The 72,089-nt window shown below is 38.8% G+C and overlaps 1 protein-coding gene and 1 long non-coding RNA gene across 3 annotated transcripts; both read left to right on the forward strand.

The window, feature by feature from the left end:
* Positions 1-9,040: 9,040 nt before the first annotated feature.
* On the forward strand, positions 9,041-10,010 carry LOC145821639 (uncharacterized). Its single transcript, XM_082918181.1, has 2 exons — positions 9,041-9,490; positions 9,999-10,010. Exons 1-2 carry the CDS (start codon positions 9,041-9,043, stop codon positions 10,008-10,010), a joined length of 462 nt encoding a protein of 153 aa, XP_082774307.1.
* A 34,528-nt stretch (positions 10,011-44,538) lies between these two features.
* LOC114311983 (uncharacterized) lies at positions 44,539-57,986 on the forward strand. 2 transcript variants are annotated; one of them, XR_014363091.1, is made up of 4 exons: positions 44,539-44,677; positions 56,707-56,801; positions 57,310-57,363; positions 57,586-57,986. It is a non-coding gene; the product is annotated as an uncharacterized LOC114311983 (long non-coding RNA). The 2 variants fall into 2 exon arrangements; XR_014363092.1 differs by lacking the exon at positions 57,310-57,363.
* Positions 57,987-72,089: the final 14,103 nt, after the last annotated feature.

Consider the following 72,089-nt stretch of genomic DNA (forward strand, 5'->3'; position numbering starts at 1 on the left):
CAAACCATCTTTTTTTGCGCTTTTGAACACTGTTTTTTAGAGCTTTTTCAGTGGCCAAAATCATGTTTTGAAGTCTAAATTTGGAGGGGTTAGCCTCCCCTCATTGTATCTTGTTTGCTAACCTAGATAGCTCTATATGTTAGCTTAATTTTCTAGCCATTTGTAGCTTAATTCCAGCATGTTTTAGGCTCTGATTTGGACTGTTTTAACTCTGTTTTGGGTTGGTTAAGTCATTTGAGTCTTGTACTATATGCTTGTAGTGTAAGTGTCCTCCCAAGCTTGGTGTTTTAGGCCTTTAGATACCACTTGTTTGAGTTGATTGCATGTTTTTAGTGCTTTTCTCACTTAATTCCAGCAAGCACAATCTCTACAACCTCCCTCATTTCTTCACTCTTTGTTTGCTTTGAGGGTTGTTTCAACCTTAGGATTGTTTAAGCTTGAGATTGAGATCCATGCTTCATGGTTTAATCCTCTTTTGGGGGTTCATTATCAACAGCATGACACCTCTCTCTTGCCTTAAATTACCCCTTGTTTGATACTTCCTTCTCTTTTAGAGGACTTTAATTCACCCAATGGACTTAATTGGATTAAAGAATGTTTGGTAAATTAATATGAGTAACTAAAACTTGGGACTAAAAGTGAGCAAGATAATAACTTGTTGTGTTCAATCGGATGTTAATTGAACACATGGAACTTGGAGCATTTCATACTTACTAGTGATGAAATGATCCAAGTCTCCAAGGTCAACCCCTTTCCTTGATCTTTCATGAAAGGAAGGAGGTTTATGTCTTGTTTTGCATTTATTGAACTTGCACTCTTGTGTTCACAAGCCATCATGCAATGAAATTACTTGAATTGGTGGTTTGTGGCTTAATTTCACTACTCCTTGGATTTGTTCATAAAAATAAGGGGTGAGTTGTGCAAACAACCCTTGAAATACCCTGTATATGCTCTATTTGTCTTTTGTTGCAGCAAGACGAGCCCGTGCATCAGTGGCCGGTAGACCACCTCCATGGCCAGCTAGTGATCGGCAACCTTCAACCATGGTCGGCTGGTGGCCGGTAACCTTTATCTTTGCCGGCTGGCCACTGATGCAAATTTCAGCAGAGTGTTGGTAAGATGGAGCAAAGTTGTTCTGGAAATGTTCAATTGTGCAAACAGAGACGTTCGGGAGCAAAACGGTGGTCTTTTAGGGTGGAAACCGAACATGCGCATGCACATCTCTCGTTTCCCGAGGCGTAGTAGTCTGTTTCTGTGTTATAATTATTTAATTAGTCAGAATAGCTAGTTAGTTAATTCAAGTGTTGTAATAACTAGTTAAGTAGTTGAGCTAGTCATTCATTCAGTTTTGTAATAATTAGCTTAATTAGCCTAGCTTAGCTAATTAGTTAGTTTATTCATTCAGACTCTCCTTCGTGAGAGCGTAATGTAATAATGTGTATGTCTTCCAACCCACGTCTTTCTCCCTTTTATTTGTCTGCTTATAATGGTTAGATTAGGGACTTTACGTTTCAAATAGCATATCACATGTTTGCAACCATTTGTATTGCATGCACTGAGGCTCGGTTCATCATTCTAACTGCATTGTCATTTCGATACTTCTTTGAATACGTGCTTAGACCGCATGTTATCAAATTGTTGCAAATAACATATTAAGTAACTGAGACTATTTAGTTGCATTATCGCATGCGTTGCATTAGCCATCTTGCATAGTTAGGAATCATGCATATTTTTCTAACTCTTTTGTTTTATCTTAGCTTGGAGTACTATGTGAGTTTTTTTTTTGTGCTTTGGCATACTTGCATAAGTGTGAGTGACTGTCATATCTAGTATGCTTGCCATGAGGCTAAGTGCTTAAATGCTAAAACTGTTTGAGTGCCTGTGAATGAAAGCTTGTTGCTTGAATTGGAATGATTCAATGAATGAATGTTTATGCCCACTTTGTCAAGTGGAAAATTCACAAACTTTTAGCCCATTTTGTTATATGGCAGAATCAAACCCTTTTCGAAAAGCAAACATGAAATTGAATTGTTCCAATTCGGGCAAACTAGTCTATACTTGTGTGTGTGCACATCATATAGTAAATGCTAGCTTAATAAACCGGAACAAGAACATATAATGCCGATAAAAATCATATCATGATTAGTAGAGGCCGATCTTTGATCGGGCGAGCAGGGGTGCTCAAATGTATTTATGACCTTCCCCTCTCGTACCTAAGTTCCTGAGCTGAGACAATCTTGGTGATGACAGACACGTGGCTTTTGGCACGAGTCATGGGTTTCCTAAATTTTCTCAAAATAAAATATTTTGGTGGCAACTCTATATCTGGCAAAACAGTCCAATTTTGGCATTTTTGATTCAAAATCGATTTTTCAAAAGATTTACCGGATTTGGACTCTTTGGTGTTTATTAATTTCACATTGCACTTGTGAGATTAGATTTAGAACCGCAAGAGTCCGAACTGTAGGGCTTATTTCGAACTTCTGAAAGGGGATGAGAAAAAGTCGAGTTACACCAATCTGATTTGAATTGAAATTTAGATAAATTATATCATTAGCCCCTTATAATTTATGTAAAGTGTTACTTTAGTTTATGTAATTTTAATTTGAACAATTTAAACATCATGCTTTCAATTTTATTATAATGTGGTTCCTCTATCACTTATTGTTAAAATTTTAAACATAGAAAGATCATGTGTGAAACTAGAGATACTAAAATGGAATTCAAAATAAATTATAGAGACAACCGATGTAATGAATAAATTACATTAGTAGTCGATAGTTTCTTTGAATTTTACTTTGGTCCTTATTACACTAATGATTCCTATAATTTGTTTTCAATTTTATTTTGCTCCCTCTAGTTATGCATTTTATTTTTTTCGACGTATAACAGAACCACCACATCATAATAAAATTGAAAGTATAAGTCACGCACTGCTAATAAGGTAGGAGGCTACAAAGTTTTGATGACTTGATAGAAACTTCCTAAAGTGGCAAAAAGAGATTGTAGTGGCCCAGGTCTAGGGCAGACCCATTTCTTTTCTTTCTGGTTGGGACACGGGGTTGCCCCAGATGTTTCTGGCTCTGCCGAGATGGTTGGGCATTGGGTTGGCTGCAGAGCAGCAGTCAAAGTTTTTTTGGGAAAGCCTAGTGGCACTCACGACTATTCTATTCGTGCCTACAGTTTTGGAGGTCGCGCCCGTAATGGTTTTGACTGCGGCCACGATGAGTCATGTATATATGTCCACAGTGCGCTAAAAAGTCATTTGTTCTGCTTTTTCTTTCTCATCTCTCTCTCTCTCTCTCTCTCTTTTTCATTCTGCCATTTTTGGATTTCTACAACCTAAAAATTTGGGTTTCATCTAGTTACACCCATTTCTACCCCTAGTCCTATAGATCAAAATGTAGAGGGTCGCGATGACTTTGATTTAATCTGAGCGGATCGTGTTTTCGTTGTCGGTGGATTTTCGGCTTTTCTCCTCTACACTTCAAGGGGTAGGGATTCTAGAACTTTTTTTCAATACATTGTTATAGATAGATTTGTGGTAATTTTTAAGGCATTTAAAAATTTAGTTTTATAGTTGATTTTGTTAAAGAGCATATGGGTTGGTTTGGGTTTAAATTGGTGAACTTGTGGCTTATGTTTATAATTGATTTTGGGTTGTAAAAGCATGTTTAGAATATGGGGTTGGAAGGGTTTGGTATTTCATTTTTTAAATTTTGGAATGTTAAAGAAAAAGCTTAATATTGAATGGCAATTGGGTTATGTTGTGGTTGCTTACAAACTTGGGATTTTGAATTAATGTTAGTGGATGTTGGCTATTGTTGTGTATGTTGGGATTTGGACTGGTGAGGTTTTGTTTTCAAAACAAAGTGGGACTAATTACTTTTTATTTTTATTTTTATAAAACATGAGAGTTTGGAATGAACGAGGATATGGAATTACCTAAGGGCATGTTTGATTGACAAGATTAGAGTTTGGGATTGTGATTATTAATCTGTGGGCCCAATAATCCTGTGTTTGTTTTAAAATTTTGTTTCAGGATTATTAATCCAATGGATAATTAATCCAAAAAATTTATAGGATTATTAGTAATGGGGTAAGGGTGGAATTATATATCCTGATCTGGGAAATAAAATAAAAAGACTCTTTTACCCTTGACTAAAAATTAAAACACTTATTATTTTTATATAATTTTATATTTTAGAAGGCTAAAAATAATTTTTAAAAATTAAAAAATATTTTTTGATATTTATTTTATCAAATTAGTTTATATTTTAAAAAAAATTAAAAAACAAACCAAACATTGCCTTTGTGTTTTGTATTTTGTATTTTTATTTTGATTTTATTTAGTTATAATTTTTTCAAAACCACGTTTATGAAGAAATTTTGATAAAGTAAAGATTGTGAAGAAACACTGATGGAGGGTAAAATTGGAAAAGAAGATAAATATAGTTGTAATCCTACATTCATATGTTTTTTTATTCAATGTAAATTGAACAATGGACAAGGAGATAATTTATCCTACTAATCCAATTGGATAGTGAATACCACATTAATTTGATGGGATTATTAATAACTTCACGATTAGTCTTGTGAATCAAACATGGTCTAAGGGTGCATTTATTGTTTTGATTATGTAATTGGCATCTAGAGTTTTGTCCTTAACCATCGGTGGAGGATGGTATTGATTGTGACTAGATATACGTTATGTGTACTATTGTAGGATGGGCTATGTAATATAGGATGATATGTTGTTGATTGTAAGTGGACATTGTGAATATACAATTCCGTTGTTGAGTTATGGCCTATATTGTTAAGGAGGTAACTTGAATGCTTATAAATGTTGTTTATGTTATGAGACTGTTGTTGAATAGTTATGGTTTTGATGTTTAGTAATCCGTATGGATGTTTGGGAACGTTTTGAAAATGTAGGAAAATCCGTTGTTGAACGGTAGTGGATGGAGCACATTTTGAAAGAAGTGGGTTAATGTTGGGCTTTCTATCATTCCAAATTTCATAAGGGGTCTTTTTGAGAATAGGTCTAATCAAAGCATGATTTAAAATATCGCATTGTAACAATCTCGACTCATGATTAACATTAATCCATGATTAATTGCCTAACTGTAATTAAGGAGGAATTCTGAATTAATTTGCATGTGTGTGTTGCATTATCTGTGTTTATATCTATTTTGCGTAAGAATATCTGTTCGTGTCTTAGTTTCGATTTGCGAATTGAAGGCCTTATCGGCATCCGATACAAAAATTGATCTAAATTATGTGTTAATTAGAATTTATAGGATTTTATGGTAGGTTTAATTGAAATTCGTTTCGGAACGATTAAATAAGATTAATTTAATCCCACTTAATTGCTTATGACTTAAACTAATTAAACACCATTTCTTTTATAAGCCCACTCACCTCTTCTCATCCATTTGCATACACCTTTGAGCCTATTCTACAAAAAAAAAAAAAAAAAAAAGAAGTGAGAAAGGGGGAGTAGAGAGAAATTGAGCTCAAACAAAGAATTGGCTAGAAAATTGAAGACAATTTGAGGCCTTGAGTTGGAATCACACTTTCATTCAACCTTAGGTAAGAATTATACTCCTAAACTTTGTACCTAAGACAATTAGTATATGAATTCAAGAGAGTTAGGTGTACAATTAAGCTAAGATTGAAGAATTAAAGCTCAATACATACATGCATATATAATCCATGGCATTTGAGGGTGTTTTTCCAAAGAATTCTTGCATACATGTCATAATTCTAGCTTCGTTTTGGAGATTCCCTCATGCATGTCTTGAATTCACTTTGATTGTGGGAAAATATCAAGTTTTATGTTGTTTGGTAACACTTGATCATGTTTTGAGAAGCTTTGGTTCAAAGAATTGCATGCATGCCATGTTCTTGGGTGATTCTTGGATTTAAGTTGAATTTTGTGCAATTGGCATGTCATTGGGCCATGATTTCTTGAAATGATCCTCTAAACATGTTGTTTTTATGAGTTTCTAAGTGTTTTCTCAAGTTTTGGCCCAGAAAAATGAAGTTGATGCTTTAATGTTTGAGTTTGAACTTGAAGATCAAATTTGGAAATTCCAGAAATTTGATCCACGCTCGAGCAGAGGGACTCCACACTTGAGCGAGCACTCTGAGTACGTACACTTCTGCTCGAACGACGTAAGTTACGCTCGAGCGTGAAATGCATGTACCCAGAAGTTTGTATGTTTTACAGTTCACTTGAGCGAGGGACTTCACGCTTGAACGAAGGTCTGAGTCTCACACCCGAGCGAAGATCGAGCGTCCGTTAAGCGTGAAATCCATGCATCCAGTACTTTTGTTAAAATTTGTAGTCCGCTCGAGTGAGGGAATTCACACTCGAGCGAACCTTCATTTCTTGCATGTCCGCTCGAGCGAGAAAAGCCATGCTCAAGCGTGGACCCTGTTTTCAGCAAGTTTTGGAAAATGTTTTCAAGTGCATTTTTGCATCCTCATTCCATCCTAGGCATTCCTAGGCGATGATTAAGACTCCATAATGAGATTAAAGGCTAGAAACACACTAAGAACAAATGAAGTAAGTTGTGTGCGTTTTGAACGTGTGTTTCAAGTATACGTTTGATATATGTTCGTGTAGGTCACGTGCCATAAACCGTTGATTAGTCTGCTCTGTCTGTCTGCATCTGAAGCCAACTGTGAGTAATAACTTAGTAAAGTTATATTCAACTCTATTTATTTTCTGTATGAAGAATTAAGATCTATTTTCTGAAATGCTATGTTCTGTATAATGAATGATTGTCCAATTTCTGACATGTATTCGTGGCATCCTTAGCATTATGTGATATCTGTTAGCTATTACCCGGTATCGGAGGTCCCATTATGGGACTTATTATATTTATCATCTGTTACCCGTATCGGAGGCTCCATCACGGAGCTCAACATGTTTATTCTCTGTTACCCGGATCCAGAGGTTCCTTTACGGAACTGGTTATTCATAACCACCATGTGTCTGTATCTGTTCTGTACCTGTTCTGTTAGTGCTAAGGGATATACCACGTATGATTGAGCATGAGCTCTGACTGTCGTATTTACTTTGGACAAGAATTTGAATATGAATCTGTTTATGAATCTGAACTATGATTTCTGAAGGTGTATGAACTTCATTCTTTAAAACCCTTTACTCCGTTATTATTCACTGGACTTCCGCTCATTGTTTATATTATGTATGTAGGTGAGCCGGTACATGATCAGGGCCAGAGTTGACGGCCCACATTTCAGTTTTGTCAGCCAACCCTTGCGCCTCCCGAGGAGGTTCCTGATGAAATTTGGTTTTGTGGCTGTTTTTGTAATCTGTATTAGACTATGTTTGTTTGTTAAGTTGTGGGTGGGATTTTTGTCATGTACGCCTAAGTGTATTGTGTATATATTATGTGTGTTGACTTTGCTCGCATTTTATAAAAGTTTCAAGCTATTCTGTCCCATGTATGTTATCACAGCTGATTGGACCTTGTCTATTTTGTATATTTGCTTCCGTAGCCCCTATCTATATGTTAATCTATCATGAGGTCTTTGGTAATCCAAGAATTACTGGCCGGTTAGCAGCGGGTTTGGGTTGTGACAGAGTGGTATCAGAGCACATGTTCTACCGCACACACTGGTCCATATGAGCTTAGTATGTCCTAGTAAGAATTAGGGGCATTCCATCTGCGTGTGTGAGTGTGTGGTAATCCAAATGGATATGAAAATTAAGTATAAATCTGAGAAAATGAATTGAAAGAAAAGAATGAGATTATTTCTATGTTTATTATCATTTGATGTCTCTATAGCTACATGGAGAATGCAAGGGGAAATGATGTAAGTGAATCTTCAGAGGCAGGCATGAGCCGAATGGAACAAATGCTTGTGGCGTTGACTGAAACTATGACACAACAGCAAAGACAACAACCTTTGCCCCATCCACCCCCGCCGGCACAAGTCGAAGCAGATAATAATGACATCATCAACTTGACTCAGAAATTCATGAAGATGAAACCACCAATGTTCTTTGGTGGAATTGAACCATTGAAAGCAGAAACCTGGTTACTCGAAATGGAAAAACTGTTTGAAATACTTCCCTGTACCAAGATTCAGAAGGTTTTACTGGCCACCTATACTCTGAAAGACGAAGCTCGAAGATGGTGGTTTCTGATTCGGAATACCAATGGGAACATGATGTGGGCTCGATTTAATGAGATATTTTGTGAAAATTATTTTCCTCAATGTTTTCGGGATCAAAAAGTGTCTGAATTCCAAGAACTTAAACAAGGCAGAATGTCTGTAGCCGAGTACGAGGCAATGTTCACCGAATTAGCTAGATTTGCTCCTCATATGGTGGACACAGACTACAAGAAAGCTCGCAAATTTGAGGGAGGATTAAACTTGGACATATTTGATCGAGTTGGGGTACTAAAGTTGCCAACATACGTGCAAGTTCTTGATAGATCTTTAATGGAGGAAGCCACCCTAGCCGCTATGAAATAAAGTAAGGCCCCAGCAGCAACAACAACTGATTGGAGAGGAAAAAGGTCTGGGTATGGTTTCAGAAAAGGCCATTCTCATGTAAATAAGGAACATAATACGGGATCTACAAGTAGTTCGAGCCAGAGCAGTGGGTCTATTCCGGTTTGTCCTGATTGCGGAAGAAGGCATAGGGGTGTATGTTACCGAGCTTTCGGTGCTTGTTTTCGATGTGGCAAGACGGGTCATGTGGTGAAAGATTTCCCACTTGGGTCTGAGAACGCCAGCCATCCTATGATGAGTTCAACCGGGGCCCGCTTCTACAATCAAAACAAATACAAAGGCTAATACTGGGAAAGAACCTTTGAGACAAGGTTGAGTGTTTGCCTTAGTGCCTGGTGACATACAGAACATCGAAACTGTGGTGTCAGGTATACTCCCTATATGTTCTCAAAATGCATGTGTATTGATAGATTCTGGTTCTATGCATTCCTTCATATCGTATGCTTTCTCTCGGAAGTTAACTAGACCACTAGAGCTTATGACATATATGTTATCTGTTTCTACACCATCTGGGGGTTCTATGTTATGTACTTATGTTTATCCGGCATACGACATTATGGTTAGTGATATGATATTGTATGTTGACTTATTGCCCTTGGAGATTGATAATTTTGATTGTATTCTGGGTATGGATTGGTTGACTAAATACTGTACTACTATTGACTGTGCGAGTAAGTCTGTTGGGTTTAGACCGCCGGGTATGCCTGAATTTATTTTTATTGGAAATGGGGTAGTTCCTCCCCCGTACCTGATTTCGGCCATAAAAGCTGTGAAATTGCTTAGGAAGGGATGTAGGGGTTACCTGTGTTGTATATTGACTGCACCATCTGATCATGCTAATGTGGAAACTATTCCTGTTACTTGTGAATTTCCTGATGTTTTCCCAAATGACTTACCTGGGGACTTAGTTGATTGGGAAATTGAATTCACTATTAAGGTAATTCTGGGAACACAACCTATTTCCAAGACCCCCTATAGAATGTCAACCTCAGAATTGAAAGAGTTAAAAACACAACTTCAAGAGCTGTTAAACAAGAAATTCATTTGCTTGAGCACTTCACCTTGGGGTGCTCCCGTCCTATTTGTCAAAAAGAAGGATGGACCTTTGAGGTTATGTATAGACTATCGGGAATTGAACAAAGTAACTATCAAGAACAAATACCCATTACCCCGAATAGATGATTTGTTTGATCAACTTTAGGGAGCCCAAGTGTTTTCTAAGATTGACCTCAGATCTGGGTACCATCAGTTAAAAGTTAAGGCAGAAGACATAGAGAAAACTGCATTCAGGATTAGATATGGACATTATGAATTTTTATAATGTCGTTTGGGGTGACTAATGCCCCTGCTACCTTTATGGACCTCATGAACAGAGTGTTTAAACCATTTTTGGATGAATTTGTAGTTGTGTTTATTGACGATATTTTGATTTACTCCAAAAACAGGGAAGATCATGAAAATCACTTGAGAACTGCTCTACAGACCTTGAGAGAAAAGAAATTATATGCTAAGTTATCCAAATGTGAATTTTGGCTTGACAATGTGACATTTTAGGGGCATGTAATCACCAGGGATGGTATTTCTGTTGACCCTCAGAAAATTGAAGCTATCATGGACTGGCCAAAACCAACAAATGTGGCAGAGGTTAGAAGTTTTCTAGGACTTGCAGGTTACTACAGGAGATTTGTGAAAGACTTTTCAAGACTTGCCATTGTAGGCACCCCATTTTTGACCGTCCTCAAGACTTGGACGTCACTGTTTTAACACTCGGTGATCATCCACGTTTGTGTTCGTCTTGAGTTCCCGGAGATCTCGGCTACGTGCCTTGCCTTAGGACCTCTCGACTCGACTGTGTTGTGTTTGGTTTTGCACCAAACACTTGTGTTTTTGTTTGGAGGGCAGGGAATGGCTTGTTGGCCATCCCCACTCCTCACCGGCCATGGCTTGAGGCCACCGGTCGTGTATTCTTGCCACCGACCATTAGTGATGGCCGGTCGGCACTTTGTGTGGTTGACCGACCATTAAGTTTTCTTTCTTTTTCAGGTACGATACTGTATGTACAGTTCATTTGAAGCTGGTGCAACCAGACGAGCTGCACAGGTATTGTATCCTCCGAGTGAGACGTATCAAGAATTGCATAATTCCCTTGCACCCTCTCTGCATTATAGTGTAGTTTGGTTTGTGCTAGCTTAAAACTATTGCATTGTATGTGCTTCGTTACAGCTTTCTTTGTATGATCATAAGTTACGCTCGGCTTTGTGCATTGTCCTGCATTTTGCCCTTGCCTTCGGGCGCATATCTTTGTTTGAAGCTTGTATGCATTGTCCAAGTCTTCGGCCTTGTCAAAAAGGGGCCGTCTCTGGGCTTTGACACTCACTCCCGTCATTGTTACGACTTTCGAGTTCTGTCAAAGAGGGGCAACTGTAGACACCCCATTTTTGACCGTCCTCAAGACTTGGACGTCACCGTTTGAACACTCGGTGATCATCCACGTTTGTGTTCGTCTTGAGTTCCCGAAGGTCTCGGCTACGCGCCTTGCCTTAGGACCGCTCGACTCGATTGTGTTGTGTTTGGTTTTGCACCAAACACTTGTGTTTTTGTTTGGAGGGCAGGGAATGGCTTGTTGGCCATCCCCACTCCTCACCGGCCATGGCTTGAGGCCACCGGCCGTGTATTCTTTCCACTGACCATTGGTGATGGCCGGTCGGCACTTTGTGTGGTCGACCGACCATTTAGTTGGCCGATGGCATCCTTTTCTGGCCGGTACCACTTTTTTGCCTCTCGTAGGCATGGTGCATGCAAGCTGTGCTAGCTGGAATGCACGAACCCTGCCCCCTATGCACATGTGTGGCTATTTTGAACCTTTGCACCCATTTACTCAAGCTTCTCATGGAAGCTTGACCTCTTTTGGTCTAGCTTCTTGAGGAAGCTTGACCCTTTGTCTTAGCTTCCTCAAGAAGCTTGGACCTTTGGGTTAGCTTCTCTTGGAAGCTTGACCCCTTTGACTCTTTTATATTAGCTTCTCTAAGAAGCTTAGCACCATTGCCTTGTCTATATAAGGAGACCTCTCTTCGTCATTAGAGAGGTTCAGCAAAATCAGACCTAGAACATATATATTCTGATACATGCATCTTCTCTCTCTATATCTCCCCCTCTCTCTTCATTTGTGTGTGTTTGAGGGCCTAAAAGGGTGATTTGTTCTTACTTTTGCACTAAAACACACACCATTACACCATACTTTGACTTTGGGAGGTGTTGAGGGTTTATTCTTGAGGTTTTGAGTCGGTTTTGATCATAAGAAGGTGGCTGGACTTGCTGTTCTTGAGGTGTTCTTCAAGGGTAACACTTTTGCTTTAGATTCCCCAATCTTGCGCTAGCTTTTGACCTGCTTTTCATACTGATTTGAGCTTCGTGTATAACTGAAAAAAGTCTTGTATTTGCATGCTTAAGATACTTCATTAAGGTCATTTTGTTGTTTGGGGTCGATCTCCCCCTCTTAGGCCTTGTTTGGCCCTTTTTGTGCTCTCTTTGATAAGCTTTGGGGACTTGTGTATTGGCCTTCTCACCACTGAAATCCAGTGGATTTTCAGTGGTGAAGAAGGGGTTTTGAAGTATTGCATAGGGGAGGGACACCCCTCTCCCTTGGTCTCTCTTTTGTTTGCATTTTTGGCCCATAAGGGTAACATGTATGATTAGTTGTTCTTGGCTTCATTCCAGAGGTTTTTGGGTGTTATTGGGTCATATTATGCCTCTATTTTTGGTTGGATTAAAGGTCTCTTGCATGCATAATATACTTGCTTTGTATTTCCCCGTTATGCCTAGAAGTGCATCATGCATTTAACCTACTATGCTCTCATGTTTTGGCCTAACTTTGTGAACTTCTTAGCCATGTCTTACCATGCTTAAGGTCTATTGGGAGCTTATTTGATCATATTTACCATGTTTGGTATAGCCCCTTTGTATTTTGGCTCGTGAGCCTTGAGGATGTGAGTCATGAGCATATTTTAGTTGGGTTGTTTCAATGATTTGGAGTCATTTCACATGCCATTTCAGTCCCTAATCCATGTTCCTATGCATGTATCCATCACTCTTTTCATGCCTTGAAGAGGTGTCCTTTTGTGCCTTGAAATGAGCATTGTGCATGCTTATGTATTTAAGTTTTTGGGGCTGCCATATCAGTGGGTTTTGGGGCATATTTTGATGCATAAAAACTCTGTTTTGGGTTGCTTAGTTCATGCCATGTTTGCTTGGGGTAGGTGTTGAGCAATACTCTCTTTTGTGGCCTTGAATACCTTCTATTTTGCATCCATTTCCTAGCATATCTTGGTGTCATCTTTTGTATGCTTTTTCAGAGTTTAACATGAGCGTTTAATGTCCAAGCATATTGCCTTTAAGTATGCTTAGAGTTGTCCCCTTCCATGCTTAGATGATAGGCCTTGGTGTGTGCATGCTTGCATGCATAAGTTATGCCATTTTGGACCATTTTGGCCACTATTTTAGGGTTTGGCTGAGGCCTCCCATTTCAGTCTAAGTCCATTCTTGTACATAGTTGTATGTTTGACTTGTCGCCTCTCGTTGCATGCTTGCATTGTACCATGTTTGCATCACATGTTAAACTGCATTGTATTGCCTCTTACATGATTAGCACATTGCATGCTTGCATAATAGATTGCATTGCATTTGACATGTTTTGCATCTTAGCCTCATGTTGCATTCTTGAGCCATGTTCGTTTACAAGCATTGCATTGCTTGGTTTGGGGTGTCAAACCAAGCATGAGGATTTAGAGTATTCGTACTCCAAGTGATGTAACACGTCTCAATCCTCGGTCGCCGACGCCCTTGATCTCAATATGATAGGGTGTTGACATTCATCTCTTTTATTGTGTCAAAATGCATAATTGATGGCCCGAGGGCTGAGGGTCATGCTCCCTTGAGTCCATTGCATGATGGGGAGTGTAGCCATGCTCACATTTGCTTGAAAATTCCATGCCATACACTACTTGCCCTCTGCTGCTGTCAACAGCAGGATTCTGCAGGAAGAAATAGCCGCCCGGCTACTTTGAGTGCCGACCGACCAAATACAATTAGCCGGTGGCTCAACCAATGGTCGATGATCATTCCCTTCGGCCGGTGGTGTTCCCATTTGGTCGGTGATGCTCCCCAGTGTTCAGAGAAGCATCCTTGGGACTTGTGCAAATTTTCAGAGGAGCAGGGCAGTGTAAACAGAGGCAACAGTGGCATGGTACGGGTTTCCAGGCGAGACGAGTCAAGCATGCACCATTCACGCATTTCGAGGCAGGGCTGCGGCCATCTTCCTTCTATATTTAATTCGTTAATTAATTAGAAGTTCTGTAATAATTAATTTAGCAGTATTCATTTGGTTATGTAATATTTTTTGGACCCTCCGAGCGGGGGCAATTGTGTAATAAGTGTGTGTGAGTGTGTGTATGTCTTCCAACCCCACTTCTTTCTTCCCTTTTATTTACTAGCTTTCGATGGTTAGTATTATGACATATTTAAATTAGCATACCTTATGTTATGCATGCGTGCATTCATACATTTGTCTTGTATGCACCGGGCTCGGCGCATCATACTAACTGCATTCGTGTTTCAATTCCAAATTGAATACGTGTTAGTTGTAGCATTTCGCATGTCATTTTAGAATAGTCAAGCCTATTGTATTCGCATTCTTGCATGTGTTGCATTAGGCATTTCTGTATAGTTAGGATCATGCATGGATTTCCAACATAACTTTTGTTTTGGCTTGGAGTACTCGGTAAGCTTTTACGCTTTAGCATCCTTGCATGCGTGTGAATGTTGCCATGACAGCATGATTACCATGAGGCTATTTGCTTATGCGATATAACTGCTTGAATGCCTGTAGATGGAGGTTGAATTACCTGAATTGGAATAATGCCTTAAAACCGTGAGTTTTAAGCCCACTTGATAGTGGCAAAAACCATCTTTTCTAAAGCCCACTTGAGGGTGGCAAAACCTGCATTTTAGCCTACTTACGAGCAGCAAACTGCTTTAAAAAACAAACATGAAATGTTTTGTTCTAACTCAGGCGATTTAGTCTATACTTGTATGTTGTACGCATCACATAGTAAATCTAGGCTAATAACCGGAATAAGAACGCATAATGTTTTCAAAACAAGATATCATGATTAGTAGAGGCCGATCTTCGGATCGGGCGAGAGGGGGTGCTCATAGCTGACCTTTCCCAATCGTACCCAAGTTCCCGAGCCGAGGCAACTCTGGTGATGACGAACACGTGGCCTTAGGCAAACGAGTCAGGGCTTCCTAAATTCTCCCAAAATAAAATATTTAGGTGGCGACTCTGTATCTGGCAAAGCAATTCATGTTTGGCACTTCTTTACAAAAATCTGTTTTTCAAAACGATTTGCCGGATTTGGACTCTTTGGTTCAGATTAAGAACCGTGACAATTAGAGTCCGAACTGTAGTGAGCCCAAAACGAACAGAACGGGACTCATCCTCCCGGGGCGTTCGGGGACGTCTACAGTTTCTGGTGACTCTGCTGGGGAGAATAGAGAACTTGACTCGAACTCATGATATCTTGTTTTGACTACACTTATGTGTTTCTTTGCATTGCATGTGCATTGGTGCGCCTAGGACACCGTGTTGGCCATCTGCTATTCCTGAACGGTTTGCCGGAGGCTTGCCTTGTCAAGGCATGACCATAAGGCTAATCGGTTGCGGGCTCTGCCAGTATGGGAACACAAACCCCGATTTTTACCGAGGCACCCTTTTGACCATTTGACCTAGTGCATATTCAGAATCCATAGTGACCATTCCAAACTAGGACAGGTTGCTTACCCGATTATAGGTTGTTTGAAACCACTGCGTGCGTAGTGAAACCCTAGATCCTGACAAAATAGGACAGGAAAACCCTACCCCAACATAGGGGTGTTTTGGCCCTCACTTATCTGCTATGTGCTCTTAGAGTTGGCCTCTACAGGACTGCACGTATCAATTTGCAAGTTTGGGCATCAGGCCTGCGGGTATCAGATCCAGCTTTGGGGACAGTGATTTGGGGAATAATGATCAGTGTTTGAGAACAGTGTATTCAGCTTATTGACAGGGTGTTGTCATGCCCAACCATGTGTTATGTTTATTTAAGTTGTTATGCTATCCGTTTGTCTGGTCATTTATTTCCTTATTATCGCTTTATTTATCTTTTTGCTAGGTAGTTTAGCACGATTGCTTCTGACCCAGTAGATATTTCCCGAGCACCCTGGATTAGAGGTCTCCGACTCCATCGATCTGAGGATCTAGTAGACGGATAACCAGTGTACTACTCATTACCCCCGGTTCCTAGACGGAGGGCAGTCAGGCAGAGAATATCAGTTCAGCGATCAGTACAGAAGGCTTTATCTACCCCACCTGAGTACAGTAGAGATCAGGGTTCTGTTTCTCCTGCAGAAAGGGAATATATACCAGAAATTCAAATAGATCAGAGCAGTATGGCGAGCTTAGAGGAGACGGTGCGCCAGCTCCAAGAAAGCATGAAAACTATGCAGCAAGACGCTGTTCGACAGGCGGAGTTTGCCAAGCAACAGGCCACGGTTATGACTGAACAAACAGAGTTAATCGTGAGGCTACAACAGCAAGCCGGAGCATCTGCTTCGTATCAAGCTCCTCCCCCGCCAGGAGTTTCAATACTCGGGGAGACAGCTAATGTTCAGAATGATACAGACATTCCCACAGGGCCACCTCCGCCCCCAATCCTACCCCAGATCCTACCCCAGTTATCCAAAACACCCACCAACCTACCGGACTCTCCCTTTGAGTTCGAGACAGATCCCACCACATTGAAGTTGAGCAAGCTTGAAAAGCTGTTCAAGAGATCCCAAGGAGTCAAGACCATACCTGATATTGAAGATGGGTACACCGACGCAGCTGTGACGCTGCCAGACCGATTCAAGATGCCGCACATCGACCGGTTTGATGGATCCGGGGATTCTATGGTACACCTGCGTTTGTTTTCAGACATCTTAAGGCCGATGGGCCTCACCAGACTGCAGAAGCTGTCTCTATTCAGCCGGACCCTGTCGGGTGTGGCGGCTATCTGGTACGCCAAATTAGAAGATGATGTCAAGAGAAACTGGGACGAGATGGCTGAGGCCTTCATTGCGCAATACTCGTATAACACGCAAATCGAGATTACGACCCGTGATCTTGAGACAACGAGGCAGGAGCCTAAAGAGAGCTTTTTGGAGTTCGTGACCAGATGGAGGGCTAAGGCCTGAATGATGACCCTAAGGCCCATAGATAAAGATCAAATTCAGATGATTGTGCGCAATCTCTAGCCTAAGTTGATGCAGAAAATGATCGTGCTCCCCTTCCCTACCTTTGTTGATCTACGTGAGATGGGAGTACAGTTTGAGGATACCTTGAAGTAAGGCTTAATTGATAATGATCGGGAGCAACCCAGAAGAACTTTCAATCGCAACACCAATGCAGGCCCGAGCGGCGTTACAACTGCAAGAGCCTCAGAAGTGAGCATGGTCACCACCATTCCCCCTCCCCCTTCAAGACCCATGGCAGCTACACCTTTCTCCAGTGCATCCGGAAGCAATACACAAATAGCCAGATACCCACCCAAAAACCAAAGAACTTTCGCTCCACTATATATGCCCTTGTCCAAAGCTCTGGGGGTTTTAATTAGAAAAGGGCACTTGAAGCCCCTAGAGCCACGGCCATTACCGGAAAGACTTCCCCCTACCCACAACCCAGCCAAATATTACGCATTTCACCAACAGCACGGTCATGACACCGACCAGTGCTTCCGATTACGTCATGAGGTTTAAGATCTCATCGATAACGGGGTGATTTTGCCTCCCGAAAGACCTAATGTTACAACAAACCCTCTCCTATCACACAACCAAGCTCCACCTCCCAAAAGAATCAATTTTATCCAGACTGGGGTCATGTCTTACGATCCTAGCATATATATCACTCCTTCCCACCTACCTAAGCTGGAGGTGTTCCTTTCTGACTGCACTGACTTGTGCATGTTGGACATCTCCAGAACCCAACCAGAACCAATGGTGATGACCATCGAAGATGGGACAGGGATGATTTCAGAGGATAATGGGATTGTTGAGCCAGAATCTGAGGAATGTGGGAATTCTTCTGAGGAAGCCTACAATTCGTGTGATTATATTCTGTCAGTAGGCCAGGTTCAGCCCATTGTAGAATTGCCGGAGAGGGCAAAGCTGTGTATGATCCGAGGGGATGGATTTGAGCAGGAGACAGATAATTTGACGGCTATAGAAGAGGACCTTGCCGACCTCCAGTTTTTCAATGACCAAGACCCAGGGGACGCAGCAGTCAACTGGTTTGATTATGAGGAATCGACAGAGGCTACCGGGTGGTTGGATGATCAACCGGATGTTGTGGGAGAATTCCAACCAGAACGAGGCCCGGTAGGGGCGAGAATATCAGTGACGGCCGGAAGGGCCGAAGAGCAGAGTACATCGCCGGAGAGCGCTGGTGTCGAGGATTTCGCTCAGGATCGGAGCATTTTGAATACAGAAATTATTGGACAGCCAGCTGTACTGACATAGTCGGAACATGAAAGGTTTGAGGATTCTGAGAGAATCAGGAAAGCTAAAGCCCATATGGGAACTGAAAGTGCTGTGTGTACAAGGACGGAGAATACTGTGAGCATGTGGACAGAAAGTACTGCGAGTGTGATCATACCGGAGTCGGACAGGTGTCTGTCGGTTGCCGATGGAATGTGGTGGGAAGACGACGATCTATGTCTTGCCCACACGGATGAGGATTGGGGAAGTAACCAGCCGGACGATACCTGGTACATCGGCGAGGTCGATCATATGACAAGGAGTGGACGATATTTCAAGCCTCCACATCTAGATCAGCCAGAGGCGTCTGGGAAGGATAAGGAAGCTGAAAAATAGAAGGAGAAGCAACTTGAAGATGAGGCTGTGCTCAAACAGCTTAAAAAGATACAGGCAGACATCTCTATTTGGGGACTGCTTATGGCATCGCAAGTGCATCAACAAGCTGTCTTATCGGCCATGGACAAGGCCAAGCTCTCAATAGACACCACGCCCGAATAGCTAGTAGGCTTAGTTTTTCTAAGAAGAGCTACTCCAATGTTGCTTTTTTCTGACAAAGAACTGCCACCTAAGGGTGCAAACCATAACAAGCCACTCTACATCTCTGTGGAGTGCAGAAACAAATGCATACCCGTGGTGCTTGTCGACACAAGGTCCACCATCAATGTGTGTCCAGCAAGGACTGCCTATGCAATTGGTTTAAAGACCGCGGACTTTGTGCCAACAACCCAGGTGATTCGAGCATACGACAACACAAGCAGAGAAGTCATAGGGACAGTGAAAATTTAGACCAAGGTTGGGCCGGGGCAGCATGAAATTGACTTTCACGTCCTAGAGGTTCCCGCCACTTTCAATCTACTCTTGGGGCGGCCGTGGCTGTATCAAGTGAAGGCAGTTTCTTCTACCTTGCATTAAATGGTGAAATACCCCCATGGATAGGGAGTAGCCATTGTTTTTGGAAATTCATCGATCCATCCACCGCCGGTGGTGTCTACACCAGTCCTAGAAATTGAGCACGGTATGGAGGATGTGTTCTTATCCGGTTTCACTCTGACTGAGGTTCGGGTTGTGCATAACATTTTGGTTGTTAATGAGGGGGTGTATGTCAGTGCTCAATTAGTATACCTCATGAACAAGCTTCAACACATCCCTGGGATGGGATTAGGAAAGAGTGGCCGGCAGGGCGTCGCAGCATTGGCCGTAGTGCCACACAACCCACATACCTTGGGTTTGGGTTATCTACCCACCAAAGAGGATTGGATAAGGAAAGGCAAGGAGATGGATGGGAGAGCCAGAGCAAAGCAGGCAGGGAAGCCTTTTGAGTTAATGCACCGACCTATCCAGGGTACCCTAAACGGATGCTTCGTCCGGGAAGGGGAGGACTTTCCATTTTGTGGCTTCCCAGAGCCATGGTTGAACGCGGAGAGGAAGCGCGTGCCGAGGTTTGAGATCTTCTTCGACCTACAGTTATCCAGGGGTGACGTTGCCGAAGAGCAGACAGACCCATTAGCTGAGGCTAAGCAGAACAAGAAAGTGGAGTCTGAGGACGTTGAAATCGAAATGGGGGTAGCACTGGCTTGTCTACTTTCAGATCCTCCGATCGAACAGAAGTGCTTGGGGGATAACTTCTTGGTGTCCATGATCGGGAATGAAACGGCTGCGGACCTACCAGCAAACATTCTGGATGCATCTATCACATATTCTCTCATTTGGCAGTACGAGGAGGGATTTTTGTCAAGCAGCACCGGGTCAGGTAGTGAGCCGGAATCTGATTCCACCGAGTCTTGTGAGTCGGAATCAGGTTCCAGCTCGACTGAGTCTGAGTTCGGTATTCCTGGGGGTGACAACTTGGATGCCACAGTCCTGTCCAGGTCATCTTTTTCTTTCTCTTTTGAGTCTGTTGTAACAGAAGAATCGGACGGTTTGGATGTGCTTAATGAGAATGATGTGGATGTGGTTTCTGAGTACTTTTCTGTACCTTTGATTTATTGCTTGAATCAGGACTTTCAAAATTTTGATAAAAATGACGAGGAAGAAATTCTTCCGGTTTTGCAACGCTTAATTGAGCAAGAGCAGGAGAGATTTGTTAAACCTTTAATGGATGAAATCACTACTGTGAATGTTGGTACTGAGAAGGACCCACGGCTGGTCCAGATCGGGTCCACATTGTCTTCGGAGGAACGCGAGTGCTTAGTCGCTTTATTAAAAAATTTCAAAGATATTTTCGCGTGGTCCTACAAAGACATGCCTGGAATCGATCCTGAGATTGTACAGCACTGGATCCCTATTGACCCCGAGGCCCGACCCATCAAAGAGAAACTCAGAAGGATCCGCCCCGACTGGGCCATCAAGATTAAGGAAGAGGTCACCAAGCAAATTGACGCAGGTTTCCTACTGGTATCCGAATACCCGACTTGGCTGGCCAACATCGTTCCAGTGCCGAAGAAGGATGGCAGGATCCGGGTATGCGTGGATTTCAAGGACTTGAACAGAACCAGTCCAAAGGACGACTTTCCTTTGCCCCATATTGATGTGTTGGTGGACTTCACAGCGGGGCATGCTTTGCTTTCGTTCATGGATGGCTTCTCAGGCTATAATCAGATAGTGATGGCACCTGAAGACCGGGAAAAGACAGTATTCACCACCCCATGGGGGACTTACTGCTATAGAGTGATGCCGTTTGGGTTGAAGAATACTGGAGCTACATATCAACGGGCTGCGACCACAATATTGCATGACATGATCCACAAAGAGGTTGAGGTGCACGTGGACGACATGATTGTCAAATCCAAAGAAAGAGAGGGCCACTACACCGCCTTGCAAAAGTTTTTTTCAAAGGATTAGAGAATTTCGGTTGCGGCTGAATCCTCAGAAGTGTACGTTTGGTGTTACAGCGAGAAAAATGCTGGGGTTTTTGATTACACAGAGAGGTATCGAAGTCGACCCTTCCAAAATCAAGGCCATCTTAGAAATGCCACCACCAAGGACTGAAAAGGAGGTGCGAGGCCTTCTGGGTAAAGTGTAATTCATAAGGCGGTTTATCTCAAAATTAACCTTGACTTGTGAACCACTTTTTGATCTCCTGAAGAAAGGAACGAAGTTCTAGTGGGACGACCGATGCCAAGCTGCTTTTGAACAAATCAAAGAATACTTACAGAACCCACCCGTGTTGTCACCGCCAGAGCCGGGGAGACCGTTGATATTGTACCTTTCAGTGACTGAGACTACAATAGGCTGCATGCTCGCACAAGAATTAGAGGACAAGGTGGAGAGAGTCATTTATTACCTGAGCAAGAAGATGCTAGAGTATGAGACCCGTTACACACCATTGGAAAAGGCTTGCTTAGCCTTGGTATGGGCTACTAGGAAGCTGTGGCACTACTTGTTAGCTCACTCCGTAATGTTGGTTTCACGACTGGATCCCATCAAATATCTTTTCGAAAAACCAGCACTTATGGGTAGGCTGGCTCGTTGGTTGTTGTTGCTTTTCGAATTCGATCTGAAATATGTTACGCGCAAGTCAGTTAAAGGAAGAGCAGTGGCAGAATTCTTAGCCGATCACCCGGTGGGAGGGGGTGAAGCAGTTAAGTACTTATTCCCAGATGAGGCCATTTTGCATATCAACGATGAAACTTGGATGATGTACTTTGACGGAGCGTCAAACCAGTACGGGTATGGGATAGGGGTGTTGCTGATAGCGCCTGACAATTCTCGTATCCCTCTAGCCTTTAAACTCCGATTCAAAGTCTCAAACAACGAAGCAAAATATGAGGCGTGCATTGCCGGTTTAAAAGCAGCCCTGGAACTAGGGGCAAAACGGTTGGACGTCATCGGGGACTCAAATCTTGTTGTGTCTCAAGCAAAAGGAGATTGGAAAGTCAGAGAAGAAAAGATGATAATATACCACTAGACGTTGGACTTGTTGATTCCTCGGTTTGAGAAGTTAAAATTTGCTCATCTAGTAAGAGAGAACAGGTTCGCAGATTCATTAGCAACTCTATCTTCCATGATAGACATCTCGTTTGGAGTCCGGATGCGCCCAGTGATTATTGACTAGAAATTTGAGCCAGCCTACGAGTCGATTGCTGCTATAGATGAGGTTCAGGATGAGAACCCCTGGTATTACCACATTTGGAACTTCTTGGAGAATGAGGCGTATCCACCAAGGACAAATGGCAAAGATAAAAGGGCAATCAGAAGAATGGTCGTTCAATTCATCATCTGCAGGGGTAAGCTGTATAAGAGAGGTCATCTGGGAATGCATAAGTTGTGCGTTGAAGCTGAAGAATCGAAGCGCCTGATGGGGGCCATCCATGGAGGGAAATGCGGTGCACATATGAACGGGGTAATGCCGGCCAGGAAGATCCTCAGACAGGGTTACTACTGGTCCACCATGGAGGAAGATTGTATCGGCTTTGTTCGGCGATGCCACAAATGTCAGATCCATGCAAACCGCATGAACATCCCGCCATCAAAGCTGTACAACATGACTTTGCCATGGCCATTTTTAGTTTGGGGAATCGATGTGCTCGGTACTATTACTCCGAAGGGGTCAAACGAGCATGAGTTCATCCTGGTCGCGATAGATTACTTTACAAAGTGAGTTGAGGCCCAATCCTATGTGGTGTTAAAGGCTTCATATGTTGCGAAGTTCATCAGAAACAACATCATCTGTCGCTATGGGGTCCCAAATGAGATAATTTCAGATAACGGTTCTCACTTCAAGAAGGAAGTGATTGACTTGTTGGAGAAATACAATGTGACTTTTCATAAGTCATCCACATACCGGCCTCAGACCAATGGAGCTGTTGAGGCCGCCAACAAGAATGTCAAGTGCATTTTACAGAAGATGGTGGAAACCTACCGGGACTGGCCAGATAAGCTGTCGTTCGCTCTGTGGGGCTACCGGACTTCAATTAGAACTTCTACTGGGGCGACTCCGTACTCATTGGTTTATGGGATGGAGGCTGTTCTACCTACTGAAATTGAGGTTCCGTCTTTGAGAGTGCTGGCTGAGTGTCAGATAGCCGAGGCAGATTGGCAACAGAGCAGATTTGAAGAACTCATGCTGTTTGATGAAAGAAGACTGAAAGCACTATACTGTGTTCCAAGTTATCAGCGCAGAATTGCCTGAGCTTTCAACAAGAAAGTTAAGTCCAGAAATCTAAAAGAAGGAGATTTGGTGCTCAAGGATAACCGAGCTCCCATCCATGACCCAAGGGGCAAGTTCAGGCCCAATTGGATGGGTCCCTACATCATTAAGTCGATCTGGTCAGGTGGGGCTGTGGTTCTGATGGATCTAGATGGCCTATAGTTCTCACAACCGATCAACATGGACAAGTTGAAGAAATATTACCCCTGAGAGGCTTACTAGGCCAAAAACCAGAAAGGGCGACCTACACAAAAGTTAGAGCACAAAAAATTGGAAATTATAAAAACTGAGCTCGCAAGGTTGAAAACCCGCAAAGGGCGGCCTTAGCAAAAGTTAGAGCATAAAAGGAGAGTGAAAATACCCGAGTGAACCCGAGCCTAAACTACGTAAGGCTTGATTCCCATTTTTGGGATACGTAGGCAACTTCATCCTGAAGTTCAGCCATAAACTTTTCCCTAATCAACTTTGTCCATTTGATCACCTCAGCCATCTTTGTCTATTCAGTATTCAAGAGTTCGGTTATGATCTCCGGTGCAGTGCATTTCAGACTAGGGGCAATTTTCCGTTACCATGAAGTGCTGTGGTACTATTTAGACTAGGTGCAACTTTCCAGTTGCTAGGATCCGAGGTTGTGCATCTCAGTGACAGATTTCAGGCATGTCCAGTTCTGATCCATATCGAAAATGACTTTGAAAAGTTTTGATAAAAGTTGACTTTGTTCAAATTAATCTTTTTACAACTTAGACCATTTTTGGACCAAAGTAGAAAATTTTCAGTACCCACAACCTTCAATTTCATTAATTTTAATACAGAGTTCTCCTGCTCTTGCATACAAATTAAAGTTACTTTTTTATTATTACATTCATAAATAAAACTTGAAAGTTCTAATAAAGCAATAAATCCGGGGCATAGATGAGTCAGGTGCTCCTGCGCCCCCTCCCAGAGCTGGTTGAAGCCTCTGATGCCAAGCTGGGCCCAACCTGTGCCTTTTCATTGAGCCAATCTATGCACTCATCAGACAAAGTGCAACTGAAAGTGGGAGCGGGGGCTAGGAGCTCTCTAGTCCTCCATGCTGTAGCATACCGGGCGAGCTGTGCGCCTCGGACCGGGAATGTAGTCGGGTACTCTATCCCCTCTGGTGGACAAGTTTGATCATAACCAAACTGGCGCCGGATCTGGAACGGAAAATAGAAGACACAGTATGTCATGCCAATTAGTTGAATCCCAGGTTGGCGGGTCATGTTGTAGCTCATCACCGGTAGGTTGAGCCAAGGGCACCGCCAAGCAATGCGGTCTGCGGACAAGCTGCACATCCAATCAAACCACCATCCCTCATCAAGGGCATCAACTAGGCATTGCCAAAAGAAGTAGCTGCGAGCTGAGTATGCTGGGTAAGAGTCCACAACCTGCAACTTGTCCATCAACCACACCTGGGAAGGGATGAAAATGAGAGAATAAAGAATAGAGAGATGTATGATGTGAGAAAAGTGAGAAAAGGGTTTTGTGAGAAAAATCGAGCTTGAGGGCCGAGTGATGTAAGCCATACAAATGTGAGATTGGGTGGGAAACATTACCTGCAGCAGTAGTGGACTCCCCGCAAATCTGGTTGTCTCTCGGCGATAAAAGGCATCCAAGCCCATCAACGTCTCAGCCAGAGTCATGGCAATGCAGCCCTTGCCCTCCTTCAAGCCTTGGGCAACCTCAATCAACCGGACGTTAGATCCTTAGCAGCCCGAGGCAAACAAGAAATGGGATAGCATGCACAAACAAAGAGTATGTCGTCGGAAGCCTTGCCAATGATGGTCACCGGTGTCAGAAAATCGACAAATTAAACTCGGAACATCCAACGCCCCGTCACAAATCAAAGAGCGAGTGTCAGGTATTGAAAGCCCACACATTTGTCCTATGGCTTGGGCGTGGCCGAAGCGAAGTTGGGGCAAGATTTCCTCGTCGCGCTCAAACTCGATTAAAGCTTAGAAATCTTCGAAGATAGGACATACCTCTTGCCTGCTAAAGCTAAAGACATGTGTTACCGGATTCCAAAACCTTACCGCGGCGTGAAGAAACAGAAAGTGTAGCGGAGTGCGACTCAGAGTAAATAGTGCATTTATGCCGAAACCCCGGAAGTTTAGCTTTTCCGAGCCGTCCAAGTTGGCAATCCAAGCTATGAGACTTTGGGCAAGAAACTCTTCCATTTGGAGCAAATCAGTGTGGAATTGAGAAAAACTACGAAGCTGAAGCCTTTTGTAGGGGATAAGGTTGAGTGGAGGACAGATGTCAGCATTTTGCTGGTCTCTGCCATTTATGGCCGGCCGGCCAAATATAGTGCCGACCGACCACCACTTTTGGCCGATTGATCAAATCTGCTGGCCGATGGCCATTTCATGAGGCCGAAGGATTTCCCCTGGTGGCCGGTGGTCTTCTTTCTTGTCCCCTGAGCTGTTTATATGATTGAACATGCTGAGAATTTGGGGAATGCCACCACTTCCAATGCCCTCCGATGATGATTTTTGCAACGTCACGCCTATTTGCTTATCGAGTTGTTGTAAATTTGCTTATCAAGTTGTATTTCACTCTCTTTAAGTCTTTGATTTGCTTATCGAGTTGTTCTCGCACTTGGTCAGCTCATTGAGTTCTTTGTTGTTGCTTATCGAGTTATTTTGTCGTTAGTCAGCTCACTACCTGATTATTACGATGCAAGTGCTTAATTTTCAAACGAATGTTAATTTCATTCACATTGTTATGTGATGCCATGCGATGCGATGCATAGAACGTACAAATGTAACACCTTTTTGAACAAAATGATTGTTTCATTTTCATCATGTATTTTGAAAAGAGTACACAGTTTTGAAAAAAAAAAAAGAGTAAAAACTTGCCTGAGGCAGTGCAATGTGCTTAAACTACCAGTAAAAAGAAAAGTAAAGCAAAAGGAGAGCAGGGCAGCAAAGTATCGGAATTGATACCGGTAACCTCCCCTTGCGGTCAATGCACCTCCCGCCCCCTTGTTCGGGTCAACTATGTGGTTTGGCACCTTCATTACTCGAGACAGTGAAAGGAAGTGCACTTTTGGAACGTTAGTAGACCTTCGAGTTGACCTCAGGCCATGACTTCAATGAGCGATGCCCGGTGCGTGCGAAGAGCACCCCTCCCCGTATCCTTTTTGTCTCTTGCAAATTCCGCAAATCGCTTCAATTATACTGTGTTGCCGTGCTTTGCATTTCAACATCATGAATAACATGTCTTTACCATGCTTCAAGTTGAATCTGCCCCTCTTTTCCTTTTATACACATTGCATGCATACGTGCATTGCTTTACTTACATGTGTTCAAGTTCTTTCTATACACATTGCATGCGTTGTCGCATTATGCTTTACTTACATGTGTTCAAGTTCTTTCTATACACATTGCATGCGTTGTCGCGTTATGCTTTACTTACATGTGTTCAAGTTCTCTTTATACACATTGCATGCGTTGTCGCGTTATGCTTTACTTACATGTGTTCAAGTTCTCTTTATACACATTGCATGCGTTGTCGCGTTATGCTTTACTTACATGTGTTCAAATTCTTTTTATACACATTGCATGCATACGTGCATTGCTTTACTTACATGTGTTGAAGTTCTTTTTATACACATTACATGCATACGTGCATTACTTTACTTACATGTGTTCAAGTTCTTCTTACACACATTGCATGTGTTATTGAGTTATACTTTACTTACATGTGTTCAAGTTCTTCTTATACACATTGCATGCGTTGTCGCGTTATGCTTTACTTACATGTGTTTACCTTCATAACATTGTTATGCTTGTTTCAAATCGTATTGTCATGCGTTATATTCAACTTGCATTGTCATGCACTTTCAATTGCATTCTTATGCATATTGCTAATGATATTGTACCTGTTAAGTTTTCTTTCTCTTTCAGGTACGATACTGTATGTACGGTTCATTTGAAGCTGGTGCAACCAGACGAGCCGCACAGGTATTATATCCTCCGAGTAAGACGTATCGAGAATTACATAATTCCCTTGCACCCTCTCTGCATTGTAGTGTAGTTTGGTTTGTGCTAGCTTAAAACTGTTGCATTGTATGCTCTTCGTTACAGCTTTCTTTGTATGATCATAAGTTACGCTCAGCTTTGTGCAGTGTCCTACATTTTGCCCCTGCCTTCGGGCGCATATCTTTGTTTAAAGCTTGTATGCATTGTCCAAGTCTTCGGCCTTGTCAAAAAGGGTCCGTCTCTGGGCTTTGACACTTACTCCCGTTATTGTTACGACTTTCGAGTTCTGTCAAAGAGGGGCAATTGTAGACACCCCATTTTTAACCGTCCTCAAGACTTGGACGTCACCATTTGAACACTCGGTGATCATCCACATTTGTGTTCATCTTGAGTTCCCGGAGGTCTCGGCTACGCGCCTTGCTTTAGGACCTCTCGACTCGACTGTGTTGTGTTTGGTTTTGCACCAAACACTTGTGTTTTTTTTTGGAGGGCAGGGAATGGCTTGTTGGCCATCCCCACTCCTCACCGGCCATGGCTTGAGGCCACTGGCCGTGTATTCTTTCCATTGACCATTGGTGATGGCCGGTCGACACTTTGTGTGGTCGACCAACCATTTAGTTGGCCGATGGCATCCTTTTCTGGCCGGTACCACTTTTTTGCGTCTTGCAGGCATGGTGCATGCCAGCTGTGCCAGCTGGAATGCACGGACCCTGCCCCCCATGCACAGGTCTGGCTATTTTGAACCTTTGCACCCTTTTACTCAAGCTTCTCATGGAAGCTTGACCTCTTTTGGTCTAGCTTCTTGAGGAAGCTTGACCCTTTGTCTTAGCTTCCTCAAGAAGCTTGGACCTTTGGGTTAGCTTCCCTTGGAAGCTTGACCCCCTTCTCTAAGAAGCTTAGCACCATTGCCTTGTCTATATAAGGAGACCTCTCTTTTTCATTAGAGAGGTTCAGCAAAATTAGATCTAGAACATATATATTCTGATACATACATCTTCTCTCTCTATATCTCTCTCTCTCTCTTCTTTTGTGTGTGTTTGAGGGCTTAAAAGGGTGATTTGTTCTTACTTTTGCACTAAAACACACACCATTACACCATACTTCGACTTTGGGAGGTGTTAAGGGTTTATTCTTGAGGTTTTGAGCTGGTTTTGATCAGAAGAAGGTTGCTGGACTTGCTGTTCTTGAGGTGTTCTTCAAGGGTAACACTTTTGCTTTAGATTTCCCAATCTTGCACTAGCTTTTGACCTACTTTGCATACTGATTTGAGCTTCATGTATAACTGAAAAAAGTCTTGTATTTGCATGCTTAAGATACTTCATTAAGGTCATTTTGTTGTTTGGGGTCGATCTCCCCCTCTTAGGCCTTGTTTGGCCCTTTTTGTGCACTCTTTGATAAGCTTTGGGGACTTTTGTGTATTGGCCTTCTCACCACTGAAATCCAGTGGATTTTCAGTGGTGAAGAAAGGGTTTTGAAGTATTGCATAGGAGAGGGACACGCCTCTCCCTTGGTCCCTCTTTTGTTTGCATTTTTGGCCCATAAGGGTAGCATGGATGATTAGTTGTTCTTGGCTTCATTCTAGAGGTTTTTGGGTGTTATTGGGCCATATTATGCCTCTGTTTTTGGTCGGATTAAAGGTCCCTTTCATGCATAATATACTTGCTTTGTATTCTCCCGTTATGCCTAGAAGTGCATCATGCATTTAACCTACTATGCTCTCATGTTTTGGCTTAACTTTGTGAAGTTCTTAGCCATGTGTTACCATGCTTAAGGTCTGTTGGGAGCTTATTTGATCATATTTACCATGTTTGGTAGAGCCCCTTTATATTTTGGCTTGTGAGCCTTGAGGGTGTGAGTCATGAGCATGTTTTAGTTGGGTTGTTTCAATGATTTGGAGTCATTTCACATGCCATTTCAGTCCCTAATCCATGTTCCTATACACGTATCCATCACCCTTTTCATGCCTTGAAGAGGTGTCCTTTTGTGCCTTGAAATGAGCATTGTGCATGCTTATGTATTTAAGTTTTTAGGGCTGCCATATCAGTGGGTTTTGGGGCATATTTTGATGCATAAAAACTCTGTTTTGGGTTGCTTAGTTCATGCCATATTTGCTTGGGGTAGGTGTTGAGCAATGCTCTCTTTTGTGGCCTTAAATACCTTCTATTTTGCATCCATTCCGTAGCATATCTTGGTGTCATCTTTTGCATGCTTTTTCAGAGTTTAACATGAGTGTTTAATGTCCAAGAATATTGCCTTTAAGTATGCTTAGAGTTGTCCCCTTCCATGCTTAGATGATAGGCCTTGGTGTGTGTATGCTTGCATGCATAAGTTGTGCCATTTTTTTCCCTTTTGGCCACTGTTTTAGGGTGTGGCTGAGGCCTCCCATTTCAGTCTAAGTCCATTCTTGTACATAGTTGTATGTTTGACTTGTTGCCTCTCGTTGCATGCTTGCATTGTACCATGTTTGCATCACACGTTAAATTGCATTGTATTGCCTCTTGCATGATTAGCATATTGCATGCTTGCATAATAGATTGCATTGCATTTGGCATGTTTTGGATCTTAGCCTCATGTTGCATTCTTGAGCCATGTTCGTATACATGCATTGCATTGCTTGGTTTGGGGTGTCAAACCAAGCATGAGGATTGAGAGTATTAGTACTCCAAGTGACGTAACACGTCTTAATCCTCGGTCGCCGACGCCCTTGATCTCAATATGATAGGGTGTTGGCATTCATCTCTTTTGTTGCATGCATTTTGCATTGAATGGCAAACTTGGCCTCTTAGGCCATCATGCGTCAAAATGCATAATTGATGGCCCGAGGGCCGAGGGTCATGCTCCCTTGAGTCCATTGCATGATAGGGAGTGTAGCCATGCTCACATTTGCTTGAAAATTCCATGCCATACACTGCTTGCCCTCTGCTGCTGTCAACTGCAGGATTCTGCAAGAAGAAATAGTCGGCCGGCTACTTTGAGTGCCGACCGACAAAATACAATTAGCCGGTGGCTCAACCAATGGTCGATGACCATTCCCTTCGGCCGGTGGTGTTCCCACTTGGTCGGTGATGCTCCCCAGTGTTCAGAGAAGCATCCCTGGGACTTGTGCAAATTTTCAGAGGAGCATGGCAGTGTAAACAGAGGCGATAGTGGCATGGTACGGGTTTCCGGGCGAGACGAGTCAAGCATGCACCATTCGCGCATTCTGAGGCAGGGTTGCGGCCATCTTTCTTCTATATTTAATTCGTTAATTAATTAGAAGTTCTGTAATAATTAATTTAGCAGTATTCATTTGGTTGTGTAATATTTTTTGGACCCTCCGAGCGGGGGCAATTGTGTAATAAGTGTGTGTGAGTGTGTGTATGTCTTCCAACCCCACTTCTTTTTTCCCTTTTATTTACTAGCTTTCGATGGTTAGTATTATGACATATTTAAATTAGCATACCTTATGTTATGCATGCGTGCATTCATACATTTGTCTTGCATGCACCGGGCTCAGCGCATCATACTAACTGCATTCGTGTTTCAATTTCAAATTGAATACATGTTAGTTGTAGCGTTTCGCATGTCATTTTAGAATAGTCGAGCCTATTGTATTCGCATTCCTGCATGTGTTGCATTAGGCATTTCTGTATAGTTAGGATCATGCATGGATTTCTAACATAACTTTTGTTTTGGCTTGGAGTACTCGGTAAGCTTTTACGCTTTAGCATCCTTGCATGCGTGTGAATGTTGCCATGACAGCATGATTACCATGAGGCTATTTGCTTATGTGATATAACTGCTTGAATGCCTATGGATGGAGGTTGAATTACCTGAATTGGAATAATGCATTAAAACCGTGAGTTTTAAGCCCACTTGATAGTGGCAAAAACCATCTTTTCTAAAGCCCACTTGAGGGTGGTAAAACCTACATTTTAGCCTACTTACGAGTAGCAAACTGCTTTAAAAAACAAACATGAAATATTTTGTTCTAACTTAGGCGATTCAGTCTATACTTGTATGCTGTGCGCATCACATAGTAAATCTAGGCTAATAACCGGAATAAGAACGCATAATGTTTTCAAAACAAGATATCATGATTAGTAGAGGCCAATCTTCGGATCGGGCGAGAGAGGGTGCTCATAGCTGACCTTCCCCAATCGTACCCAAGTTCCCGAGCCGAGGCAACTTTGGTGATGACGGACACGTGGCCTTAGGCAAACGAGTCAGGGTTTCCTAAATTCTCCCAAAATAAAATATTTAGGTGGCGACTCTGTATCTGGCAAAGCAGTCCATGTTTGGCACTTCTTACAAAAATCTGTTTTTCAAAACGATTTGCCGGATTTGGACTCTTTGGTTCAGATTAAGAACCGTGACAATTAGAGTCCGAACTGTAGTGAGCCCAAAACGAACAGAACGGGACTCATCCTCCCGGGGCGTTCGGGGACGTCTACAGCGATGCCATTGACCCAGCTAACTCAGAAAAATGTGCCATTTAATTGGAATAAGCAACGAGAGTCAGCTTTTCAAGAGTTGAAGACCAGATTAGTGACTGCACCAATCCTGACTCTGGCTAATGATACTGATGGATTTCAGATTTACAGTGATGCTTCTTACAAAGGTTTGGGCTGTGTGCTAATGCAGAATGGAAAAATAATTGCTTATGCTTCTCGGCAGCTCTGTCCACATGAAAAGAATTGCCCAACACATGATCTTGAACTAGCAGCTGTAGTGTTTGCCCTAAAAATTTGGCGACATTATCTGTATGGAGCAACTTGTGAGGTGTACACGGACTACAAAAGCCTCAAATATTTCTTCACTCAGAAAGAACTGAATATGAGACAAAAGAGATGGCTAGAATTAATCAAGGATTATGATCTGCAAATTCTATATCATCCGGGAAAAGCTAATATTGTAGCTGACGCTTTGAGCCGAAAGTCGATTGGAAATTTGTCATGTTTGTTGTCCAGTCAAAGAGAATTGCTAGATGACCTAGAAAAGAATGGGATAGAAATTGTTTTACGAGAGCAAGGTGGGATTTTTGCTGCCATTTCCGCTCAACCTGCAATTGTTGAAGAGATCAAAGAAAAGCAACTTGAAGATGAATATTTGAAAAAGGTTGTAGAAGAACTTGATTCAAAACCGAGGCCGGGATTCGTGTTTGAGCATAATGTACTGAAATTTCAGAATTGTCTTTGTGTACCTGATTGTTATGACTTGAGAAAGCGTGTTATGACCGAAGCTCACAGCACTAAGTTTGCCATGCATCCGGGGAATACGAAAATGCATCATGATTTGAAACAAAATTTCTAGTGGTCGGGAATGAAAAAGGGCATTGCAGATTTTGTGGCTAGATGTTTACATTGCCAACAAGTTAAAGCCGAACATCAGCGACCCGCTGGTTTGTTATAGCCACTTCCAATACCAGAATGGAAATGGGAGCACATTACCATGGACTTCATTGTGGGATTGCCTCGCTCTACTCGAGGTATAGATTCTATCTGGGTTATAGTTGATCGTTTGACTAAATCTGCCCATTTTCTACCTATCAAAACTATTTACAATGCTGACAAATTGGCCAATATTTATATGAATGAGATTGTGAAATTGCATGGGGTGCCAGTGTCTATTGTATTTGATAGAGATTCAAAGTTCGTATCGAGATTCTGGCAAAGTTTACAACAGGCTTTGGGGACAGAACTAAGATTAAGTAGTGCATATCACCCACAGACATATGGTCAAACTGAACGGACTAACTAGACTTTGGAAGATATGCTCAGAATGTGCGAATTAGATTTCCAAGGACATTGGGAAACCTATTTGCCATTGGTCGAGTTTGTATACAACAACAACTACCATTCTAGCATTAGAATGGCTCCTTACGAAGCTTTATATGGAAGAAAATGCCGATCTCCGATATGTTGGGCTAAAGTAGGTGATAGACCCTTGTTGGGGCTGGAACTTGTGTAGGAAACAACAGAGAAAGTGAAACTGATCCAACAACGTTTGAAAACTGCACAGAGTTGACAAAAGAGTTATGCTGATATCCGAAGAAGAGATAGAGAATACGAAGTTAGGCACCACGTGTTCATAAAAGTAACTCCTATAAAGGGTCAAACACGGTTTGGTGTTAAAGGCAAATTGGCGCCAAGGTATGTTGGGCCATATGAAATTCTTGAAAAGATCAACCCGGTAACGTATCGGGTAGCCCTACCTCCGGTAATGGGGCATATGCACAATGTATTTCATGTATCGATGCTTTGAGAATATTTGAGAGACCCACTCCATCTCAATGAACCAACACATATGCTTTTGAAAGATGATTATACATACGAAGAAAGACCTATTCAGATTGTGAACCGCCAGATCAAAAGATTGAGGAACAAAGAAATACCACTAGTAAAAGTTGATGGGCAGAATCATAGAGGAACTTATACTACATGAGAAACAGAAGAAGACATGATGAAGAGATATCCAAAAATGTTTCTGTTGGACCCAATGTTGCTTCGAAATCAAGGTAATTTGAGTTTGGAGGACCAAACTCTTTTAAGGGGGGAAGACTGTAACAACCCCGACTCATGATTAACATTAATCCATGATTAATTATGCCTAACAGTAATTAAGGAGGAATTCTGAATTAATTTGCATGTGTGTGTTGCATTATCTGTGTTTATATCTGTTCTGCGTAGGAAGATCTATTCATGTCTTAGTTTCGATTTGCGAATTGAAGGCCTTATCGGCATCCGATACAGAAATTGATCTGAATTATGTGTTAATTAGAATTTATAGGATTTTATGGTAGGTTTAATTGAAATTCGTTTCAGAACGATTAAATAAGATTAATTTAATCCCACTTAATGGCCTATGACTTAAACTAATTAAACACCATTTCTTTTATGAGCCCACTCACCTCTTCTCATCCATTTGCATACACCTTTGAGCCTATTCTACAAAAAAAAAAAAAAAAAAAAAAAAAAAAAAGTGAGAAAGGGGAAGTAGAGAGAAATTGAGCTCAAACAAAGAATTGGCTAGAAAATTGAAGACAATTTGAGGCCTTGAGTTGGAATCACACTTGCATTCAACCTTAGGTAAGAACTATACTCCTAAACTTTGTACTTAAGACAATTAGTACATGAATTCAAGAGAGTTAGGTGTACAATTAAGCTAAGATTGAAGAATTAAAGCTCAATACATACATGCATATATAATCCATGGCATTTAAGGGTGTTTTTCCAAAGAATTCTTGCATGCATGTCATAGTTCTAGCTTCGTTTTGGAGATTCCCTCATGCATGTCTTGAATTCACTTTGATTATGGGAAAATATCAAGTTTTATATTGTTTGGTAACACTTGATCATGTTTTGAGAAGCTTTGGTTCAAAGAATTGCATGTATGTCATGTTCTTGGGTGATTCTTGAATTAGAGTTGAATTTTGTGCAATTGGCATGTCATTGGGCCATGATTTCTTGAAATGATCCTCTAAACATATTGTTTTATGAGTTTCTAAGTGTTTTCTCAAGTTTTGGTGTCATGCCCCCAAACTCGCCCCTAAAAGTTCGGGCATGACCTATGCAGAAACGGACACTTAACCTGATATACATAATATATGGGGCCTGAACGGAAGCATTTAATATTACAAAGTAACATAGAATAACATCCATTGAGCTAAAACTAACATGTCAGGATCACATACGTGAGAGCCATTTATCTATATACATACCCATACACATAATGGAGCGTATAACCGAACATTGATAAAGAAATGGGTCATATACATACATTTTAACCTTAGGTAAATAATTAAAGTGCAAGCCAAAATCTTAACAACACTCCACATAAAGGCATGGGCTTGGTCTGGGAGCCTGGGCATACTGAGGTTGACAACTGAAGGGTGAGCTTTAAGGGTTAGGACGGACTCCCAATGCGATTACCTACAGAACGGACATAACATAAGGTGAGCAAAGCTCAATGAATAATAGTACATAACAATTCAATACTCAACGTGAATTATAACACATTTCAATGCATACATAACTAAGAGGGCATACGGTTAATTGATTCTATACTAATTTCATAACGGCCTTAGGCCCAGTCTTGAAACATAATGTCTTGAAACATAACGGCTTGAAGCCTTTGAACAGAGTGGCATAAAGCCCTTGAATATAGTAGCATTAAACTTTTAAACATGTTGGCATATAGCCCTTGAACATATTTGTATGAATTCAAGAGGTGTCTCACACGAATTCTAGAGGTGACTCCTATCGTAGCACTTAGTTCCGTGTAGCACTTTGTTTCATATCATAACAACTTATACGGAATGGCCATAGGCCTCATAACTTTCATAACAGAATGGCTTTTAGCCTCATAACTTTTACATAATGGCTTTCAGCCTCATAACTTTCACATATGTATGGACTCAAGAGGTGGCTCGCCTTGCAGCACTTTGTTCCATACTAGAAATACATAATGGCCTCTGGCCTAATAGATCATACAGAATGGCCATAGGTCTAGATTGGCTTTAAGTCTAGTTCATATATGTATGGACTCAAGAGGTGTCTCACATGGACTCTAGAGGTGGCTCACAATGTAGCACTTAGTTCCAAGTAGCACTTTGTTCCATACCAGTAATTACCTGGTTTTACAGACCAACCATACATATCATGTCATGTTATAAACGGAAACAAATTCATACATATGCATTATGCTTGAATCACATACAGAAATCAGAATTCATACTTAATTATACCTGTCACTTCAATAGCACTAACAAGTCAATATATAGCATTCTTGTTAGTTCCATAAATAATTCCTCGGTACTAAGAACTTGTAACATCCTTGAACTTGTAACATACGTGAACCATGGTATTATTACTCCCGGGTAAGGGCCTTGTGCTAAGGATGCCTTGAATACCTTTATACAAATGAACAATCATTCAGTGATTCAAAACGTAACATGTTAGAAAATAAGGCGTTTCTTGTCATATCATGTTATTATCGTACGCTTAACAAAGATAGAATAATTCACATTCTCATGAGGGTTATATAAAAATGTTAAACTTTTGCCCTTATGTCGTGGTTTCATAGCTTTCCAATTATTTTGATTTTTCGAAGGTGTCTACCTCGACAACCTATAACTGTCTCATATTTACTCAAAATCCGTTCTTCAAGAATGAATATAATTTCTCTTTATTCCTTAAGAAACGGCGTAGTTCACTTGATCTATTAATCAGTAGCACATAGAAGCATACACTTTTGTTTGATCGTTCGTATGTGTTAACATAGTTGACTTGTGATTAACAGAGTACTCATGGTAACCATTACATCATTCACATGAGTTAACATAGTTAACTTAAGTCTAACAAGACATTCCTGATAATTATTAACAGAAGGTAAGCATGTTGTACAGATTGAATGATATCAGAGATACGTGAATACCATGGTTCCATAGTGCTTATACATTCCCTTGGTTCGTCATGAATCACTATAGCTATCTTGCAAATAACGTTAGTATTCTTTATCAATAGTAAATAAAATGTACTGTGCAATAATGCCCTTAGATTTTCCAATCAACATACTGTTAACATCATTACATGCAAGGAACATAATGTTAGCAATAAGAATCATTAACGATAATTGAACGTACGACTACCGTACTACTACTCATAGTGCTACAACGGAGTGCTTGACCCTCCTGGAGTGTGCCCTGTACACATACATAACTTAGTCATTAGTTCTTTTTCTTTCTTAATTCAGTTCCTGCTTCATTTTACTTCGAATGAATTTACAGACATCTTAGGGACATCAAACACCTATTTTAAAAATACTAGAGGGTTAAGCACGCGAAACAGAGCAAAACATTTTCCATCCCCATAAAGAAACCCCAATAAATCATCCTCTTGAGTTGAATGACTAAACAAGCCCACTAGGAATTTAATAAAATGATTTAAGATTAAACCCATTTTGGAAACTCTACATTTTAAATCACAAAAACCAAAATCAACTTGATTCAACATGATTCAACTCAACACCATTAAATATAATTCAAGAGGAATTCTTAAACCCCATTTCAACATTCCATAATCGAGTTTATGTCATCCACATCATTAATAAATCATTTCCCCCAATTTTTTTTCTCATTATAACATGATTTACAATGCTCATAACAAAGTTCATTCGCAAATTTTAAACATAATTTTCAAATATAACCAAATTCCAATTAAACTTGTACACATACAATTCCACCTACCGATTTCATGATTCTACTTTCAATTTGGGCCGAATCATTGATTATCATCATGAATCAACCTAGGGTTTCTAGAAAACCTAGAAATTTCAAGAAAAAATTTAAACTTCTTAACCCATTACTTCTTATTCCAACTTTCCCAATGATTATACACCTCATAATCCATCATTTTAACCCATCAATTGAACTTCCAAGCTCTCAAACTCTAAACCCCCAATTCTCATAATGTACACTATATGCTCAAAATGTGGGTTTTACATGTATATAATCAAAACACCACAGATTTATCTATTTATGGAAGTATTGAAGAAGAGCTAGAACCCCTACCTCAAGAATCAAGCGAAAGAACGAAACTTTGATGAGAATCCTTCGCAAATCCGAGTTCCAATCGGTTGAAAATGTTGATCTTTTCTTGTTCTCCATCCTTAATGCAAGAACCATGGTGGATTATTGATAAAAGTGGAGGAAATCAAGGTTTGGGGGGCTAGGGTTTCGGACCTAGAATGAGAGGAAAGAGGAGGGGAAAATAAAATGTGAGAAATGATCTAAAAATCCCGTTTTTAAGCTGCTGAACTCGCAACATCCGCTTGAGCGTCTCTATTCCCGCTCGAGCGTACCTGTTTCCAACACAGATTTCAAAACTTCGAACAGGTATTACTTTCCCATCCGGACTCCGTTTTAGGTCGTTCTTATGTCCAAATTGAAGCCCTGAAAATAAGTTTTCCAATGGTTATAACCTCACATCCAAATTCAAAGTGTGGAAAAAGAAAAAAACAAATGAGTGATGGATGATCGAAGGATGATTATCTAAATTAAAGTTTTTAGTCCAATCTTACTTTACCATCATATTACCACCTCAATCAATACCCCAAAATAAATAAGGAGGTTCCAATACACTAATAAAAAAATTCCACAAATGACCCACGTGCTTCAGAAATCCACTCGAGCGTCTAACGGAGCTCGAGCTCTCAGACCAACAAAGTCGTCCGCTCGAGCGGCCACTTCTACGCTCGAGCGGGAATTTACAACTCTTAGAATCTCAGGCAGCCTGAAAAAAAAATACTGGGGGCCTCACAAGTCCACTCGAGCGTCAACTGCCCCGTTCAAGCGGAAGGAAAAATTTTGAGATCGTCACAATAAGCATATAAATACGCATAATGAGGGGCAGAAATATACCGGGAACACATGCGAGGGTTGGGTTATTACATTTGGCCCAGAAAAATGAAGTTGATGCTTTAATGTTTGAGTTTGAACTTGAAGATCAAATCTGGAAATTCCAGAAATTTGATCTATGCTCGAGCGGGGGGACTCCACGCTTGAGCGAGCACTCTAAGTACGTACACTTCTGCTCGAGCGACGTAAGTTACGCTCGAGCGTGAAATGAAGGTACCAAGAAGTTCGTATGTTTTACAGTCCGCTCGAGCGAGGGATTTCACGCTCGAACGAAGGTCTGAGTCTCACGCCCGAGCGGAGGTCGAGCGTCCGTCAAGCGTGAAATCCATGCATCCAGTACTTTTGTTAAAATTTATAGTCTGCTCAAGCGAGGGAATTCACGCTCGAGCGAACCTTCACTTCTTGCATGTCCGCTCGAGCGAGGAAAGTCACCCTCGAGCGTGGACCCTGTTTTCAGTAAGTTTTGAAAAACGTTTTCAAGTGCATTTTTGCATCCTCATTCCATCCTAGGCATTCCTAGACCATGATTAAGACTCCATAATGAGATTAAAGGCTACAAACATACTAAGAGCAAATGAAGTAAGTTGTGTGCGTTTTGAACGTGTGTTTCAAGTATGCGTTTGTTATATGTTCGTGTAGGTCACGTGCCATAAACCATTGATTAGTCTGCTCTGTCTGTCTGCACCTGAAGCCAACTGTGATTAATAACTTAGTAAAGTTATATTCAACTTTATTTATTTTTTGTATGAAGAATTAAGATCTGTTTTCTAAAACGCTATGTTCTGTACAATGAATGATTGTCCAATTTCTGACATGTATTCGTGGCATCCTTAGCATCATGTGATATCTATTAGCTGTTACCCGGTATCGGAGGTCCCATTATGGGACTTATTATGTCTGTCATCTGTTACCCGTACCGGAGGCTCCATCATGGAGCTCAGCATGTTTATTCTCTGTTACTCGGATCTGGAGGTTCCTTTACGGAACTGGTTATTCATAACCACCATGTGTTTGTATCTGTTCTGTACCTGTTCTGTTAGCGCTAAGAGATGTACCATGTATGATTAAGCATGAGCTCTGACTGCCGTATTTACTTTGGACAAGAATATGAATATGAATTTGTTTATGAATCTGAATTATGATTTCTGAAATTGTATGAACTTCATTCATTAAAACTCTTTACTCTGTTATTATTCACTAGGCTTCCGCTCACTGTTTATGTTATGTATGTAGGTGAGCCGGTACGTGATCAGGACCAGAGTTGACGGCCCACGTTTCAGTTTTGTTAGCCAACCCTTGCGCCTCTCGAGGAGGTTCCTGATGAAGTTTGGTTTTGTGGCTGTTTTTGTAATCTGTATTAGACTATGTTTGTTTGTTTGTTAAGTTGTGGGCGAGATTTTTGTCATGTACACCTTAGTGTATTGTGTATATATTATGTGTGTTGACTTCGCTCGCATTTTATAAAAGTTTCAAGTTATTCTGTCCCATGTATGTTATCACAGCTGATTGGACCTTGTCTATTTTGTATATTTGCTTCCGTAGCCCCTATCTATATGTTAATCTATCATGAGGCCTTTGGCAATCCAAGGATTACTGGTCGGTTGCGATACTAAACCTATAAGGGCGGGTTTGGGTCGTGACATGCATGTGGTGTGAATGGCCTAGGCCCAAAAATATTTAGGAAGATTATTTTCGCAAAACATTGTTCAACTCATGTCTTCTAAGATTCTATTTTTCCTTTCTACTACATTTTGTTGAGGGGTTCTAAGTGCTGAAAAATTATGTCCAATACCATGCTCATCACAAAATAATTTAAAATTTTCATTTTCAAGTTCTCTACTATAGTCGGTTCGAATATTAGTAATAAGAAAATCTTTTTCATTTTGAATTTTGCGACAAGATTTTGTGAAAGAAGAGAAAGTTTCATCTTTGTGTGTTAAAAACATAACCCATGTAAATCTTGAAAAATCATCAACAACTACAAGACAATAATGTTTACCACCAAGACTAGATGTCCTTGAGGGAGCAAATAAATCCATATGCAATAACTGTAAAGATCTAGTGGTGGAATTAAGATATTTTGATTTAAAAGATGTTTTGATTTGTTTTCCTTGTTGACAAGCACCACAAAATTGATCTTTTTCAAATTTAATTTTTGGAAGTTCAACGACCAAATCATTTCTCAAAAATTTAGCAATTAAATCCATGTGAGGATGACAAAGTTTTCTATATCATAACCAACTACTATTATTACTTTCAAATAAACATTTAATATCACTAGCATAGAGATCTTTGATATGAAAAACATAAACATTATTAAGGCGGTTTCCAACAAACAGTGCTTTGTGATCAATTGTGCAATGTTATTTATCAAATATAACTCGATTTCCTTTATCACATAATTGGCTAATACTACGTAAATTATGCTTAAGTTCATCTACAAGGAGAACATTTTCAATAGAAGGGTTATGAGAAATATCGATGCTACCAATACCAATAATTTTTCCTTTCTTGTTGTCTTCGAAAGTGACAAATCCTCCATCTTTGGATGATAGAGTAGTGAAAAAGGATTTATCTCCAGTCATGTGTCTAGAGCATCTACTATCAAGGTACCACATTCTTTCTTTAGTTTTAGACTTAAGGCATACCTACAAAATGACAATCAAATGTTAAATTTTGGTACCCATGATTTCTTGGGTCCTTTTTGGTTAGTTTTGTTAGTTCCTTTAACAATCTAAATCTTTTTAATTCCCATTTCATATTCTTATTAAATGGACAAGTAGATATATAATAGCCTTTCTTTCTGCAATAATGACAAGTAATATGAGGGTGTGTCATAGGAGGTACCTTTTCAAAGATTGTTTTGAGATTATTTTGTTTCTTAATAGGGTCATATCGAATGCCCGCTTTATCAAAAACACATCTTTGATCACTAAGAAGTTTGTTGCGATTATCTCTTCCTTTCACAAAGTTTTCAAGTGTTTTATTTAAATCATCAATACTGTTTTTGAAAACATTTTTCTCATTAGAGATAGTGGAAAAATCATTTTTCAAAGCAATATTCTCCTTTTTTAATTCATCCACATTGTTAGATAAAGATGCAACAGATTTTTGTTTAACACATTATTTTTGGCACATACATTTCTAAACTCATCTTGTAATTCATTGAAAGCACTCTCAAGTTCTTCATAATTAAAGGTAACCCCATCTTGAGTGGATTCTTCTTCTCCTATAGCCATGAGGCACAGGTTGGCTACTTCATTATTTTTAGCTTCATCATTTGAGCTATCATCATCATTTTCTCCCCAAGTTGCTACCATGGCCTTCTTGTTCCTTTTGTAGTCTTTTCTAACTTTCTTTAATTTTGGACAATTCATCTTCATGTGTCCCGGATTTTTGCACTCATAGAATATGATAGGTTCTTTCTTTTGAATGTCATCTTTGTTGTACTCTTTCTTGAAAGGTCTTTTTCCTCCATGATTGTTTTTCTTGTAGTATGTTTTGAGATTCCCACTAAACATGACATATCCTTCATCTTCACCAGAGTCTTCATTTTCTTCTTCATGGGATCATGCTTTGAATGCAATTCCATTTTTCTTTTTATCCTCATCATTCTCATGTCCTTTCATAGTGATTTCATGAGTCATAAGAGAACTCATGAGCTCATCTAATCCAAGAGTTGTGAGGTTCTTTGCTTCAATAATGGCTATGAATTTAGCTTCCCAAATTCTTTGGTAAACACCTAAGAATTTTTCTCACCAACTCACTGTTAGTATAGGTTTTGCCAAAAGATTTCAAAGAATTTACAATTTCATGCTTGAAATAGATTCATCAGATTTCATTTTAAATAATTCATAACTATGAATAAGCATATCAATATGGAATTCTTTTACTTGGTTGGTTCCTTCATAAGTTACTTCAAGTTTGTCTCAAATTTCTTTAGCAGAGTCACAACTAAATATTCTGTTATACTCCTTAGAGTCTAAACCACATCCAAGGGTGAGTTTGGCTTTGGCATTGGCTTGAAACAATCCATGATCCCTCTCATTACATTCATCTTCAGTTTTAGGTACACTAATATTATCTTCCAATTTGGTAGGGATTTTTTGACCTTTGGTGACTATAATCCACATAGCATAATCTGTGGCTTGAAGATATATGGTCATCTTATCTTTCCAATGACTATAGTTATTTCCATCAAACAAGGGTGGCCTATTTGTGGCTTGTCCTTCAATAGTGCTAGTACTGGCTGTGGTTGCCATGGATTGAAAACTCTCAGATGGTTAAATCTAAGCAAGAGTGTAGGTTTTGATACCAATTGTTACCCAAAAGGCAATCCAAGAGGGGGGGTAAATGGATTTCTATAAATAAAAATTAATAATACCCCAATAAAATTAACAACTAGTACACCAAATAATTAATTAATGATAGATAGATGAATAACAGTTAATGATTAAGCACAGTAACAAACTTAACAATGAAGTAGCTAATCCTACTGAGTATATCAAATAATTTGAAGCTTGAGACAAAATAGATAACAAATTATGATTTTGATAGATTAGCGATGGATTTAACTATCAATGTAAATGAAAGTTAATATATTAGGTAGTTATATTAGTTAAGCAAAGAGATTAGGGAATAAGAGGCAAACAGATTTATAGTGGTTCAGTTTCAACCAAGCCTACATCCACTCTTCAAGCTTCACTTGAGATTTTTCACTATTTTGTAGCCTCACAGAGGTGCTAGCAATCTTTTCACAAATTGAGCAATCCTCCACAGATTTTACACAGACTTTCCAAGTTTTCAAACCCTTGCAAACCTTAGGTGATTTACAATCACTCTCAAGGAATCAAGAACCCTGAGTGTACCACACTCTTACAATGTTTGAATGATAGGTTTTGCTTTCACAAAAAGCTTGAAATGAAACTCTCTTAAGAAATATTACAAAAATTGAAGCTCTGAGTTATATCAGTAAAAATCTCTCACAAGTGTATATGCTTAAAGCTAAAAGCTCACTGTAATTTCTGAAGGGAAAATGAAAACCAAATGAAAAACACTTCAGAGAATAAAGAAAGACGAGATTGATGAAAGATTAGAAATGTTTTCTTGCTTGTGTTGTTGCTATTGTTTTTGTGTCTTCTTTAGCAGCAAGAGCACTTTTATTTATTAAGGAGAAATTCATCCGTTGTCTGTTGCGTGTGTTGAGAAAATTGAGTGAGATTTTGATTAAATCTACTCTACTCAAACTTGCATATACATGATTAGATGTTGAAGTAGTTGAAAAATGGGTCTAATTGTTGGCAAGTATTTTTGAAAAATAGTTGATGCAGCACATAGTGGCCATCCACCCGGATGTCCCAGATGAAGTTTTGCTCTTGGTGGTCATCCGCTCGGACGTCCTTCCGGATGTTCTCTCGGATGTCCGGTCAAGTCTTGGTCCTCAAGGATGACTACCGCGGTCGTCGAGTATATTGTTGGAGCAAAACTGAGCCAAAATGCCATGGCCGATCGTCTAGCCGATTGTCCCCCCGGATGTTCGGCCTCTTGTGGACTGGGCTTCTTTCTTCAATCTGCCAATTCGTCAGACGGTTGATGAATTAGAGATTTCGTGGCTGCAACCGACTTGCGAGCACCCCTAATTAAACTCAATATAGTTATACATATAATGTTTAAAATAATATTTTTCATGAATTTAATGACTAAAATATTTAATTTTTCCATCAATATTACTTAACAAAAATACATAAATGATTAATAGTATTCAAAACAAATCCAAAATATAAATTAAAACGCAAAATTATTTTGTTACATGCAAAAATAGGCGTAAAAATGTCAGTGTTATCATAACACCAAATCATTACCTTTCACCTGTATAAACGTAAAACCCTAGTTCTTCCTATTATCTTCCTCGTGGTACTAGGGTTTACAGGAGGAGTGCTCATCTTAGCGTAGAGAGCTGGTTCGAAACACGTAAATCTATCTCTGTATTTACTATATGTATGTATTGATTTAGTTGTTCAGGTTCAGGTTTTTTGCATTTTATATATTTGATGATGATGCTGGATGGTGCTGAATTTGCTTTTCTTTATCTGGTACTGAAGAGTTAGATTTGTTCTTTGTTTTAAAGATTTTGATGCAAAACTAAAGAGAAATGAAGTAAAAAAAAAAAAAAAAAAAACAGAGGCTCTGTGTGAAGGTGTTTTTATAAAAAACCATAGAGAGGATGACAGACACTTTATTTTAGATCACAAGTCTCACATACAGTTCTTTTGCTATCTCCCCTTATTTATATCCTATTCTACTAGTTACATGAGTTGATTTTGTGTTTTGCTAGGGGCAGTTTGTTTTGTTCTGTGTTTCCCCTGATTAATGCCTCAGGTTTATGGTGTCTTTTGTTTGGTCTTTCATGCAATTTTTATTACCAAAAAAATAAGTTTAATAAGCTGCCCTAACTTCCATATGTGGTCTTTATGACTTTAACTTTTCATTTCTTATCATTCCCATTCCCGTTCTCATTCTGAAGGCTTTAATACGAGAAATTCAGATGATATCATAACATCTTTGTAGATGAAGATAGACAGCTTAATTAAAGTTCTGATTTGCTGGTTGGGCTATTGTTTGTTCTATATGAAACACGGCTATCAGATTTTTTTTCTTTTCTTTTCTTTTAATGGCTGAATGTGAGGAATTCTTTTTAGCTGAATTGAAAGTAGAAACAATAGCAATGTCTTGCCCAAGAAGATCCACATCAGTCCCTCCTTTCCATAGGTTTTTGAAGAACTTGAAACTTGCTTAGTTTAATCTTAAGCAACAGACTTGGCTTCAAATTGACTACTGGGGTCCGTTTTCCTTATGGCCTATCGTTCTCCTATAAGATGAAGCAGAAGAAAGTTTTGAGAAATGGGTCATGAACTTCATAGTAAAATATGAGATATTGACAAATGTTGCATGAACCTAGCCTTTATGCTTGCCACAGGAACCCTCTCCATTCTGCCATTTGTGCATTTTTCCATAAAAAAGATTATAAGTTGTCTCATTCACCTTAAAACTTTCAAGCTCATCTGTTATAATTCCCATAGCTACAACCTTCTTCATGTTCAACTGGTTAATAATTGAAGTAATTGTTTTATCAGAACAATACACAGTTATACAACCCGGTGTCTCAAAACTAGACATTTTTTGAGCCATCTTTCTCGTGCCAAGTAGTGTTGATCACAATTCACAACATGTAAGCCTTTTGGGATTGTAGCTACAACGACTGCTACCACAATTTCTAAATAATAGATAGTCTCATGCAATGTTTTAAAAAGTGCGCTTAGGCGCGCGCCTAAGCTCAAGGCGAGGCAAGGCGCAGCTTTGCGCCTCAGTCATGGTGAGGCGAGGCGACACAGGGGAAGCACTGCTTAGGTGATGAGGCGAGCGCCTTGTGCGCCTCGGCTTTCTTCCACTCCAACAGGTTCTGCTCTCTTCTCCTCTTCTCCTCTTCTTCTCTTCTTTGCTTCTTCTCCTCTCTCTGTTTCTTCTCTTCTTCTTTGTCTTCTCTTCTCTTCTCTTCTCTTCCCTTCTTTCGTTGTCTTCTTCTTGCTTCTGTCTCACCACGATCGCTCTCTCTCCCTCACTTTCTCTCTCACGATCGCGATCGCAATCTCTCTCTCTCTCTCTCTCTCTCCTATCTCGTTCACAATCACTCTCTCTCTCATTCTCTCTCACGATGGCGATCTCTCTCTCTCTCTCTCTCTCTTCTGTCTCTTCCTTTATCTTCTTAATTCATATATATATATATATATATATAATATTATATAATACTTATTATATAATATATAATATACAATATACTTATAATATATAAAATATAATTGATTTATATATATAATATTATACAATACCTATTATATAATATATAATATACTTATAGATTTTTTTTTGATCAGCAAAAGAAAGACTTTATTGATGAGAAAAACGCATACAAAGTATGGAAAACTACATCAATAAAGAGGAGCTTGGAGCTAAAAAGCTCCAACCTCCTAGTTGGTGAGAAACCAACGAGGAAACAAAGCCTGAAGGGAACAAATAAAAGGGGACTCAAAAAAGAAAGGAGGTTGGAGTGAGGAGTCATAAATCAGCAGCAAACCAGCAGCAAGTAGAAGCAGCCGAAGCAGATTAATTACCCTTTCCAAACAGCATACAGAAACAGCAGCATAGTTTTTGGTGGATAACACTATGTGCTACTAACCAAACACAAACAGGAACACAAACAAACCTGCAGAGCAACCCACTAACAGTACATACTAACAGCCAGCAAGCTCCACAAACAACACAGATGAGGATGAAGTAGCAGCCACAGCAGTGCATGTCCTCATATCAGCAGAGCATGAACAATGTGACACTAGCAGCAGCCTCATATTTCAGACAGCAGAGCATGATCCTTGCAGCAACAGCCACCACTCAGGTTTGAACCTGAAACAAGCCTCACAGCAAGCCCATGGAGGGGCCTCAGACCATCCCAGCTGCAGAGCATCAATGCCACCCTCCATTATATAGTCCAGATTAGTAGACAGATCAGACCAGACCAGCATCCCATATCAGAGACCTTCACAGACAGTTTAGTAGATTATCTGCAGAGACCTTCACAGACAGTTCAGCTTCCAGCTACAGCCCAGCTTCCACCTTCCACCTTCACACTAGTAATAGCCCAGCCATAATCCTATATCAGACACCCTCTCACCTGCTTCAAGTTTGTGACAAAATCATGTACTGTGTAGTGCACCCCCTTAACATTTGACTTAACCCATAATGCAATTCTTACTTTCAATCTCTCTACCATCTGTGCAAAATCTGCATTACCATTGTTAAATAAACATTCATTCCTAAGTTTCCATAAGGACCATAACATAGCCAAAGGGACCACCTTCCAAATATTGAACTCCTTCTTCTTTAATTTCATACCAGACCACCAGTCAAGCAAAACAATCACAATCCTGGTGTTACCCACTGCACTTCCCACCAGCTTATCAACTCAGACCATAACTTCCACACCAATGGACATAAAAGCAACACATGATTTATGGTTTCTACCTCTGCTTTGCAAAATACACATAAGGAGCTGACATTGATGGGTAGAGCTCCAATCCTGTGCATAAATTCTGTGGTTTTGATTCTCCCTTTCCAAGCTAACCAGCTGAAGAACTGAGCCTTTGGAGGTGCTGCATTTTTCCATAGGAAGTTTGAAATGGGAATCCTAGATCCATTAACTACCTCCAACCTTTCCCACACTGAGGCCACAGTGAATACCCCTGAATTATTAGCTTTCCACAGACAGTTATCCTTAGTCACAGGATTTAGATTAGGAACCTCTGCTAATACTACATTTAGTCTTTGTTCTTCCTCCTCCTCCCATGCTAGGAGCGATCTTCTAAATGCCAACTTCCAATCACTGCCCAGCCCTTTCCGTTGGTAGAAAAACTGCAAGGAACCATCCTTCTCCACGGATAAACTAAACAGTCTAGGGAACTCACACCTAAGACTCATATCATTGAACCATCTATCCGTCCAAAAATGAATCCTTTCCCCATTTCCCATAATAATCCTAAAGTTTTGTGAGAAAAACTACGCCACTACACTATTGGATGAAGCTAATGATGCAATATCCTTCCACACAATAGATACCATTGCAGCTGGCACTAGTTCTGGTGTCCACCTACCTCCAATCCCACCATATCTGCTACATACCACCCTTTTCCAAAGAGACTGATGTTGACAACCATACCTCCACCACCATTTTAACATTAGACACACATTAACATCACTGAGACTTCTCAAACCCAACCCCCCTTGGGCTTTACTTTTACACACCTCTTTCCATTGAACTAAGTGAATTTTCCTTTTAATTTTAGAACCTCCCCACAAAAAGTTTGATTGAATCCTATCAATTGTTTTAGCAACACCAACGGGCATTTTAAAGATGGATAGAAAATACAGTGGAAGACTTGACAAAACAGACTTAACTAGGGTCAATCTGCCGGCAAAGGACAAAAATCTCCTTTTCCAAGATGCTAACTTCTTTTTAAACTTCTCCACCACCGGATGCCAAGTACTTCTTCTCCTTGGATTGGCCCCTAAAGGTAAACCAAGATATGACAGAGGTAGACTCTGGTTGAGGCAATTTAGTGTTTTAGCAAACTCCTTAACTAGCTCCTCTTCTACTCCAATACCACAAACTATACTTTTATGAAAATTAATCTTGAGGCCTGACATGACTTCAAAACACCTCAAGATTCTTTTAAGCATTATAATTTCCTCCCATTTGGCTTCACAAAAAATAATAGTGTCATCTGCAAATTGTAAATGAGAAATTTTCAGCTCTTGATGACCAACTGAAGCTCCTCTGATCATCCCCTTTTCTTTGGCTCTCTCTAATAAAATATTTAAACCTTCTGCCACTATATTGAATAGGAAGGGCGATAGTGGATCTCCTTGTCTTGAACCCTTCTGAGGAGAAAACTCTGCTGTGGGCGATCCATTCACAAGCACTGAGATCCTTGATGTAGATATACAGGACCAAATCCAACCCACCCATTTTTCACCAAACCCAAGATTCTTCATCATTGACAGTAAAAACTCCCAGTTAACTGAATCATAGGCCTTCTCAAAGTCCAATTTAAGAATGATTCCTTTTTTCTTAGACTTTCTCCACCAATCCACCACTTCGTTTGCAATTAAAACCCTATCCAGGATGCATCTACCAGAGATAAAAGCAGATTGAACTTCTCCTATGAGCTTTGGGAGTACTTTCCTTGCCCTTCTAGACAACACTTTAGCCAACACTTTATAAATTGCGCTAACCAAGCTTATGGGCCTATATTCACTCAAATCTATTGGGTTCTTCTTTTTAGGGATCAAAGTGATGAAAGAGCTGTTTACCCCTTTGGCCAACTTCCCATTACGATGAAACTCTTGGAACAACTGAATGAACTCACCTTTCATTAAAGACCAGCACTTCTGAATACAATACAAATTGAAGCCATCAGGCCCAGGGGCTTTATTCCCATCACAGTCTTGGATGGCTGCCCAAATTTCTGCTTCAGTAAAATCTGCCTCCAACACTTCCTTTGAGTCAACAGAACTAATGGACAACAAAGGCCCTGCCAACTTAGGCCTGCTCTTCCAGCTTTCAGCAAAAACTCTTTTAAAGTAGTTCACCACTACTTGCTTCACCCTACTTGGATCCTCCACCACAACCCCATCTGCCTGCACTGAATCCAATAAATTTTTCCTCTGCCTGTTACTTGCCATCAAGTGAAATAGTCTAGTATTTTTATCACCATTTTGTGCCCATGACATTCTAGACTTTTGTAGCCACAACCTGTCTTTACTTCTACTTAGATTCCAAACTTGACTTCTGATCTCCCGTCTTCTAATCACCTCTGATTCCAACAAGGATCCAGATTCAGCCTTCAAGTCCCACTCATGGAGTTTATCTTCCGCTTTTTGAAGTTGGTCATCAATATTACCAAAGACCTCCATGTTCCACCTACGCAGATACGCTCTCAGTCTTTTAAACTTAGACATGAGTCTATAACTAGCCCAACCTTGAATCTGAGCCTCCTCCCAGACCTTTTCCACATCCTTTTTAAACTGAGGATGGGATGTCCAGGCATTAATAAATCGAAAAGGTTTAGGCCCCCAATCCTTCCCATCCTCCATAAGCAAAACTGGACAGTGATCTGAAATTCCCCTAGCCAAACCCCATTGTTTAAATTTATACTTCTCTAACCAGACAGGATCAAGTAAAAACCTATCGATCCTACTCCACCTCTCCCCATCCAATGCATTACACCATGTGAATAATCTTCCATGCATATTCAGATCAATTAATTCCAAGCTATCAATAAGATTATTAAAATCTTTCATTCCTATATCTCTTCTTGAACAGCCCTTCCTTTCACTCATAACTCTAATCTCATTAAAATCACCACCCAGACACCAAGGGTTGGGATAAGAGAGCTTAAGATTTATAAGACTCTCCCATAGTTTCCTCCTCTTCACTACATCAGTCAGAGCATAAATATTGCAGATAACACAATGAAAAGATTGAGATAAGATACCTGAAAGAAGAATGAAATTCCTGGAACTACAGCAGTCTATCAACTGGAAAATCTGAGGGTTCCAAATGCAAAGGAGACCACCTGCACTTCCCTCTGCGCATACCTCCATAAAATCCATTTCATCCATTGGCCATAGGGACTTTACAAAATTACCATCAACAGCTTCTCTCTTAGTCTCCTGCAGCATCAAAACATCTACTAATTTTGCCCTCGCCAATGCCTTAATTCTACTCCTTTTTTCAGGTCGCCTAAGACCCCTGACATTCCATGACATGAGTTTCATTAAAACCTTCAACACAGCTCCTATACTCCTTCATTTGTCCAGCAACTTAATCAGCCTCTCTCCTCCCTTCAACTCTTTCCAAATCTTTTTCCTCCAACTCTATTATTCTGGCCACCACTTCCTCCTCTTTCCCTTCACAGTTTAGTCCTAAAGCCTTTTCGACCTCAATCGTAGCTCGGGCTTCTTTAAGTAACTTGCTTCTTCTTTGAGAATTACTCCTCTGTGATGCTGATAGGGACATAGCAGCTGCTGCCGCTCGAAGGATCACTCCACTTCTGAGACTGCTACTACATAGAATCCCCTTCTGTTTTGCATGGCCCCCCTGCTCCATTTTTTCTTTACTCTGGTCGACTCCTTTCCTCTTCAGATCAGACTTCCTTTTTGATCCAGCATTAACTTTCTGAGATGGGCCTCCCTTCTCATGGTTGTCTTTGTATGCTGCATCTTCCCCTATAGCCTTATACTGATTCTGGGCTATACAATCACTCAGATCGGAATCAACTTCCCATCTTGGCCCATTAGTTATAGGCTGAACTTGGGCTCCATGTAACACAACTTCTAAATTTATTTTGGGCCGGCCACACTCTAACCCAGTTTGACTATTTATAAAACCTGAAGTGCACACCTGATCTTCTACCCGTTGACTTTCTAGCACCCTCGAGCAGCTCGCCTGCAGCTCCCTTTCGTTCCCTAGAGCACGCTCAGCTTCTTTTCCTGCTACTCCAGACATGAAATGATGGCCTCCATCTACTGCCTCGAGTACTCTTTCCACTGTGTGAGCTCCCTTAATTGACACCTCATCAATTTTTGCCACATCCTCATCATCGCTCTTCTCTGCAACCGACCCAACTTCACCTTCCTCCCCACCTTCAACACCATTGACAACTACCTCTGGATGAACATTATCAACCTGGCCCCTTCGTTTGGTCAAGTGTTCAACCTCATTATGCAGATTGGATTCCATTACTTTATTTATCTGGCAGCTATACTCACCATTACATTGACAGATATTGACAAAGGGCTCTTCATACACTCTCACTTGATAAGCCCTCTCAGTTCCTAGTAAATTAATTACCGTATTGATGGGCTCCATGATTTTTGTGATAATCCTTACCTTGCCAAACATAAAATGTTTACCTCCCACTGTATCTTCATCGTACTGAACTACATCTCCCCATACCTTGCCAATCGCTTTGAAGGTCTTGATATTCCAGAGATTGAGAGGTACTCCCACACAAGTGAGCCAGATACATCTATCAAGTTCCATTAACTTCCCTTCTTCCCATTCACATACTTCATCACTCTAGTCATGAATCCACTTCTCCATTCTCACTCGTGCTTCCTTCTTCTGCTGATTGGAGCTAAAAGATAGAATTGCCTGCTTCCCTCCCACTTGTCTAACTACCACATCCTTATCAATCCTCTTGTAGATCTCCTTCCTAAAGTCATGGAAGGAGAAAAAAGCTTTGAGCTTGACCAGGACACTATCATATAACCACCCGTTCCCAACCTCCACAGCTCTAACAGACACATTTTGATTGCCATATTCTCCTCCATTTTGTCGTCCAGTTTGAACTACTTCCGCATATGACTTACCTTTGATTCACATCATAGGTTGGACAGGGGTCCACTGCTTTTTCTGCACCATACCTCCCTGCTTAGCATTTGTGAGCATCTGTCTACTTTGATTGGACTTGCTAAACTCAGCCAACTTTACCCTCAATGCCCTGTTATGACACCATAAGCCATCAACTTTGTGCACTGCCATCTCTGCAGCCACCTTGCAATCGTACCTAACAAATCCAAATCTTGTTCTTGTTGTTTTCCTCCTTTTCCCTGGTATGAAGACATCCTTCACAACTCCAAACTTACTGAACAGATTAAATAGATCTCTAGGGGTCATGGCCTCTGGTACTTCATCAACGAATAGAGATACCAAGTCATTCACCCTTGCTCGACCATTTTGCATACCCGTCCTCCGTTTTCTGAGAACCGGATTCCACCCTCCTTCCATTACTCTCTCCCAATGAACTCTCTCTTTATCTGGCTCTTTCAACTCTTAGAGGAGATTAACCTTAACCTCACTAGAAAACCAATCTAGTAAAGGATGCGATCCGTAGATGGAAAGTATCATGTAAGGAAAGAGAATCAAAAGCGAATGTAACTACTACATGAAAGATTTCCTATGAGGAGAAACCTTCCTTGGAGCGGCAAAACACTCTATATTAAAGTTAAGGAAAATGACATGCGAGTAGTTGTGCAATTTTTCTTATTGTTCTTTAATATACTTATAGATAATATGTAAAATAAAATACATTAATTATTTAAAAATAAACACATGTATATAAAATAAAAATATACTTATGTAAAATAAAAATAAACACATATATATAAAATAAAATAAAATTAATTAATTAAAACACATTATTTAAAAAATATAATAAATAAATAAAATAATATATATATTAAAAAATTAATTGTTTTTTTTAATATGTAAAATAAAATACATTAATTATTTAAAAATAAACACACGTATATAAAATAAAAATATACTTATGTAAAATAAAAATAAACACATATATATAAAATAAAATAAAAAAAAATTAATTAAAACACATTATTTAAAAAATATAATAAATAAATAAAATAATATATATATTAAAAAATTAATTGTTTTTTTTTTCTTATTAAAAAAACTAATGATATATATATTAAATATTTGTTTATGTTGAAAATTGTGCTTTATTAATATTTTACTTAACTTCTATAACTTGGGCCTCGCCTCGCGCCTCGGGGCTTAGGCTCCAGGTGACCTCGGCGCCTCGATGCGCCTAGGGCTTTTTAAAACACTCTCATGAAAATTTGAAGCTCTTAGGCTTTTACCAAATTATAGCACCTAACAAATTATAATACAAACCCATGCATGTATTACTCCCATCATCTTAGTCAAGGCTTTTACCAATGGAGTTCTCTTCATACTTCTTACTCTGCTGTTAAATGAATTTGTGAGTGGACTTTTATGTCTGTCTCGATACCCATTTAGGGTATCAAGCAAATTCAATTCCTTTTAACCACTGCTGTCCCAGTCATGGCCATACACGTTTTGTTTTGATTATCAAATTCTGTAGACATATTTTGAATAATAGTGCCATACTCAGATTGAATCTCCTTATTTAAATGCTTCGATTGCATTCTTGGCATTGTTCCTTCTCCAAAAAAATGCCTTCTCCATGCTGACATTGAAAACTTCTGCAAGCACCCATCAAGATCAACCTTGAATCTACCAGGGTTGCAATTTTTGTATAATAAAAAATCTAAGAACCGTTGATGAACTTCTAGCACAGCTCTTAGCTTCTTTTGCAAACCAACTCAGTTTGTGCTCCTACTTATAGTCCTCTCTTAATCTTGACAGTGCTCCTAATATCTTTATACAACACATCCTTCCAACTTGAAATCATACCACCAATGAATCATTCATCAGAATTCCTAGAATAAGGGCTTTTTCAGTTGAAACTACCTCTTTGCAGAAATTATTGATGACAACAAAATCATTCTTCTCGAGATTCAGCTCATCATCATTAGCAAGGACTTCTCTGAAAAGGGTGAAGAATTGAGTTATCCATTACATTGTTGCAGATCTATATCCTCTATGAGGGAGTTTGGGGAATGATTTTGAAACCAATGTTCCCAGGATTATAAATGACCTGCCCTACTGACTCTATCACTACCATACTCTTCGCAACAATATAGTTTTCATAATTAAACTGAAGCTGCTAGAATTGCCTTTGTTATTGTTAATTTCTTTCATAGTTTCATTTTCGTTGATAATTGATCGAACAATTGTAGTGCCTTATCTCCTTTCCATCCCTTCAATATTAAACTTCTTTATGGGAGGTACAATATTTCTATTACTACTATTATAACAACCAAGTGACTCACCTGAGTTCTTGGATCTCCTTGCCAATACTTCAATACTCCCTTCTTGCAGTAAGGCCAAACCAATTGCTTGATCTAGAGTAGAGGGTTGAAATGGTTGAAAACCTGCTTTGATTTCCTCTTTAATTCTACATATGTAGCAACTTACAAAAAAATCATCTGGCAACCCTTTAATATTGTTGCCTAGCTCTTCAAACCTCCTTTGGTACTTGAATATTTCCCATTGCCTTAATTTGGTTAGATCTTCTATTGAATCTTCACAGACCTTAGTATCCTACGCGGTTGGGGATGGGTTGCAAGAACTAGTTGCAGACGTGGTAGATTTCCCAGTTCCTTGAGATGACTGTGAAAATCCAGAAGCCAGCTGGTCACACTTCAGATTCATTTTAGTTAACATTTCTTGAGTTTTTCTCAATGTTTTTGTTGTTTTCTCATTTGATTCCTCAAACTATGGGTTTCTTCTTCTGTGTGCTTTGCTTCTTAATCTAGTCTTGTCTGCATCGTCATTTGGATCTTCTATAGCTGTGGACCAACAGCTCTGATACCAAAAAGAGCAACAAATGTTCTGTAATGGAGTTTTATCAATATAAAAATAATATGGATACAAAGTTGCGTACACTATTTCATATCTCAAACCTCTCATACACTTCTTTTGCTATCTCGCCTTATTTATATCCTATTCTACTGGTTACATGAGTGAATACCTCGCCCTACAATTCTCTCATTTTCTCCTCTGTTTGTCTCTGCCATTCAATTACCAAACAGGGTACAAACTGCTCTAATGAACTTAACACTTCTTTAACAGACTTGACAACTGAAACTAATCCTAACTGAGTCAGCTAACAACTCTATTATTCAGCTTCCCCGCACTTCCATATGTAATTTTTTCACTTTAGCTTTTGATCTCTAATCAGATTTAGTGCAACCGTTAAGTGAATGATAGATTTATTGAAGCCTTCAAAATGAATTTGATTCTTTATATTACTATGGAGTTTAATTTCTCTTTAAAGAATTACTTTCTCATGGATGCCAAATGTTAGATACTTTAGATGACTGAATTATAATTTTGAAAGTGTTCATTTCCTATGAAAAAAGGCTCATAAACTTTCTGTGATTACTTTCCTTCGATTGCTCATTCATCTTGGTAGATATTGTACAGCATGTAGAAGATATATTGCATTGCTTACTAAGAAAAAATTCTGTTTATATTTTCAATGAGACAGTTTCTACTCCGTTACAATTTACAACAAACTAATGTGATAGATTTTGATGATGTTCAAACATTGAGTGGATTCTTTATCCACGCTTAACCCCCTCCCCCTCCCAAGTAGCTGTGGTATAATCATTGGTCTCTTTTGGTGTAACTTACGTACTAAACAATTCTTGGAATCATCTTATTTGTCAAACAAAGTTCCCATTTGGCTGGATGAGGGAAAATTGAGAGATAGAAGTAAAGAGAGGGAGAGAGTGAGGCACAATTGCTTTTACTCAGAAATGTAAAAAGAAAAAGTGAGAACCAAAAAGCACTTTTTTTTTTGGTCTCACCTTTTTTATCTTAACAAATCTTGAATAATCAACATGTTTTATATATTTTTATTTTTTTGGTTTTATTTTCTTATTATGTCTTATTGTCTTTATTTTTTAATGTTTCATTTTGGTGTTTGTGTTATTTATAGAAGCAATGGCTGTTCCTTTGACCACGAAGAAGATTGTAAAGAAGCGGGTTAAGAAGTTCAAGAGGCCCCAAAGCGACTGGAAGATCTCTGTGAAGGTATGTCTTGTCTGCACCATTCTAAAAATAGTAGATTGGATGGAGTATGTACTACTATTTCTTGTTGGTAACACAAGACTTCACTTCGGTGTGAACTGCAACTTTGCTTTTTCCACATTGCAACTGCTAGTTGAGTTTCACTAAGTTGCAAAAGTTTCCTGTACATGTGAGCACTTCTGATTGCTGCATTGTTCAGATATGTGGTACAATCAGTATCATGTTTTAAAGTTGTGGAAAATTGTGTTGAGTTTGAAGAGAAATAGAGCAATTATTTATATGAGAGAGAGAGAGAGAGAGAGAGAGAGAGAGAGAGAGTTTGAAGAAGCTACCTTGCAGTTGTAGTTTGTAGTTGTGGGAAAGTAGAAGCAGAGAGAGTGAACATGAGGTGGGCTGTTTGGTTATGTGGGTAAGCTTTTGATACAGTTTATTTGGTTGTGTAACTTCTATGGTCAAGTAAAATTATTTTTTTTGCATTTAAGTCGTAAAAGAGAGGTCAATGTAAGTTCAGAAATCTCAAGGGAAGTTCGTGCAATTGCTTGTCAGATACTTCAGGGAGATCCATGTAATTAGCCCTTTCAACTTTAAACCATGTTGTAATTTGATTTCATGGATATTCTTGTAAGTTTTTATTTGGGTCAAGCTCTGCTGTGAAAAGCACGTTGACTGGATAAAGAAATACTTGGGTACTACTAGACATGCCCCTGTGTTTTTCCTGAGGATAAACTTTTAGGTCACTGACATATCATAATTCCTTTTGTTGTGTGCATGTAATTTTGGGTGGCAGCAAAACTGGCGCAGGCACAAGTGTATTGATTCCCGTGTGAGGAAGTTTAGAGGATGCACTCATGCCCAACATTGGCTATGGTTCAGACTCGCCATTTTCCTCTTAACGTGTTTAAGAAATTCCTTGTCCACAATGTCAAAGAGCTTGAAATTTTGATGAAGCACAACAGGTGCCCTTTTAAACTGTTTCTCCTTTTGTCTGTCTTCTTTGTTTTGACAAAAATCAAACCTGAATTCTGAATTCATCACTTGTCATCACTCTTTTTGGGGTTGATGTAATTTCAGGACTTACTGTGTGGAAATAGCACACAATGCTTCACTCTTTGCATTAGGAGTTTCACAATTTTGGATGGAACAGTTTCTGTAGGAAATTTTGTTTTAGTTATATATGAGATGATAACATTTGATGCTCTTCTTTCTTGCTTGATTCATAAGCAATGACAATTTTACCTATTCCAAGTTATATCTATCTATACAGTTAATTTTGAAAAAGAAAAAAAGAGGGGTGAAGTTATGTACTTTTATTTTATTTAAAAAAAACTCCATCGCACAAGATCAATGTCTACCCAGTGTCTTCCTTTTTTTGCAACTATTGCTGCACCATGAATTCAAACTGATTTGGTGTCCATGAAAATCTAAGTACGTTTCCAATGAAAAAATTTATTATTTACTAGTTTTGGGGAGGCTTCAAGCTTTATAAGCAACATGCAATGACCTTTTCCAAGATGATGTCTATAATGGAAAAAGCCATTGCATGTTGTTTGTTATCAACAGAATTTATAATGTTTGAAGTCTATTCAAAACAAGTAAATAATAAACTTTATATTGGAAATATACTTAGATTTTCATGGATTCCAAATTTGCTTTAATTCATGGTGCAGCGATAGTTGCCAAAGAGGGAAGACGCAAAGGCAATGATGGGCAAAAACGACTCCTTACAGATTTTCATGGATTGCAAACTAGTTTGAATTGCCAAAGAGGGAAGATGCAAAGGCAATGAGGAGGCAAAAGGACTTTTTACCCAAATTTTTGATTGACCTGTAACTAGGTTTCGTTTGGAAATTGAATATTTTAGTTGATTTTTTACAAAAAGAGGTTCAGATAGAATAGTGCGACAACTTGTATTTTTTAATTTTTTTGACCATTTTAACTTACTGATAAACGAAGCCTAAGTTTCGACTTCACAAAAAATTTAGACATTTTAATTATAAATAATTTATCATTTATTTCTTTTGACTGTAACAATTCCTAAATCATGTCAGTGATAACAATCATAAAAGGCCTTGTTATTCATAGTAAATTACAAAGCTAAAGGCAAATATTTAATTATAAATGCTAACAAGTGCCCTTCATGCATTGTTAGGAAAATTGCAAATCAATGATAAGTTTACAAATATTTATAAATTCATGAAAACTTTTATAACTTTAACTATTGAAGTTGGTAAAATTCACCATTAATTTGAAATTATTTTTTGAAAACATGTAGTGATTTGCAGCTTTCCATGCATTATTTAATATTGGGATTCGTATAAAAAGTATTTTGGAAATAATAAAAACGTTAAAAATGTATTAAATTAAATGAAAAGTACTATAAAACTAATGAAAAGTCCATCAAGTTTTATACATATTTTGTCATTTTCTTTTACTCCTAAGACATATGTTAGCGAGGCTCATATATAACAAGTCTTCAATAAAAACAATCAATATAGAAACTACTTGTTATTTGTTGTCAATGATTGATAGTTCTTAACAAATCATGAAGCATTCAAGGACATAAAAGTCATTGCCAAAAAAAAAAGGACATGAAAGTTATGTTTTGCTTATGGCAAAATGAATAGGCCAGTTTGTGAATATTAAACTAAAAATTGAGTTGTTCTTGTATTTTACAACTTAACATGACAGAATTTGAGAGATTCGTGGCACCAATCACTGGTCGGTTAGATAATCTGAATTATTCATTTTGTAAGGATATCAATGTATATCATCCATGAAAATATTTAGTTCAATTTAATAATTGTAACATTTCCATTTTATCACATTTGTATTCAAAAAAATAAACGACAAATGTAATTTAAAAATAGACCATCTATTTGTTTAGAGACAGACATGATAGAGTCTTATAAAATTAACAGTTTGGATCATCAAAATAAAACCTATAGTGGGTCCCATGAGTTCCCTAAATTATTTCATGCTGAAATGTGAACATGAGAGAGACCCAACCCTTAAACTAAAACTACGTAATCTTGTTATCATTATCAAAAAAATTATAAAAATTTATTTTTTTGACCATTTAAGAAAATTTGTTTGTTTTAAAGGTGAATGTAAAATTTTAGTATTTATCATTCAAAATCAATATCACGCATTATGTGCAGCTTTAGTTCTAGAGTAGAAAAAAGAAATATAAATTAGCAATTAGACATGCTTCTAATTTTTATAGTGTAGATAAAAATAGAAAAAAGAAACATACTTGAAATAATTTTTTTTATTATAAAACAAATGCTTAACTAATGGCTCCATCACTCGTTAATAAAGGGGTGTTTAATATTTGGATTCAACACTTAAAATTAAATACATGAAATAATAGTCAATTAAATTCGTTTGATAATTACAATTGATATTACTTAAAAATTTAAGTGTATCTTAAAATATAAATTAAAATTTAAGAAAATTTTAAGACAAATGAAACTTATTTAATTTTGACTAAATTTATAGATATTAAATATAAGTATTGATATACACTATCATAAACTCATTATTACTATCATCACCACTACCACCACAACCATCACCATCATTATCACTACCACTACCATTACAATATAAAAATTAAAATATACAATTGAAAAATAATAATTTTAAATTTGATCTTATACAAATTCAAAACTTATTTTTAGTTAAACCCTTAAATTTTTATCAAACAGTTTTTCAACTTAAAACACTTTAATTTTCAGTTTCCAACTTTATCAAACATGACCTAAGCCTTGAAATTGTTGTATATTTCATCTAAAACTAGGATAAATAAAGAATGTACAACCACTTAGGCCTCGTTTGGAAACATACTATTTTAGTAACTTTTTAATTTTTTGTCTGAAATATGAGGTAGAAAAAATTAGTATGTTTGGAATGATTTTTCATTTTGTACGAAAAGATGTGCAAAAAGTAGAGAGAAAACAGAAATTTTGAATTTTTAATATAAATTGTTGATTTATTTATTTATTTATTTAGTGATTTTTTGAATTTTAGACTAAAATAGTGAGTTGCCAAATGAGATCTTATGCTGAGTTCAAAAAAATAAAAAATAAAAAATGAGACCTTATGCTTTGTTTAGTTGAGGGATTTGAGAAGAGATTTGGAAAATAAAAAGACAATGGTGTGTAAAATTAAGTGAAATGTAGGTATATTTTATTTATATTTACCTTCCTTTTTTATTTCCTTTTTCAAATCCTAACCAAATACAGTATTAATGTATTATTAGCTAATTTTTTATAAATGTTAGTAAAAACTTTTTTATACACATGAATTATAAATATATTTCGCAAATGGGGAGTGAAATTCTTCATGTGAGTCGAATACTTAACGTCCTAACATATATGTTGGCTATGACTAATTGGACGAAATCCATTGATTTATGTGACCAAATTTTAAAAATGGTTCGCCTTTCCTCTATATATATATATACATAATTGTTTTTATAAATACAACCCTTAAGCCCACCTTTGTGAAAACACATTTCTTAATGTATATTTAGAAGGTTATTTTTAAATTTTTTAATTATAATTTAATGGCATACACCTACTTTCAACCCCTCTTTATATCTCCTCTCCTTGAGAAGTTATTCAGCAGATTCAATTTACTGTGTGATTATGTGTCCCACTAATAGCATTGCACATAATTATTATATAATCATTTTTATCCAAAGTGGGCTTTTGTCTTAACAATATTAAAAGGGCTTTTGTCTTCCTCATTTTTTGACCGTTGCCTTGGTGTCTTGCATTAATAGTATCTTCTATCTTTTTCTTTTTTTCTTTGATGAAATTGTATCTTTCATGTATTTGTTAAGTCAATAAATAAAACCATACATATGCCATTAAAATATAAAATAAGTACGGGTGTAAAAATGGCTTGTAGCTTGTGGGTCCGCTTGCGGTTTGGGGTAGGCTTAGGCCTGATTCCAACTTGAGACCTTGGGCCTGAGTCATTATTTTGAAACTCAACCTGGCCTTTGGTCTCGACCCACCTGACCTGAACCATCGGCCCACTCAAAGCTGACCTGAGATCCGACCTACCGAGGTCCAGTGTCATTTTTAGTAAAAAAGAATAAAATTTTAGTGAAAAAAATAGAAAAAAAATATTCATGCCTGCTGAAACCCGGCCCAAGCTTGAGCCCAAACCTGGGCTCGTCGGCCTAACCCGAGACCCAACTCGTCGGCCTGCCGAAAGCTGAAATACCCTTCAGGCTTGGCCAAATTTACACCCTTAAAAACAAGATACAAAAACAAGTTGCTTTTGCGAGGATGGCTTCAACTAATTCATGCGTTGGTTGCACCACTTGCCGTTATACATTAATAGAGAGAGGTTAGAACATGCATTTGCACATTATAAGAAAAGTTATATTTTTTATGAGAAAAGTTATATATTTTATGATATGAAAGTTACAATTTTTGTGATGAAAATTATGAATTTTGAAGTTATGATGTGCATCTAAAAATCATGTATAACTAAAATTATAGTTTTTGTCAGAAAAGTTATACATTTTGTAAGAAGCAAAAAATTAGAATTTTTTGTGAATTTTTTTTTTTTACATTTTGTACGAAAAATTATATATATTTTTTTACCTAAAGTGCATATAATATGCATTTGCACATCATAGCATTCTTACAAGTATTAACAAATTCAAAGGAAAACCTAACAGTTTTGATGTAAGTTAGAATAGTAGCATAAAGCCAATCTCGCAATCATTTTTTTTGAGCGGCAAGCAAGCAAGATATATAATATAATAAAGATACAAAAGATTGAGAAGAAGGTGTAGCATGTACATTCACTAGCCCCCAAAATGAGTTAGAGAGAGTCCAACTTCGGACACCCACGAACTATTTGAAATGGTTTTGAGAGTTTTGGAAATTTTTTCTCAATTTTGGTCTAATTTTTTAGGTGGGACTCATGCGTTAAATTTGGCAGGTCAAAGTGGTAATGCGTTTTATGCCGCTTTGTGATTCACGTAGTATATTTGGTTGTTCAAAATCATTATCGGGTGAATGAAAAATTGAAGCCAATGTGAACTCCATGGAAATGGAGTTCTGGTGAAAATTTCTTAAAGGTTTGAACTAAAGGTTTGTCCCACATTGACTTGGTGGGCAAACTTTTGTAGGTTTATAAGGCATGGGTTTGTAACTTGGGGAAGGCCCCAAGAGACACCCCAAGTTTGTAGAAGGGAGAGGGTTATGGGCAAATTGAACTAGACCCATTGGACCCAAAAATAAACACACACATGCGTGCCGCCGCCACCGTCTGTCCGGGCAGGTTGGCTTGGGCTTGTCCGGCCGAATACTTATCTTTTTGGGCTAAAAGCATTTGAATTTTATTTTTCTCAAATTAAATTCTAATTTTTTGGAATTTGAATTTCAAAAATTAAATTCAAAAATCTATCTAGTTTTTGGTTTCAAAATTCAGTTGGAAACTCTTTAAATTTTATGTACGGGTTTTATAACTGTCCGAATTCAAATCTATTCAAATTTGAACCCAAACAGTTCCCTATCTGTTCAAATTCAAACCCAACAGGTTCAGTACATGTTCAAACAGGTATGCTACCTGTTTAATTCAAACTGAAAAGGTACCACTGCATTTATATAAAGGCAATCCCTCATTTGGATTCAACATTCAATTTTCATCCAAAAAATTCTGCAATTATTCTCTGCATTTTGCTGCATTATTTTCTTGTGAGAAAGTGTATAAACACAAAGTGTGTTCGCTGTGTATATAGTTTGTAGTGTTTTTACTGTTTGTTGTTGGTCATTTTATCATGGCTGATAGACGTCCACATTTTGAAGGCACCGTGGAGATGACGAATCTGTCTTAAGGACACAGTGTTAAACACTGGGCTTGATCAAAAGATTTGTTCAACAAATTAATTTGGTAAGTAATTTACTTTTTTGTTTTATTATTTTTTCTGTTTCAGATTTTGATTTTGTTTTTGTGACAAAATAAAAATCTGCTTTATTTATTTTATTTCATTTTCTGGTTTGATTTTTGTAATAAAACAAACTCTCTCATTTCCTTTATTTCTTCTGTATTCCGTTTGTTATTTAGTACACAAACAAAATTTATTTTATTAAATACAGTGAAGATTGTCCAACACAAACCACCTCCAATACAATTATAAACTTGAAGGCAACTCACATCTGTAAACAATTCCTCACACCTGAGATGTTGTAAAGGAAATCATTAATTGAGAATTGAATTTTCTTTGAAGTAGCCTTTAACCAGATAGGACCTGTAACTCTTGCATCTTTAGTTAGGAATCTTGAAAGAAACACTCATTTCGGTGCTTCCATATCGACCAGAGAGTCACCAGAGGTATGGCATGCCAAATTCTCCTTTCAACTTTCCTGCAGCAGTACCTCGTCCACCATTGCAGCAGGCTTTCTACAGATCCAGGTACCACCCAAATAGCTCTCCACCATTGTAACAGCCCAGTCCAAACCCTCTACACCATAGGACAAAAAATGAGCACACTTTCAATTGTTTCCTGCTGAGCTTTGCAGAAAGTACACAATATAGAAGCAGACCTAACCAACACGCCAATCCGTTGCAAGAAGACAGATGTTTTGACCTTATGTTTCCATGCTATCCAACCAAAGAATTGCACTTTGGGTGGGAGATATTTGATCCACACCATTCTACTAGAGCTAACAATTCCTCTAAAAACAAGATTAGTATGGCTGTATAGAACAGATACAAGAGACTGCCTTGGTTTTGCTGCTAACCATACTGGTTTTGTTGCTACCTGCGATCATTAAAATAAGTTTTTGCAAAAGCAATTGCTAGTTAGTCAAAATGGTTGCCATACACAAATGTCGCCACACATTATGGAACAACCACGCAAGCTTAAGCCTCAACCATAGTTGTAGACATAACTCCAAAAAAGAATGATCAGTGCATAACAATATTACAATTCCAATCAATTGTCGTCCACGTAGCTCCTACACTAGAAGATGCTTTCCAACCAAGCCCCATCAATAAAGATGTGACGAAATGCTGCATTGACATGCCAAAATAAAGAATTAGTAATAACAAAAGATGAAGGTGCCAGTATTGCGATTGATGCTGTGGATTCAACATTATAGGCAAGGTGCTTATATATAGATGTAGTCCATCATCTAACAACTAGATGTTTGATTCTTTTAAATTGACAAAATGGGCAAGAATCTCCTCAAGCCTAGAAATGCGTTGGTCCAAATGTGCTCGATTGCGATGTAACTAGAGTACCTAAAGAATAATATTGGTATCTGTGAGGGCTTCCTTGTTTGGTGCTTGTTATACCTAAGTTTAGAACCATTCATGAATAGTTAGATGTGTGCCAATGTGGAAGTCTATCCCTATTTTGGACCCCATCCAAACATATTTAGAGATTAAACATTGAAAATAAAAATGTTCTAGAGTCTCATAATGTATGTTGTAAGCAATGTGGGTCGATGTGGTCTATCAAAAGACCGTTTCTGTGAAGAGTGGCCTGTATTTGAAGGATATTGTGAAAAGTTTTCACAAAAATAAAGCCCATTTGAGAGGGATATCTAAAGCCTATACTTTTTCCCACAATTTAGGTCTCATTTGGGAACATGTTATTTTGATAATTTTTTTATTTTTTGGCTAAAATATGAGATAAAAAAAATAGTGTGCTTGAAATGACTTTTTAGTTTTTTACGAAAAGATGTGTAAAAAGTAGACAGAAAAAGAAAATTTTGACTTTTTTGGTATAGTTTGTTGGATTTTTAGATTTTTAATGATTTTTTGACTTTTAAGCTAAAATGTGATGTTGCCAAATGAGACCTTACTATCCTCAACCTAGAAAAAAAATAGAGGGTTTTGGGAAATAAATTATCTAGAGTAAAAAGAGTGTTAGCCATGTTCAATATGACACAAAAATAAACGATCCGATATTGGATTACTTGGCAAATAAATGTCTAGGATATGGGTGGCCATTTCTATTAGAAACAATGTTTCTAACTAGGGGCACTTTCTATTGTTTTCTCTTAGAATTAATCAAATAACATACTTTGGTGTTTGAAAACTTCTTCCCAAAGACAACCATCATAAATGATTACAAAAATTAGGCATCCATTGGTACTCAAAAAGATCAATGTTAGACCTTATTAGCCATTTTATACCTTATTAAGTAACTCTCTCCCCAAAAGAATACTCTGCCAACTCCAACTATACCTTGAGCTTGGCTTAAGGTGAAGAAAGTAATACTTGAATAATATTTAGCCCGAAGAACCTTATTAGAAAGGGAGTCTTGATCATTGGTGAGTATATATACACTTTGCATGCTTGACCAACAAAGCATGATTAAATGACCTTCGGATCTCTGAAACCCAACCCTTCTTAAGATTTAGGTTGACAAATGTAGGACCACTACATCCAACAAAGCCCTTTGATATTTACATTCTCCCACAAGAACTTGATCATAACACTGTGAAGTTGGGTGATAAAATAAACTAGCACTCGGAAAACAAACAAAAGATAAATGGAGATGGACAAAATAACATGCTTAGCAAACACACATTTGCCAACAACGGACAAGAGGGCACATTTCCACCCCTACAGTTTATTCTTTGTTGTTATAACCCAACTTTAAATAGATCTCCATTTTCTAGAGAAATCCAAGGAAGTACCCAAGTAGACTCCCGATTAGTGACCAATCTACACCCAAAACATTAAGGAAGAATTGTTAAGCTTCCGTCTCCATATTTGTACTAGGATATAATTCCAACTTCCAGTGGTCCATTCAAAGACCAAATTGGTGATAGAAAAAAATTTAAGAAGCCAACTCAAGCCCTATACCTCGTCCTTATTAAATTGCATAAAGTTGAAGCAGTCATCTATAAACAACAATGGAAATGAAAGGAACTTGGCAACAAATAAAAATACCTTGACATAGCCCCTTATCGAAGCCCACAAGAGGTGGAAACCATTTAGACTATTGGTTATTAACAAGAATCAAAAAGGAAACACTCATCACATGCTGTAAAATCAATGTGATCCAATGGTGACTAAACTCTATCACTATTAAATTTATCCCATAAAATCTCATTTCATCCAGTCATGTGCCTTATTCATATATATATATATATATACATATATATAATTTAAGAGCATAAAATGTCTTTTTGCATGAGGAATTGCATTGGATAAACTTAATAAGTTCATGGGCTAAGAGAATATTACTAGAGATGAGTTGACTGGAAACAAAAGCATTTTGAGAAGCCGAAATAAGAGAAGGTAGAACTAAATGGAGCCTATTAGCATGGACCTTTGACATAATTTTGTAAATAACATTACATAGGCTATTCGGATAGTAGTCATACACAAAATTTGGAGCTAAATATTTGGAATAAGAGTAATAAAAGTACAATTCGCTTCTGTAAGCACGTAACTAGATTGTAAAAATGAAAGCACAATAGTGATAACATTGTTTTTCTATGTTGAGCAAGAGGAAGTGATGTTTTTCTCCATCCAATAATGTTAGAATAACTATCTCTTTATATCATATTTTATTTATCACATCATGCAACACTTTTATACTTGTTGAATATTATAGACATCCATATGAAATCTATTGTACTTAATAATTGTGAGTATGTCATAATTACATGGTTATAAAAAAGATGATTATTCTCACATTATTGTTTTAAATGGACCTCTTAAAAGGGGTGAAAAATGTTATACTCTTTTTTTAGAGGTGGTAAAAGCCTACTCAAGGCCAAGGCAAAAATCTAATTTAGTCCTGTATAATTTTTTTACTTCGCATTTTTTATTTTCTTAGTACAAAATTATTTTATATGTATGATAAAGGTGTAAAGTATATGTTACTTGTACTTTATTTGATGATAGAGAAAATAATCTAATAAAGATTTTTTAAAATATGATAGAAAGAGTTATGATAAACTTTTATTTAATGAGAGACTCTTTTTATAACGTATAATATAAAGAGAAATAGATTATAGGGAGATGCACCAATAAATCCCAAATTCCAAAAATTTGATCCATTTAGTCCTAACTCTTATCTCATGAACCGATAAGTCCCATTCCAGTGTTAAAAGACCAACTAGGCCATCTTTTATCACGTGAAGTAAGGGTGTTTGGGGGTTTTGCTAATGTTGAATTTACGTTTAGGTCCCAAATCTTCCATGTAGGGTTTTTTTGTTTCCCTCCAAATCAATTGGAACGAAAGAGACGTAATTAGAAACTTGTGCTATTTTCCGATGTTAATGGGATTTTGGTTGGGGTGTTGGTGATTTATCCGTAACAAGCAACATTGATTCATCGTGGATTGGTATTAGAAATTGAAAATTCCTTTTCATCGTAAACCCTAGAAAGCGTACGAACCCACCCCGTCTTCTGGAAATACGTTTACATTGTGAAGTTGGAGAGACCATGTCAACATTGTGTGGTCGTGCGACGAGCGAACAAATTGCCAGTCGTCATTACCGGTGACTGTGTAATCAACAAAATGACGTCGGGTATGTGATTCAATTCTGTATGTGTACTCAGTACATCTTTGCCAGTGTTGATGTTACTGTGTAATTTTTAATGGTGGAGTAAGAAAAAGGTGTTGGCATTGTTTTGGTTGGACCCAAATTTTGTGGACCCATTTTGTTTTGATTTGGAGTGTGTAATGTAAATATGATTGTGATTGTATTTTTGGGTTCCTTTGGTTTTTGTTGGTGTATGCTGTTAGTTTCTTATGTTAATTGGTGGTAAGGATTTATGGGGGTAGTAATAGTAAATGTAAATGTTGTGTGTAGGGACAAAGGTGTAGGTCATCTGTTTCTGGGTGATGGCATGTCAACAACAATTAGGCTCTGCTCCGATATAGCGACCCAATCTCTTAGCAAAGTGGAGGCAAGGGGCAAGAACAAGGACATGGTAAGTATTGATCGTTATGAACAACTTCAATGGGTTATTGAGGCTTTGAAGGGCAAACGGCTGAACAAGCAACAAGTGCTTGCAGTTGTTGCAAAAACTGTGGATAACACTTCTGCCGCTTAGGTTAGGGGCACTTTGAATCCAAGAATAAGCCATGAAAAGGGATGCCTGACCGGAAACACCCTTTTCAGCTCCAATCCTACACCCATAAGAGGTCATCAAACCCAGTCAACACCTGCAAACCCCTCTGTCAACCCTGGCAGGACTGGAAACCGCACTTTCAATCCCTTTTACATGACCTTGTCCAAAGCTCTCCAAATCCTCATAGGATAAGGCCATTTTAAACCCCTTGACCCTCGGCCTCTCCCTGATCCCTTTCCATCCAAGTACAATGCTGCCAAGTACTGTGCCCTCTATCAACAAATCGGCCATGACACTGATGGTTGTTTTTGTCTTCGCCATGAAGTTCAAGATCTGATTGACAATAAGATCATCACTCCACTAGGTCCTACAAAGTCTATTGGCATTGGATCAATGAACTGGGGGGATAATGTGACTATGTGATCGGGGATGAACCACCTGTTGATGGCGCTCATTTTACTTTAAATGTGGTGGATGGCACGCATTTTTTAGCACTTTGAAAATGTTGTTTATTGTATTTTCAGACTTAGGTATTGAGTCAGTCTTGTTGTGTTGGAGGTTAGTGATTTTGGGGGTGTTAACTCGAACATCACTTTCTTGTTTTGTGTTTGTCTTTTACACCCTTTTCTTTTGCGTCTGTTTCTATCATTGAGCCAGCAGATCTAAATGAAATGGCAGTAATTTTCACCTACTTTCTTTGTGCCTTTAAATCATTGCATTGACCAAAGTTTTTCAAAACTTTTCTAACACTGTGATGAAAACAAAGAGGGAGGAATTCGTCAGGATTTGCAAACATTTGATGAACTGAGAGGAAGAAAGGCCTGTTAAGCCTTGATGAATGAGATCAGGTCGGTTAATGTGAGTATTGAGAAGGATCCTAACTTGATCCAGATTGGTTCTGTATTGTCTTCAGGAGAGCACAAGCGGCTAGTCATTTTATTAAAAGATTTCAAAAATATTTTTTTGCGTGGTCCCATGAAGACATGCCGGGAATTGATCTTGAGATTGTACAGCATAGGATCACTCCCGGTTTCGAGACTCAACCCTTGATGCAGAATGCTCAAACAATCAACCACAATGTGAGGCTTGCATGATCGGATTTGAAGTAGCCCTTGAACTAGGGGCAATAAGGTCAAATGTGATTGAAGGAAGCTTGCATAACTAGATGAGAAGCATCCCTTGAACTAGAGGCAAAAAAGGTCAGATACACTCGAAGATTCAAAACTGGGTCATTCCTCAAGACAATGAAGATCGGTAAGAAAGCCAAATCCCAGAATCTGAGAGAAGAAAATTTCTATTGAAGGACAATCAAGTTCCTATCCACAACACTAGGGGCAAATTCAGCCCCAATTGGATAGGCCCTTATATCATCAAGACTATTTAGTCAGCAACAATAGCCATTCTCATGGATTTAGATGGCTTAGAAATCCTATGACCGATCAACATAGACAAGTTAAACTTTTCTATCATTGAGAGGCTCGCTGGGGCAAAAAGCCAGAAAGGCGACCCAAGCAAAAGTTAGAGCAAGACAAAAAAAAAAAAAAAAAAAAAGAACAAGAAAAAAATGGAAACAAAGAAAAAGAAAAAGAAGAAGAAGAAAAGAAAAGGGCAAAAAAGAAAAAGGAAAAGGAAAAATAGAACTCGCAAGGTTAAAAACCTGAAAGGGTGGCATTGACAAAAGTTAGAGCATAAAAGGAGAGTGTCAACACCCGAGTGGACCTCAAACCCGAAACTACGTACGGCCTGATTCCCATCTTTGGGATACATAGGTAACTTCATCCTGAAGTTCGGTCCCAACCATTTTTCAACTTGCTTGTCTCATCCATGTTGATTGGCTTACCCTTGTTCAACTCGGCTATTCTATCTATGTGCAAATTGGCTTATCTTCGTGCTCATCTTCGTTCAAAATTGATTGTTTATTCCTTTAGAAGGATTCAGTTGCAAGACAATTCAAGTTCAAATCTGGGGTTGCATATCTCAAGAGTTAATTCCTTGTTGGTCGAGTAGTGGCCATTTGCAAACAGTTTTGAGGATTTTTAGTGAAGTTGACTAATTCTCTTGAAAATTATTCCATTTTTCCAAAACTGGACCATTTCTTGGATCCAAAAGGGAAAATTTTCAGTGCTCACAACCTAACTTACATGATTTCAAATCAGAAAGTCGAATAAGCATGTTAATCTAACTCTCATATTGGTCAAAATTGTTTTAGCAGAAAGCAAAAAAAAAAATAAAAAATGATCAAAATGATGAACTAGGGGCACAATCGAGTCAGGTTTTCTGTCTATTTCCCATTATCAATGCATTCACCAGAAAAGGTCACAACTGAAGCTAGCAGCAGAGGCCAAAAAACTCTCTCATCCTCCGAGCAGTGAGGTATCGAACAAAGTATGAAGCACGAATGCTGGATATTCGACCCCCCTCATAAGGTCCACAACTTCCAGCTTATCCATCAACCACACCTGGGAAAGGATAAAAAATAAGAGAGATTAAAGAATAGAGAGATGTGCGATGAAAGAAAAAGTAAAGAAAGGGCTTTTCAGAGAAAATAGAGATTGAGTGCCAAATTGATACGAGAATCACAAATAAGAAAGGGTGGGAAACAATACCTAGAGAAACAATGGGCTCCCCATGAACTGAGAGGTCTCCCACCGGTTGTAAACATTCGAGTGTTGTGATTGTTGTCTTTGTTTGTTTCGATTCTTGTTTTGAGTCGTTTCGAGAATAAATAGATGTGTTTAGGTTGTTTTATTTCGTTTTCCCTTTATTGAGTCGTTTTGACTATGGTCAGTCGTAGGGTCAATACCTGGTTAAGAACTCATTTCTCAATTCCAATTACAAAACTAAATCGTTTTGTGCTCAGAGTGATGTGTCATTCTTAACATGTTGTGCAAAATAGAATTCTTTCTTTCATAAACTGCAGGGTCCAACCCTGATCAAAAGAGAGAGCAATAGAACAAGGACGTATCTAAAGCCACATAGGTTCTGGACTGCAAAGCAAGAGAAAAGAGAGAAAATTAGAGCATCTGAGTTTGTGTCAACTTTAGTAATTTCCGAGATTACATTCCGAATGCACCTTCTCAGGTCTTGTCTTTTCTCTGAAGTATGAGTGTACCTTTCCCTTAAGCTCAAGGCTGCTAAAGCTCAAGCTTGTTTCAAGCCAGAATGGCAACCAAAGTGCTATCCCCGAACACCATTTCTTGTTAGAGGCATCTTGGTTGT

This window comes from Camellia sinensis, chromosome 3 (genome assembly GCF_055761805.1).
Source record: "Camellia sinensis isolate YWXY chromosome 3, ASM5576180v1, whole genome shotgun sequence".
NCBI classification, from domain to species: domain Eukaryota; kingdom Viridiplantae; phylum Streptophyta; class Magnoliopsida; order Ericales; family Theaceae; genus Camellia; species Camellia sinensis.

What these genes read in the sequence shown, in the direction of transcription:
- LOC145821639 (XM_082918181.1), top strand. Translation starts at nt 9,041, where the DNA reads ATGTTATCTGTTTCTACACCATCTGGGGGTTCTATGTTATGTACTTAT.